General features: G+C 43.8%; 1 protein-coding gene and 1 long non-coding RNA gene across 2 annotated transcripts; both read right to left on the bottom strand.

The window, feature by feature from the left end:
- Positions 1-8,148: 8,148 nt before the first annotated feature.
- On the bottom strand, positions 8,149-11,360 carry LOC125941128 (uncharacterized). The gene is made up of 3 exons (XM_049658079.1): positions 11,161-11,360; positions 10,107-10,200; positions 8,149-9,107 (listed from the first exon to the last, which is right to left on the bottom strand). Exons 1-3 carry the CDS (start codon positions 11,281-11,283, stop codon positions 8,371-8,373), a joined length of 954 nt encoding a protein of 317 aa, XP_049514036.1. The 5' UTR covers positions 11,284-11,360; the 3' UTR covers positions 8,149-8,370.
- Positions 11,361-23,561: 12,201 nt separating this feature from the next.
- Positions 23,562-45,128, bottom strand: LOC125940718 (uncharacterized). The gene is made up of 2 exons (XR_007463918.1): positions 45,019-45,128; positions 23,562-39,174 (listed from the first exon to the last, which is right to left on the bottom strand). It is a non-coding gene; the product is annotated as an uncharacterized LOC125940718 (long non-coding RNA).
- Between the last annotated feature and the right edge of the window lie 26,961 nt (positions 45,129-72,089).

Here is a 72,089-nt window from a genome sequence, read left to right as displayed (position 1 = left end):
CATCTGAATGTGCGCCCATTTCTGACACGGCAAGACATGCTGAAGAGTGCCGCGATCTCGCACGGGTCTTTACATCCAATGACCAAGAGCGGCAGAAGAGCCCACGCGGTGACACCACTTCTGCACCCACCTTCCTTCCTGGAGCGCTTGTGTGGCTCTCGATTCCTTCCGCTACACCTGGTCTCTCATCTAAACTAGTGTCCAAGTATGAACGCCCCTACCGTATTGTCGAACGCACATCTCCCATCAACTACATGATCGAACCAGTTGAAACTTCTGCGGACATGCGCGGTCGTGGACGCGACACTGTCAACATCGAGCGTCTCAAGCCCTACTATGACCCTGTCATAGTGACCAGCTGTTAGGTCGCCCGACGGCTCCCTCTTCGCTCCCGGGGGTGATTGTAGTGAAGAATACGAACGCCATAGCGGGTCACGCTCTCCAGCACTGTCTAGTGGGCCGATCCCTCCTGCGCTTTCCTCGAGAAACGCCGCTCGTGCTCAGAGCTCGGACCTTCAAACAACGGACGGACCAAACGGCTGGTGTATAATAAACGCCTTTACAATATATATATATATATATATATATATATATATATATATATATATATACAAAACATCAGCAACAAGAAGAATTAAGGTAAGGGATATTCGACATTATCACGTGGAAAAAATTGAGGAAGCAGTAAAATACGGACGCAGCATGAAATCAGAAGAAAACTAGGCATAGAACAAGGCAAAATGTATGCACTGAAAGATAAGCAGGGTAATATCATCAGCAATTTCGATGACATAGTAAAAGCAGCAGAAGAATTCTATACTGACCTGTACAGTGCCCAGAGCAGCCAAGCTAATTTCATTCGAAGTAGTTATTAACAGGATACAGAGGCTCCTTCTATAACTAGCGATGAAATTATAAGGGCCTTGCAAGACATGACCAGGGGAAAAGTTGCTGGAGAAGGTGGAATAACAGTTGATTGAATAAAATATGGAGGAGATATGCTTGAAAAGCTTGCGGCCCTTTATACGCAATGCCTCACGACTTCAAGTGTACCAGTGTTAGCTTTCCTACCTTCGCTTTTATCGTGAACGCCAACATTGTACTAATCCATAAGGAGGACGTTATAGAATTGAAGAATTACAGACCCATAGCTCGCTTTCAGTATTGTATAAAATATTCACCAAGGTAACCTCCAATAGAATCAGGGCAACAATTGACTTCAGTCAACCAAGAGAACAGGCTCGCTTCAGGAAGGGATATTCTACGATGGATCATACTCACGTCATCAATCAGGTAATCGAGAAATCTGCGGAGTACAATCAACCTCTCTATATGGCTTTCATAGATTATGAAAAGGCATTCGAATCATTAGAGATACCAGCAGTCATAGAGGCATTGCGTAATCAAGGAGTACAGGAGGCATACGTGAATATATTGGCAAATATATACAAAGATTCCACAGCTATCTTGGTTCTGCACAAGAAAAGTAGAAAGTTACATATCAAGAAAGGGGCCAGGCAAGAAGACACAATCTCTCCAATGCTATTCACTGCTTGCTTAGAAGAAGTATTCAAGCTCTTAGACCGGGAAGGCTTAGGAGTGAGGATCAACGGCGAATATCTCAGCAACAATGGGGACGAATTACAACAAATGATTGAGGACCTTAACCGAGAAAGTTTAAGAGTGGGGTTGAAGGTTAATATGCAGAAGACAAAGATAATGTTCGATAGCCTGGCAAAGGAACAAGAATTCAGCATCACCAGTCATCCTCTAGAGTCCGCCGTTTATCTAGGTCAATTACTCACAGGGGACGCTGATCATGAGAAAGAAATTTACAGAAGAATAAAATTGCGCTGGAGTGCATACGGCAGACATTGACAAATCCTCAGTGGGAGCTTACCACTGTCGTTGAAAAGAAAAGTGTACAATCATTGCATTCTACCGGTGCTAACATATGGGGCAGAAACTTGGAGGTTATAACAAAGAAGCTCGAGAACAAGTTAAGGACCGCACACAGAGCAATGAAACGAAAAATGTTAGGCCTAACGTTAAGAGACAGGAACAGAGCGGTGTGGATCAGATAGCAAACGGGGATAGCAGATATTCTAATTGATATTAAAAGGGAAAAAATGGACTTAATTGGGCAGGACATGTAATCCATAGGATGGATAACCGGTGGACCATTAGAGTTACAGAATGGATACCAATAGAAGGGAAGCGCAGTCGAGGACGGCAGAAAACTAGGTGGGGTGATGAAGTTACGAAATTTGCAGGCGCAAGTTAGAATCAGCTAGCACAAGACCGGGGTAATTGGCGATCGCCGGGGGAGGCCTTCGTCCTGCAGTGTACCTAAATATAGGCAGATGATGATGACGATGAATTATTTGGACAGTCCAGGCTTATATTTTTGCCGTCACCGTGATGTTTCGTAAGGGCGATAACACCGTCGCCGCGCGCCGTGTGTATGTGCGAGTGAAAGCGTGCAAGGGGAGCCGACGATCCTGGCTGAATCTCGCATGCCCAAGGGAGGAAAGCGGGGAGGAAGCGCGCCGTCTTCCCTCTCACGCCAGCCACCGGAGGAAGGGGGGGGGGGGGGGGGGGGACGGCGTCGTACTCCAGCAGCAAGTGCATATTGCGCGGCCGCGCGCGCCGTATCCTGAAAGCGATCTGCGTTGGGGGTAGAGTCTAGGTAGTGTAGGTGTGCCGACGGCTCATACCTTTGTGCGTGCTGTGTTCTCGCCGCTCAGTTTGTGTAAGCGATAGTCAGCACGAAGGTCACTTAGTTCGCAGCTGCTGCCGCGCTTCCTCGCCCCTGCATTTTGACAGCGAGTTTTCGCAAGCAGATCGAGTGAGATGTGTTCATGTTTTCCTGTGCGCTCGTTACACTGTGCATGTTAAGGGTTAAGTAGTTAGTAAGCGAATGTTTGCAAGTTTATGCGGCCCATAAAACTCATATCCTTGAATAAAAAGGCGACGACGCCGACCACAAAAGAGAAAAACAATGTGCTAACGTTTCGGCAACCAGAACGGGTGCCTTGTTCACAAAAATATGAAGGGAAGAAAAGCAAACAATTTAAATAGGCTGAAGCACATGACCTAAACAGCTAGCGTATACGGGGGGCAGATTCCCGTCCGTGCGGTTGAGCGTGATTTTTGTTGTCTGTATCATTAGCGATTGAAGAATCAATCTGGAAGTCAGGTCCCGAAACGTGTCCTGCCCGTCTGTCTCATGATTTGAGGCTTGCGCATGTTCGGCAAGGGCACTCGAGGACACTTTCTCATTCTTCACATCGTTACAGTGTTGTTTCAGCCGTCGCTCGTAATTCCCTGATTCACCAATGTACACACAATCGCAGTTCGCGCATGAAACTTCGTCAACCACGCCAGGAAAGAATTCTTTGTGTAACCTGTATTTCACAATCACGAGAGCCTTTCAGCTTGCGCGTGGGTACATGGGCCACATGTACGGCGATCGTACTTGCGCACAACACGTGCTAAAGTCACACTCGCTCCAGGCACATACGGTATACTATATCGTATAGGCGCCGACTCCGGGGGGAGGGGGGTTCGAGCCCCCTACGGAGTTTTCCCGGGGGCCCGCCTGCCCCTTAAGTGTCATTACCGGAGTTCTGCTACCCACATAATCTGAAGATTCTTTTGCGTTGCCTCTACCTTTTCACATTTGTTGTGGCTAAAAGCTTACGGCATCATTGTTGGCACGGACGTGCACGGCTTTTAATTTATACTTTCGCTTTATTTCGGCAAATCCTGACAATAATAAGACAAGCGCATTAGAAGCACCAGTGGCGGCTACCTCCATCTGCATTTCCTCACTTCAACATATTTTTAATTTCCGCTGAGAACACCATGCACAGACAAAACATATTTAAATATATACCTAGGACAAAGTTTATTATATTTTTTTAAAGAGAAGGAGGTAGCCAACTAAATGGACAGCCTATGCCTAGAGAAGGAATATATTGATTTATGTTCACCTCACTTCAAATTAGTTTGCATGCTTTTTTGACCCTGAAAAAAACCTGCAGACTTCAGTGACCCCTTCGGCAGAGTCTTCTATCAACGGCGTGTGAAAAGCACGTCAGTGATATGTGTCTCAATATTGATTCTCTTTCCAGTAGGCAATGCTAATGACTGGCGACAAAAAAAGGAAAAAAAAAGCTCTTCTAATTATTTACACCATTTACGCATTAGGGATGGAAACATCGCCTCTTGCATGCAGAGACCATAAATACGCGGTGTTTCAGCAAACACTTTGAAAAAAATTTTTAAGGTTGCGTGTGGCAGATAGCACAATTCTAATTCATGAGTTGGTCTACTCGAAGAGGCGGACATTACTTGCACAAAAAATTGAAATGCATAATTGACTAATTAACAAAAATTCACCAATTAGGTTTTTAACATATTAACTTATGACCCATGTTGCAATTTACAAATTCTAGCCATGGAGTTTGCAAAGCGGATGTACTAGGAGCTAATTCTCAAGATGGCACCAGTTTCGAGATATTAATTCACAAACATCGCGGAGACATGCATTGGCGTTGCAGTTACTTATGTGCTTACCCGCCATGGTTGCTTAGTGGCTATGGTGTTGGACTGCTAAGCATGAGGTCGCGGGATCAAATCACGGCCACGGTGGCTGCATTTCGATGGGGGAAAATGCTAGAACACCCATATATACTTAGATTTAGGTGCAAATTTAAGAACCCCAGGTGGTCTAAATTATTCCAGAGTCCTCCACTACGGCGTGCCTCATAATCAGATCGTGGCTTTGGTACGTAAAACCTCATAATTTATATATCTATTTCTACTTTTGTGCTTCGATGCATAAAACGACATTTTGTCAAGAAAGTGACTGGCACGCCAATGCATTTCTCCGCAAGGTTTGAGAAATAATATCTCCACACTGGTGTCAGCCTGAGAATTATTTCCAAGTGGATCCGAACTCCACGGCTAGAATTTGTAAATTGCGACATATACTTGTAACTTGCGACATATATTTGTAATTGCGACTTATATGGGTTGTGGATTTAATATGGAATATAACGGCGACGACAACAGCGAAAATTTGCCTGGAGTGTCGATATAATTGCTTTCACCATTGCTAACAAAAAATTGTTAGCAAAGGGAAAGCTGGTCGGGACCCAGTCCCCCCCCCCCCTCCCCCCGGAAAAATGAAAACTTTCCGCCTATGCCAGATCGCATTGAGCATTTTGGCGGTGCAGCAGAAGGGCGCTACAACTTGCGTTACACGGATGTCACGATAGAATCCGAGCAACCACTTCACGACATGTGAATCGCTAATGATACAGACAACAAAAAGCACGCTCAACCGCACGGACGGGAATCTGCCCCCCGCATACGCTAGATGTTTAGGTCACGTGCTTCAGCCTATTTAAATTGTTAGCATCCGTCCCTTCACTTTTATTGTGAACAATTAAGGCACCCGTTCTGGGTGCCTATCATTACATTGTTTTCTATTTTGTGGTCGGCGTCGCTGCCTTTTTATTCAACAATTATTCCTGACCAGATGGGTGTCCGTCGAAGTCTTGATTTCAACTAATATCCGTACTTCATATAGCTGTCTAATTTGATATCGCAATCGATGGTTCACCTTTCGGGCGAAACTGCATTTTTTTTTAGAAAAAAGGTCCGCACGAATCCTAGGTTGCTTTAATTGCCCTTATCGGTCAGTTCTCAACGTCGTCCCAAACTTTTTCATTGACATCTCATCGATTAGGTAGTATATAAAATACAAAGTTAGCCAATGAACAAGCACAACTCACAGTGAACTCTGTTCGCATAGTGCCCTCTGTGAATTTTTATTTCTTGATGACATCCAGTTGGGATAGAGAAATACCATAGAATAAATGTTGTTACTTCCCATGTCATTGCATGTTAGCAAGTATTTCACATCGCTTTGCCCAGAAAACATGTTTAAAAAACAATAAAGATAGAAAAGTCGTAGTTTCGCCCGAAAGGCGAAGCATCAATTGCGATAGCAAATTAGTAGGCAGCTCTACGAAGTAGGGATATGAATTTTATCGGCCCTATAACCTTGCGAACGTTCGCTTACTAACTAAATTAACAAGCACGGTGTCACACGCGCACAGGTAGTCAGGAAATGGAGTGAGGAAATGTGGCAGCAGCAGCGAAGGAATTTACCGTCCTGTAGTTTTGTGAAGTAGGATGGAATCCTGCATTTCTTCGTCCTTGGAACAAATTGTCTGTCCACGTGCCACGTTGCTGAAAAGGCCAGTTGCCACTGTGGCCACCAGGATATGCAATTCAGGCCTGGAACCCGCATCTTCGTCTGCACCACGGAGTAAGAGAAGACAGGAGCGCCGACTATGCTCGTCTGGAAGGGACACATTCTGAAACGCCGGCTCCTGCTTCACGGCGTGTTTGCCAGACGGCGCTACGAATGATGAAAAACTCTGCAGCAGAGAGGCGGGCCCAACAATCCGAAGGTAGGGTGCCTTGATGCCCGCGCGCGCCGCTGAGGGTGAGGAGACGCGCGTCGTCTGCTACGGCGGCCGCCATTACGCCGCCCGCCGCAGCTGGGTAGCACCGTGGTAGCATGCGAAACGCGGTACCGCTTGCGGTGCACGGATACGTTCGGAAACAAGTACACGTTAGCGAGCTTGTTTTCTTGTTTTTTTTTGTTTTTTTTTAAAGCTTGGACAGCGCTTAGTGCTGTTGTTCCCTAAATGCTTATTTAGAGAACGATGTACTTCATGTAAGCTGACGGCCTGTGCATGTGTTATGCGCCAGAGGTTGACGTAGACTTCGTTGTATTAAAAACGATTCCTCTTGCTTAGGCCGGAAACAACACTTTCGATAGTGTAAACCCTTACTTTTTACTCATATACAGTACTCATATACATGTCAGCAGCAGCGGTATATGTATCTCAACACACAAATTTTAGCGTCGCGAAGCTACCTGAGCGCGATTATGGTGGCTTATTTCGCTAAGTTTACAAAGAATTTACTCATTTGTTATAAATGGCATCGTACATATTTTACACAGGCTAAAGTACCGAGGCGCAGTATGGTGCAAATAGCCTGGTAATATGAAATGACAGCTTCTTTATCATTATTATGCTTGCTCAAAAGATTGAAATACTGAATATATATATATATATATATATATATATATATATATATATATATATATACAGGGTGTTTCAGCGAACACTTTCAAAAATTCTTAAAGCTTGCCTGTGGCAGCTAGCCCAATTCTAGTTCATGAGCTGGACTACTCAAAGAGGCGGACATTGCTTGCACAAGAAATTCCAATGCGCAATCGAATAATTAACAGAAATTCACTAATTAAGTTTCTAACTAATTACCTGATCGCCCATATTGCAATTTACAAATTGTAGCCGTGGAGTTCGCAAGGCGGATCCACTTAGAATTAATTCTCGGGATGACACAAGTTTCGAGATATTAATTTCCGAACTTTGCGGAGAAATGCATTGGCGTTCCAGTTAAGTTCTTAACAAAACGTCGCTTTATGCATTGAAGCACAAAATAACTGGAACGCCAATGCATTTCTCCGCAAAGTTCGGCAATTAATATCTCGAAAGTGGTGTCATCCTGAGAATTAATTCTAAGTGGATCCGCCTTGCGAACTCCACGGCTACAATTTGTAAATTGCAATATGGGCCATCAGGTAATTAGTTAGAAACTTAATTAGTGAATTTATGTTAATTATTCGATTGCGCATTGGAATTTCTTGTGCAAGTAATGTCCGCCTCTTCGAGTAGACCACCTCATTAACTAGAATTGGGCTATCTGCCACAGGCAATAATAAGTAAATTTTGAAAGTGTTCGCTGAAACACCCTGTATATAGACACCTGCCGTTTCCATATTAATATCTCACGTTCGGTACTACCTCTCCAGCCTCACCATTTAAATAAAGCATGCGCTGTGCTGGCTTACCTGACATCTACATGTTAGCGCTCTACCTTTATGAAACGACACCCGGAAATTCCAGTGTATAGGTCATTTATTTCCGTGCATAAATGCACAGCTTACAGAAGCAATTTCTCCAATAAAACACTCCATGGCAAAATTTTTGAGGACTGCCACTGGTCGCTTCACAGTGATCGTAAATGAGTAAAAAAAAAGAACTGCGTAATGATTTAAGACCGGACGAGAAGGACAGTCATCGACGTTTCTCCCAGTGAATTCATATGCAATAACTTGCTTCCATCTTTGGTTAAGACCACCTAACATAAATACAAGAGCATGATTCGCAGGCTCTTCAGGCTTCGGGGGAAGAGTTACTCCTCCGAGAAGTGTCTTCAGCACGGACTAGCTTGAACCCCGGCACTATCTCCACTTCATCAAAAAAAAAAAAAAATGACGCACTCCTTTTCCACATCCTCCATAGTCTCGGATTTGCATTTCGTAACATCGATCTCATCGTGAAGAATGCCTGGGAGAAACTTCAAACTTTGAATCCTTCGCGCGAGTGTTCTGTTGGATGGGAGAGGATACCCAATTTTTCTTAGCGTTTCATATCCTGTTGTTCCACAAGCGAACTTAATCTGAAGGCCTTGCTTGGCGGTGTGTGCAGACCAAGAGTTCCCCAAGCTGCTGCTTTTTGAGAGAGCGCGAACTTGATCTTCGTTCAGAAATTTCAAATTTTGCGAAATATTCGTTGCGTCACTCTCGAATTTTTGAACTTTGTTCCTGAGACCTTGAATTGTGTTCCTGGCGGTGACATGGTGTTGCTGAAGCTCAGCATACTTTCTTGTAAGGTCAGCAAGCTTCTTCAGCTCTGCTGATTCTGTAGTAGCATTTGATGTTTCACCAGCCGCATCATTGACTGCTATTGAATCTGCATCACTAGAGTTTGCTGACAGTTCCACAACGGCGTCGCTGACTTCCATGGCGTCGTGTTCGTAACGCGACATTAGTTGCCGTGAAGACTCAAGAACTGCATGGTTCTGTGGGGCCTCTCGGGGTGTTTCAACTTTAGCTGGAGAATGACGCAGCCCCAGAGCAAATTTGCCGGTCTCTTCACTGGAGGGTGCGGACACAGTTCTTTCCTTTGGTGGCCTTCGTTCCTTGGGCATCGCTGCAAGCAGAAACGTATGTATTTATGAACATACTCAAATAATACCGAGTCACGTCAAGCCTGTTAGTTTTATAAACATAACATACACAGCAGGTACCGGCAGGGTCATTAAAGCTAGGAAGGTCATTGCCCTTCCCCCAACCCTTTCGACTGGTATAAGGAAAAAACTTCTCAATGGGAGGCACTCCTCGCTAGCTCAGACCCGGAAGTGCAACTAGCGCTTCTGGACCGCGTCCGGCTGGCGGCAGAAGCCAGTGGAGCCCTGGACTTGGGGCCCCACCCATCTAACTCCTAAACCCCTTCCCTTTTACCTCAATAAATGTTAGTCTTCTTCTTCTCAAATGCAAAGCCTTTTCAAATGCTTTGAACTGTGGACTTCATATATACCCTTTACTACGTGAATGATTTCGTAAACATTACGTAACGCTGAGATTCTAACCAGTGCACGGCCGCGTGCTCAGTAGCGGAAAGCTGCAGCCCCTGTGGCAGGTCAGAAGTGTCTAGAAACAGTGAAATACACTCGGACGTTTGCAATTAATGAATTAATTTTGACGCAGCATTACGTTTGCTACAGACAAGGACATACCCAAGTCCATATTTTATTAACAAGATCTATCCGGAGAGGGAAATTCAAACCAATTGTAATAAATGCAATGGCATCATTACTCTTGACCATATGCTTTGGCAGTGCCCCGCGGCTTTCGCAGACTGTGACAAGGAAGAAGAATGGTGGCGGCAAATGCTACGAAGTGAATCACTCTCTGACCAATTACGGGCAGTCCAGAAGGCCCGCGATGTGGCTGAAGGGCTCGGCCTGACAGTCCCAACGTGGGAGCTGCCCGCGTCAACCCAGGGTTGACCTTCAGGACTCAATAAAGTTCTCCATACCATACCATATAGCATCAGGTTACCTATTTGGTTTTAACCGCTGCAGGTACGTACAATGCCTGCAATCGATGCTGCTTTATGTAATGCAAGAAAAAAAGTTCAAAACTTAACGTCTGAATGCAAGCAAAGTTGGGACTGCATTGGGTTCCAACTTTTTCCAACCATCCGCACGGTTTTGCTCATAGTTGTTCGGTTCAAAGTGCGCCTGCAAAGAAAATCAGAATTGGATGTTAACAGACTGGTGAAATAAAAACGAATGCCTGCCGTTGTCATTGAACTTCCATTTATGCATGCAGAACGATTCGTGGCAAAACTAGCAGTGACGTGACAAAAAAAAAAATCAGCTCAGCTCACGTGCGCTTTCACGTAAGCCGCAGCAATGAGCGTGGTCATGGACCTAGTTAGGGTAACGCTTTCAATTTAGCAAAAAAAATTCGCGCGAATAAAAGAAATCAGTCGATTGCGCCGACGAAGGACCAGGTCTATCAGGCGTGATTTTAAAGCGGGCGTTACAGATTTCGTTCCATCTAAAGATTTGTAGCCAAGTCTCCAATTTCCTAATGGGGTCAAATTTAATTATCAGGTAAGAATGACACAACACTGCGCAATTGCGCTTGCTTTGTTTGTCATCTAAAAGCACCTGCTTCACAAGTATACAGACGGCGATACACACAAAGCGGGCACGGGTCCGGCCTCGTAACGTTACACATTTTTCGCAGGAACAGCATAAGTTTTGCATTCAATCGCTGCTATTTCGGTAGAGGCCCTTAAATGTCGACCGAGTCGTGGGAACATGTGCACAAATAAATAAGCGCTGCATCCAGGGTAAAACATTTCCACACAACGACACTGCTCTGAAACCCGCGCTAATACTTCTGAATGTACTTACTCGAGGCCCTTGAACCAGCACGAAATACCGACACGGGTGCCTTTGTATTCCACATAACACGCCGGCCTCCTATCTGACGCATTTGCTTACAGCGGTGTCGTTCCCCCGAATGTCCCGCACACTACGCTGCACGACGTTTTACTGCCCGACGTTTGCCTACGCACCCAATAAAGAAATAATAGTGCGCTAAGTAATGCTGGCTAATCAAATTACCATGCATTCTAAAAATATTAATGTTTACTTGCGCTGCAAATGGATGATGTGTTCGTCGGATGCCACTTGTCGCGTTTGAAATTGTACTGTCCAAAAAAGCCTTTTTTTTGGGTCTCTTGGAAAGCGGTACAGCTTCCAGCCGTTCCTGGAATGGTTGGTGCACTGCGGCACGCAACACCCGGGCATGGTGACGGAAGCGAGCGCGTAAAACTGGAGGGAAACGAGCACCGACCTAACAACAAAACGCACGCCACGTACAAGTGACCAGTCGGGGGCGTCAAAATGGCGGCCACGCTGCCGCCAGGGTCGAGGAGGCGGCACCTGCCCCTTCAAAAGCTGACACCACTCTAAGCGGGGGTGCGCGCATCGAGACACATCGGCAGTCATGACTTTTAATAATAATCAGGGCAGCGAGCATAGGATACAGGAGGTTACGCTGGAGGTGGTGGATAAGTACAAACAGCGGTTAAGAAAAGGTTAAGGAAACAGAGAGGGGTCTGTGGAAAACGGGGATGCAGACGAAATCAGCACTGGGAACATACCGAACTTTCAAGCAAGAAATTGCCAAAGAAAATATCTACGATAATTCTAGGGGAAGCTCTTTGTTGTTTGAAGCCAGGACGGGAGTATTGCGGACTAAGATGTACCGAGTAGAGCACTGCACGGGCCCGGGCCGGCCCGAAAGCCCGGGCCCGGCCCGGCCCGCGGGCCGGGCCGGGCCGTCCGAATCGTTTTGTCGGCGGGCTCGGGCCGGGCCCGGGCTTAAAGCCGCGAGCCCGGGCCGGGCTCGGGCTTGAGGCGACGGGCCCGGGCCGGGCTCGGGCTTCAAGCCACGGGCCCGGGCCAGACTCGGGCCCGCTCATAGAAGGGCCTAAGTAGGCCTTCGAGCACACGCGACCGTTATGCATTGCATGGTTCAATGCATTCTGTGCCAAGCTGAAGTGACACGTGCAAGATGACTGTCATCATCATCATCAGTCTATATTTATGTCCTCTGCAGGACGAAGGCCTCTACCTGCGATCTCCAATTAACCCTGTCTTGCGCTAGCTGATTCCAATTTGCGCCTGCGAATTTCTTAACTTCATCACCCCACCTAGTTTTCTGTCGTCCTGGACTGCGCTTCCCTTCTCTTGGTATCCATTCTGTAGCTCTAATGGTCCATCGGTTATCCATCCTACGCATTACATGGCCTGCCCAGCTCCATTTTTTTCCGCTCAATGTCAATTAGAATATCGGTTATCCCCGTTTGTTCTCAGATCCACACCGCTCTCTTGACTGTATATCTTATCAGATCACTATATCTTATCAAAGAAAATAGTAAAACAGATGAAGTTCTCATTTTTAATAGCGGAGCTGTTTCAGCCGGGCCTAATGTGTCCGCTGAATCCAAAAATGTGGGCCGATCCTGGCAGCAGTGCAGAAAGGGTCCAAGCGCAATGGCACATACACCTGTGAACTAGCGAAGCTGATCCTGGATAAGTCTAGCTAAGAATAGTGGGGACTAATTGCCTATCGATAGGCGATTGATAGCCAATCAATAGCTAGTCGATAATCGATCAATAATCAATACATTCCTGAAAATGTTGGGGATGACTTGGTAGTGCTTAGCCTAGCCCAAATACGTGGCCAATACCTTACGATAGCCAATCGGCAGCCAATCAATAGCTAATCGATAATAGATCAATAATAAATAAATTCCGATAACTTGGTAGTGCTTAGCCTATCCCAAATACGTGGCCAATATCTTGCAATAGACAATCAATAGCCAATCAATAGCTACTCGATAATCAATCAATAATAAATAAATTCCGGGAAATGCTGGGGATGACTTGGTAGTGCTTAGTCTAGCACAAAAGCGAGGACTAGCTAGGTGCCCATCATCTCCGCTGTCTCTTTAGCATTGCGCAGCCAGTGCAAGCTACGCTAATTTGGTTTCTCCTTTTCCGCAAAAACGAACATTGTTTCCGCGTAAGGAAAAATAAATTATTCAAAGAACCACTCCTCAAACCATTTCCATGTTACCGCTTTTGCGATCGCACTATTACCAGTGTCGATAATATGGCATTATTTTAGCGCTAAGGCCAGTTACTTTTTGCTTCAATGCATAAAACAGCGTTTTCCTCAAAACGTTAATTGGAACGCCCATGAATTTTGTCGGGCATATTGAAAATTAATATCTCGAAACTGGTTCAGTCCTGAGAATTCGTTCCAAGTGGATACGCCTTGCGAACTCAGCGGCTATAATTCGTAGATTGAAAGATGTGCAGTAAAATAATTAAAAAGGTAATTCGCGTAATTATGTTAAATATTGAAGTAGGCGTTCTTACCATCCATTAGGCCATCCATGTCAGAATTAGCTTGTACAACTACAAAAAACAATTAGCCTCCTCAGAGCGTCGTCACATTAATGCGAACACAAGAAATCCTGAGATATGGTCAATTCCATACTTCAGAACACTCTATAAGCATCAATCGTTAATACATGACCTACCATTTACTTTCAACAGATACAAAAATGGCGGTAATTTCAGTAAGAAGGAAATCAGCTGACACTTTGGTCACTTGTAATGTATCTGATGTGATTATTATTCTGCCTTTCTGTATGGTTCTGAGTATATAATGTAAATCCTGTTTCGTTTTCTTAGCAAATGTTGATCTTGTAAAATTCAGTCTCATGCTATGTTGTATAGCTGGTGCTGCGTTGTTTTGTATAGCTAGTATTGTTATTGCAGTGTTGTTTAAAATGCATTCTGTTAAAACTTTTCCAATTCTGTTAACTCGCCGTTACGCAAATATTCTTTGCCTTTCCATTCATAGCTATTTCGTCTATGAGGAATTCCAGCGACAGCTGGAAATATATGTGAATTATTTTGCATGTGTGGTCTTTCGGGTCATGTCAAGCTACATATGTAGTTTTTAGTCCAAAATGACCGTCCAGCATGTAAACTGGACGATAAATTGATTTGATTTGATTGATTTCGTCGGACACTTTGAAAATTATTATCTCGAAACTGGTTTAGTCCTGAGAATTCGTTCCAAGTGGATACGCCTTGCGAACTCGGCGGATATAATTAGTGGATTGAAAGATGTGTCATGAAATAATTAATTAAAACGTTAATTAGCATAATTATGTTAATTCTTCAATTAGGTGTTTTGATTTCTCGGGGAAGTAATGGCCGCCTCATCGAGTAGTTTAGATCAAGGATTGTAACTGTGCTATCTGTCACAGGCAATCTTTAAAAATTTGGTTCAGCTAAAATGAAACGCCCTGTATACTTGCATGCTAAATGACATCATAGAACCATATCGTACAAATCAAGGTAAGTACATGCGCACCACCAGAAAAATAGTAGCACAGGCAATGGGCCGGATTACTGATGTTCCCGTGGGAGAAACAAAGATTTCGGCCTTTTATTGCTTATATACTGCAGCTGATTAAACCTTGAGAAGGTGAGGCTGACAGATACGGTACAATCTGTAAGTAAAAAAAGGAATTTTTTCTTACAGGCCGGGCCTGGTCATGCACACGCGGGCCCTAGTTAAGCTTAGTAATGAACGCCCGGGCCCGGGCCGGGCCCGGGCTCAGTAACACGGGCGCGGGTCGGGCCCGGGCTTGGAACTACGGGCCCGGGCCGGGCCCGGGCTGGTCTCGGTCATGTACGCTCGGGCCCGGGCCGGGCTCGGGCTTTGTATTACGGGCCCGGGCTGGGCTCGGGCCTCGTAAAGCGGGCCCGGGCCGGGCTCGGGCCGAAAAATCAGGCCCGTGCAGTGCTCTAGTACCGAGTCAGGTACCAAGGTATAGACACGTTGTGCTGTGCGTGTGGAGAAGAAGAGGAAACGGCTGAACACCTCATACTTTTCTGTAAAGGGCTTAACCCTACAGTGCAAGGCAACGGGGCTGATTTTTTCAAAGCATTGGGGTTTAGGGACAGTGAAGGCAAAATAGACTTTAAGCGGGTAGAAATAACCAAACAGAGGTTATCTGATTGGTGGATAAAATCAAGGCAGGGGTGAAATTTCACCCACCACAAAGTACAAAATATGTAAATAGTCATGGATAGGTGGCGTATGCCACCGCCCGGTTTAAAGGGTCCATCCGTCCGTCCGTCCGTCCGTCCGTCCGTCCGTCCGTCCGTCCGTCCGTCCGTCCGTCCGCCCATCCATCCATCCATCCATCCATCCATCTAACCGAAGGAGCAAAGGCGCGGGCTCTCTCTCGCGGCGCCTGCTTGCCTATCCGTTTCGTCGTCTGCTCCGTGCACGCCCTGACGCCTGTAGCGCACATAGCTCTTGCGGTTCACGGAGTGACGTTAGCAGGAGAAACAAGTCATGTATCATTTTATTTAATTTATTTTATCCAGGCCAAAGGCAGGGCATTTGTCAGGTGGCCTACATGGAACTTTACAAGGCACAGAAACAGAAAATAAACAAATTACGGAAACTAAGACGCAAAGAAAAACTATAGCAAATGGTAAGGCGATATAACGGCAGTTCGGGTGGTCTCAAGCAATGACAGACAACGAAAAGAAGTTTTTATGGAAAAGCTGACGTTTATCTGAGCACGCATCAAGTGCTAGGATGCTTCGCTTGCTTCTTTGTTTCTCGTGGTGCTTTTCGTGTCGCCCGGTTCTCTTGCGAGCAGAATCGTCACATTCTCATTAAACATAATAATTGGGAATTCCTTCCAGTATTTCCTGCTCATTATTTCACAAGAGAAGCTCTGATTATGTGTCTGCATAACTGGGGGAATCATCTCGAAGGGAAGGCTGAGAATTTACAGGGTAACCAGCCGGTATTTACACTGGCTAACCTCCTTGTCTTTCTTTCCCTTCCTCTCTCTCTACACTACGGCATGTCTCTGGACAAGGAAAGGCACCTGCACTGTGTGTAGTTGTAGACAAATTTAAATTGAGCTCCTCTCGTCCTTCCGCATTGGCGTCTTCTGGTTCCTCCTGGCATTCAGCATCATTGAGCTACGCCAGGCTTCCCTAAACAAATTGAAGGAACGGCTCCGCTTCGAAGTCGAGGCACTTTCTTTACATCTAGTAGGACATTGCATTTGTCTTTGCTGAAGTAACTATCAAAAATAAGCTGCTTCTCGAAGTGTCGCGCACATTTTTTGCCCATTGCTTAAGCGCTCGCTTATTTCAGGAATTTTTTGATGCCACTGGTGCAGTAGTTGAAGATCAGATGGCGAAGCGAAGAGCGAAAACTTCTCGCGTCCTTTGCCATAACCAGATTTATAGCCGGGAACAAAACACTGTCCTGTTGCTCAGCCTCTTCACGCACAAGTATCAAGATATACCTTGTTCCGTCAGGCATGAATAAACATACTGCAGACATGGTAAACAAAGCGAGGAAGACGAAAATTTTGCACCTTCGCTTCCGCGCAGACGTAGAGGAGTGAAAAACAAGTACTTCTGTTGTGTCTTTTTGTACAGCATCATTTATCGTCTGTTTCCTCTAAAAACATCTAAAAAAATTTTGTATGCGTGCATAAAAGCGCTGCCGCGTGTTCATTTGCGCTTTTATTATTTGTGCGCATATATTTTTTGTGTTTGATTGCTGTCAAATTGAGACGGCCGAGGGTCCACGTTTGTAGCAGACGACACGCTCTGCGGGTGCCGCGCTGCCCGTACTGCGCCGCCGTCGCCGCCGGTCTCCACCAATCCGCGCATGCGCACATGGAAGTAAGCTGTTGAGTGTTTTCCACGCGCCTCGACAGATGGCGCTACGCAATGTATAATTTGCGTTGCGCGGTTTGTCCCGAGCGAATGCGTTGCGCGGTGGTGGAGTCGGCGCTCCTGTTTATCTTACTCCGTGGTCTGGACACATGTCGGACTCTGCGAGCAGCTCCTCTCGCGCTATCCTGGTACATACCGCATCGTGCGTCGTCACCGACGTGATTATCAGGTGCCCAGCTCTCTGGAACCAACATCGTCATCTGCTGGACTGGCAGCTGAAATTGTTCATGTTTTCCGTCCCAAACCGCACTGCGCCGCTGCTCGCTCTTAACCATAGTACCCACCGGGATGGTACAGCTGTAGCGGCCGCGAGCAGGCCAAAAGGCACGAGCAAGAGCGAGCGAACCTCCTAACCGATTTGTCTCCGCCGTCACCTCTCTCAACCCACGGCGAGGAGGAAAGGTGAGGGACCCTGAAGGGTGTTGGAGCAAAATACAGACAAAATCAGTTGACAGTTGGGTCGTCGAGTCGTCACGATTGCCTCCGGGGGCTGTGTGATGGGCCTTTGTGTCTCAAGGTTTTAACTTGAGTGGGCACGGGAGAGCAGCGACGATGTTGTTGCTCAAAATCCCCTTCTGCTTTCATATGCAGTTCATCGCCTTATTCTTTGGATGGCTATCCGCGCCTGCGCAAGCGGTTGGACCAGCTGATCCTGCATCGACGCCGTTGCCGTTATCATCACCGCCCTTGATACCTTTGGCGACGGCGAGCGATTATGTCTGGTACGAGCTTTGCCCTGGTGCCACCTTCCCATCATGGTCAAGCACGGCATCAGCACTGCCATCGACAGCATCTTGCCGCAGGCATTTAAAGGACTTGCATCCGCTTTCCGCCTTCAGTGGGCACGGGAGAGCAGCGACGATGTTGCTGCTCAAAATCCCCTTCTGCTTTCATATGCAGTTCATCGCCTTATTCTTTGGATGGCTATCCTCGCCTGCGCAAGCGGTTGGACCAGCTGCTCCTGCATCGACGCCGTTGCCGTTATCATCACCGCCCTTGATACCTTTGGCGACGGCGAGCGATTATGTCTGGTACGAGCTTTGCCCTGGTGCCACCTTCCCATCATGGTCAAGCACGGCATCAGCACTGCCATCGACAGCATCTTGCCGCAGGGATTTAAAGGACTTGCATCCGCTTTCCGCCTTCAGTGGGCATGGGAGAGCAGCGACGATGTTGCTGCTCAAAATCCCCTTCTGCTTTCATATGCAGTTCATCGCCTTATTCTTTGGATGGCTATCCGCGCCTGCGCAAGCGGTTGGACCAGCTGCTCCTGCATCGACGCCGTTGCCGTTATCATCACCGCCCTTGATACCTTTGGCGACGGCGAGCGATTATGTCTGGTACGAGCTTTGCCCTGGTGCCACCTTCCCATCATGGTCAAGCACGGTATCAGCACTGCTATCGACAGCATCTTGCCGCAGGGATTTAAAGGACTTGCACCCGCTTTCCGCCTTCAGTGGGCACGGGAGAGCAGCGACGATATTGTTGCTCAAAATACCCTTCTGCTTTCATATGCAGGTTGGTGCAGCCCCGTCTCTTTCTTGTAAACATTCAAGCAACAGATGTCTCTTGCACTTCCCGTGCCCAAGTGTTGTTTGCGATACCTTGTACGACTGTATATTTGTCGTTAAACTCCTGATGCTAAGCGGTGACGTAGAACAAAACCCCGGTCCGCCTCAGCCTGACCCTAGCAAATTGCACAAGGAACTGCTTGATGCCATTACTGCATTGTCAACAAAATTTGACAAGCGTCACGCGGAAGTAATGGAATCCTTGGCCGAGTTAAAGGAAAACCAAGAAGCACTTACGCAAAAAGTCGCAGATCTTACAGAAAGATTGGTAACTTTAGAATCTACTGTTGAATCTATTGAAAATACGTCAGCGCCAGCTGAAATTAACCGCCTTGTTCATGAAACTGTTAGAACTGAAGGTGCCGCACTCAACTCAAGGCTTGACGAGTTGGAAAATCGGTCTCGAAGGGATAATTTATTATTTTATGGCATATCTGACAGTGCTAAAGAGACGTGGGCACAGTCCGAAGACTGTATTAAAGATCTGCTGTCGCATCATCTAAGCTTGAATGTTACCGACAATATGATCAACAGAGCGCACAGGTTGGGTTCCTTTGAGCCACTAAAGACACGTCCAGTTATCATCAAGTTTTCGTCTTTTAAAACTAAAGAGTTAGTTCTTTCTCAGAAAGCTAAGCTGAAAACAGCTGGCATCTCTGTGGGCGAAGACTTCTGTAGATCAACACGCTTGTCACGCAAAGAACTAATTGAATACGGAAAATCTAGCGGCCAACCCTTTTCACTACGCTTTAACAAACTTATCAACAAAAAGCGCTACATCTACTGCGCATCCACTGATAACGTTTGTGAAGTTGACTCCCCTCGTGAGCCACACCTACCTGGTAATCGCAACGCGGCTTTAAGCAATACTGGTAATTCGTCAGCATTTTGATCACTGTTAATGAAGAGTTTCCTTCCTCAAGTGTTCCAGTCGTATCAGCTTTAGAAGTGGTGTGCGTGCGTATTACCATTGACAATAGGGACTGTATTTTTTGCGCATGCTACAGACCCCCAACTGCACCCCGTTCTTTCTGTGATGAACTTCACATCTTCCCGCCACGCAAATGATGTGTCTCTTCTTTTTAGCAATGCACGCAGTGTGTTCAACAAGCGAGCGGCACTCTCAGCTCATATTGATTCATGTTCTGCTGACATTGTTATTCTATCCGAAACTTGGCTTTCTGCAAAAGTTCAAAGCAGTGAAATCTTTGACTGTGAAAAGAAATATGCTATTTATCGATATGACCGCGATGTTCGTGTCGGTGGGGGTGTTTTGATCGCTGTTAATGAAGAGTTTCCTTCCTCAAGTGTTCCAGTCGTATCAGCTTTAGAAGTGGTGTGCGTGCGTATTACCATTGACAATAGGGACTGTATTTTTTGCGCATGCTACAGACCCCCAACTGCACCCCGCTCTTTCTGTGATGAGCTTCATGACGTCTTGAATAACATAGTTATGCGATACCCCACATTGCCTTTTTTTCTATTGGGAGATTTCAACTTTCCAAACATCACATGGATCAATGGTTCCGCCACTATCACAAAACATTCTTCGGGATGCGCACAGTTTCTTGGTGTTTGTTCCGATTTCAACCTCGCACAACTTGTTGATAAACCCACTCGTACTACTGCAGTTTCCGCTAATATCTTTGACCTCATTTTTACTACTACTCCTGACTTGGTTTCCAAACTTACTTATATCCCTGGTTTAAGTGACCACTTGCTTATTCATTTTACTTTGCGTGCCCATGTTTCTACTAAAAAGAGCTACAAGGTTGTTCACGATTACAAGCACGCAGATACTGCTTCTATCACGGCAGAAATGGAATCATTCACAGCTGCTTACATCCCCGGTTCCGACGAACGCTCAGTTGAGGATAACTGGCAACTTTTCAAAATTAAACTATTATCTTTAATTGACAGCTATGTACCTCAAAGAAGAATACCCTCAAACACTCGATCGCCATGGTTCAACAACTCTCTTAAACGCCTGCGCAACAAAAAGAAACGGCTATTCCATCGGGCCAAGCAAACAAATCTCCCCGCGCATTGGTCAATGTACCGTCAAGTGGAAACTGAGTACATCCAAATGACTAGCAATGCTAAAACTACCTTCTTGAATGTTACACTGCCCTCGTTAAAAAAAAACGAGTCCACGTAAGTTTTGGAGTGCTGTTAATGGCACTAAAACAAACATTGTACATTTAACTTACTCTGATGGCTCCAGTATTCCACCTAATCAATGTTGCAGCGTTTTGAATGAGGCGTTTGTCTCTTTCCTCAGTACTAATATCATCGCCATTCTACCGAGTGCACCAAGTTCGAACTTTCCTGTAATGGATCCCATAGTAATTGACTGGGTTGGTATTAACCGGCTAATCGATAATCTGCAGATTTTGTCTTCCAGTGGGCCGGATAGTATTAATTCAAAAATATTAAAATGCACTGAAGTGTTTTCATCTGTTATTCTTTCTAAAATCTTTGCTCAGTCATTGCAGTATTCTTCGATCCCGCGTGACTGGAAGAAAGGTAAGGTGGTTCCAGTCCCAAAGTCAGGCAATGCGCATGTTCCCGAGAACTACCGTCCGATTTCATTGACAAGCATCCTATGCAAACTTTTGGAACACGTCATTTACTCTCACCTTATTGAATTTTTAGAGACCAATTTATTCTTTCATTCCTGTCAACATGGCTTCAGAAAAATGTACTCGTGCGAAAACCAATTAGTTTGCTTTACTAATGATCTTTTTGCTGCATCTGACAATAACTTTGATGTTGACTGCATTTTCTAAGGCCTTTGATACCGTAACGCACGATCTACTAAACCTTAAACTCGACCAGCTTAACATCTATCCTTTAGTATTAGCTTGGATTAAAGACTTTCTTTCCAATCGAACCCAGTACGTAACTGCCAATAACGCTTCCTCTGCTTTTTTATCGGTTACATCAGGGGTCCCGCAGGGATCTGTCCTCAGGCCTCTGCTCTTTCTAATTTATATTAACGACCTCCCTGACTGCATCAAATCGTCTTCAATTAACCTATTTGCTGATGACTGCGTAATCATAATATTAGTGATCCCGCTGATTCCACTAAACTGCAAGAAGACCTTAACAATTTATCCATATGGTGCAATACATGGAACATGAAACTAAACGTAAATAAATGTAAATATATGCGCATATCACGCCACACTAACAATACTGATACACGCATGTATTTTTTCAATAGCGCTCCTCTCTGTCAAGTTAATTTTTATATGTATCTCGGCCTTTATATCACTCACGATCTATCATGGCACAAGCATGTTGAATATATAACTTCTAAAACTAATCGCACGCTAGGCTATCTGCGCAGGAACTTCTACGCCGTTCCTGCATCTTTAAAACTGACGCTCTACAAAACACTTGTTCGATCAAAATTAGAATATGCCTCGGCCATCTGGGATCTCCCTCAAGTATCACTAACCCTCTCCCTCGAAGCCACTCAGAACTGCGCGTCCCGCTTTATTCCATCTAATCACTCTCGTCATGCTAGCGTTAGACTCATGAAGCAAACCCTTAACCTACTGGATCTTTCAGTACGTCGTGCATACAGTCGCCTCTACCTTTTCCACAAGATTTACCACAACCCGGTATTAAGATAAACATTTAACTCCTCCTTCTTACGTTTCATCCTGCAGCGATCACATTCATAAAGTTTTCGTGCCATCTTCTCGTACGAATGCGTACTATTACTCTTTTTTACCTCGCCCCTGCAATGACTGGAACCACCTTCCCGCATCGGTCGCCACTATTACAGATGCATCGAGGTTCAAGACTGCTGTTTTCCATGCCATCTAACAATTATTTTATTCATTGTTCTGCATCCTTTTTCTCTGTATGTACCACTCCTTTTTGTAGCGCCTACGGGCCTTGAAAGTATGTAAAATAAATAAATAAATAAATAAACTGCCCCCCCCCCCCCCCCCGTGCTTGGTTTGGCCTAGTCTACTGTGCTATATGTCATCTTACCAGTGCTTTTAAAGTGTAGACAGTTGGGCTTGTTGATTATTCATGACTGTGTACAGCGCGAAGTAGACAGGACAGGAGTAGACACACACAGCACTGCCTCTCAACAATGTGTATCTTTGTTGAGAGTCGGCACTGTGTGTCTACTCCTATCCACCCTGTATAGTAATTTGCACTGTACCCACAGCCAGTGATTTTAAAAGCATTTTGGTAAATATAATGTCACCATTATAATATGAAAGCAATCTTGTCGGCCCGTAGTCCTAAATTGGTGATCTTAAGGCCGAGTTGAATAATTTGTTACAACGCCTCAGAATTTGAAATCGTCCATCAATGGGAACAGTACGCATTAGAAGGCAATTCCCGAGTCCCAACAGCTAGGAATGGTGTAACGTACAGCCTAGTGAGCAGAGGGAGCATCCTTTATTTGCTTGTGTGGAGATAATGTAACAGCAGAGCTGTTGTTGAAGTATAGGTAGTCTGCTTTTTTTATGTAACGGCAGAGCTCTCATCCAAGCATAGGTACTCTGCTTTTTTACGTAACGGCACAGCTCTCATCAAAGTATTAAGTACTCTGCTTTTTCATGTAACAACAGAGCTCTCATCAAAGTATAGGTACTCTGCTTTTTTTATGTAACGGCACAGCTCTCATCCAAGCTTAGGTACTCTGCTTTTCTATGTAACAGCAGAGCTCAGATCAAAGTATAATTACTCTGCTTTTTTTACGTAATGGCAGAGCTCTCATCCAAGCATAGGTACTCTGCCTATTTATGTAACGGCAGAGCTCGCATCAAAGTATAGGTACTCTGCTTTTTTGTGTCACGAAAGAGTTCTCATCAAAGTAGAGGCACTGCGCTTTTTTATGGAACGACAGAGCCGTCATCAAAGTATCGGTACTGCACTTTTTTATGTAACGGCAGAGCTCTCGTCAAAGTACAGGTATTCTGCTTTTGAAATGGTTGGGCTCCGGTCACACTGGAACATAAAAATCCAAAGCACAGAGAAGATAGCATTCCACCGCCGTTGCTGCTCTTCGGCGCCCTACTAGTGTTCCTTGTGCTGATACACGCATCAATATGTCACTCCCACAGATGTGCCACAGCCAAGTGGTGATGTCAAAATATACTTTCCTGATGCTTGAACTTCAGCTTGAATAAATCTTTATTCACCCACTCTTCGCTGTACACAAGCTTCATATTCACATGGTATGAGTGCCCTCTATATTACAATGTCAGCCATATGTCATAAACATGCCAACTTAGTCAACATCCAGCTTATGTTTTGAAGCCAAGATTGACAACTGTTTATGCCATGGGAAGCATAAAAATTTGAGTTCAATGTCTAGCACCACTCGTGGAGGTTTTCCATAAGAAGTATAGCAACTCGAGCGTGTTAATGTGCCAACACATCCGTGGTACACCCTAGGACAAGTAGCCACGGTTACCGTGGATGAAGATTCCCACAGTTGTACCGGGTGCTTTTCAGCAAACTGTCAATAGTACCAACATTCTGCAGGAACCTGAGAGAATACTTTGACCAACTAAGCCAGCGCGTGCATATGCATAGTTCACTATGGTGTTACAGGCAGCAAGTTCACTTGGGGCATTGACTCTCGGCGTGGGGAGAAATGCAGGCTAAGCTAGCGCACTGCACTGGCCCGTTTTTACGTTGGGCTGCCTGCCCGAGCCTGACCAAAAGCTTTATGGCGAGACCCGGGCCCGGCCCGGGCCCAGAAATAATCTGTTACCCGCCCAACCCGGCCCGCCACCCTTTAGGCCCGAGCCCGGCTCGAAACCGGCCCGAACCCGGCCCGATACCGAAAAAGACATGTTTTTCAGAGTCGAGACGTGCGAGGATAACTCGCTACACGTTACATGCACACCACCAGAAAGTTCACGCCCGGCCCGGACCTGTGTCAAAAAACCCGAGCCCGGCCCGGCCCTGAGTCAAAAAGCACATGTCGTGCCTGAGCCAAGCCCGAGCCCGTGAAAAAACTGCCCTACCCAGCCTGGCTTGGGCTTTTGGGTAAGTCCGAGCCCGTGCAGTGCTCTCGGCTAAGCACACTGGACACAATTACGTCAAGGCAGCCGGCTGTTGAAAGCTACAAATGAACTGCACCGGTGGCTACCCACAGATGCAAACAGAGAGTTTTAGATTAGGGCACGCAGCAGACTTGCATTGTGAAGGCATACACAAGCCACTTGGATCCCACCAAACCGAAGAAGACCACTTCGGTTTGGTGGGACTTGCAAACGACTTGCATCCCCTAAGCTAAAACTTTCTTAAGTTGAACCAAAAACAAATGAAGTGAGTTGACTCTCTACAGTGGAGCGAAATATCAATGAAAAATGACGTCATTCTCTTAATTCCGTCTGATGTGACTGACATACTATACAAAATTAGCTAGTTGTTAAACTAGCTCCCCAACATGAAAAACCCTGGTTTGTTCCATTCTCATTTATACAGTGTCTGTCCCCACGTTGTGTCCTGTGACTGCTGCCTTCACTTTATGAGTTGCATAAACGCAATGTCCGGCAGAAGCATTTTAAACACATTGCACTTATGTGATCAGCATGCAATATGCACTGCAGGTAGGCATAGTCATCAGCAAAAAGTATAAGGGTCAAGATGGCAAGTGACATGGCTGTCAAAACACCGAGTTCTGATTGTTCTACATCACAGGCAAACAAACGTATACACAAGATATTGTAGCTCCAGGGCACGATTGTGGAGAAAGAAAACAAATGTTTCGTTAACTGCTTTACCACCTAAACAATTGGTACATGCAACCAGAAACATGAAGGCCAGCCTGTCAGTCAGGGCGTCAATATTGATGCAGCTGAAACTGTTGGCTGTAATTCAGGCCTGTTTGACATTATTATACAGCATCATCCTGGTAAAAACTTATTGCCGCTAACATAGTACTAACCAGGGGCACCCAAGAGCAGCACCGACAAGTGCGACATCTTATGAAGCTATTTTCAGCAAAAGCGCGAAACGAAATGTACAATAGAGTACTGCTTGGCAACCGCCTAACCTATATCTGTTTACCTCTAACTACCTCTCACAAAAGGTGCTCGTGCAAAACAACATCCTTCCAGTTGAACCACAGCCGTCCTCATGTACATTACCGTATATTTATCCCAATACATTTTATTGTGACGGTGACATGTGGAGGGCCATGGTAAAATGCAAAAAGATGTACATTCCTCTAGCGAGCTATTCTACTCCGGGAAAGAGAATCGTCCAGGAAATGCATACTGCGGAAAAAATTTATGTTGCACAAACGTGTTTCACGTAACGCAATTTCACACTTGCGATCTAGCAGGTCCGGAAAATCTGCCTTTGGGCTTGTTGTGCACATGATGTTTCAGTATTTAGAAGTGCTGAACCACCCTGCGATTCTGTTTGTGAGGGTTGAAAGGGGTATCAATGATGATGCGGCTGGTTGCATACATCACAGTGGCCAGCTTGTTTTCACATTAATAGAACAGACATAATGATTTTTTATGAAAGCAACTTCTATGCTTGGTTTTACTCTGTTTTCACTGAGGCGGACAGGATAAACCTCATGTTGCGAAAGAGGCCAGAATGCAGCACCTCCTTTTGTGCTGTGAGACATACGAGCCTCAAGCAAAGCTGCGAGCCTCGCTGAATAAGTTGACGTTGCCAATAATAGATTCTGCTAGGTTCTTGCAAATACAATAATTACAGTCAGCATGACCACTGCATATGAAATAGGCATTAGGAGTGAACAAGAATCGAATGGCAGACACACCACAATGTGCATTCCGTTTCTTTTGTCCATGTCTGCTATGATAGTGCGCCAATAGGCCCAAAGCAATGTGCGTAGCTCTGTTGATGAAAGCAGCTGTTGTAGTTACATGGCCTGATGGCTAAAGGCTGGCTTGTTTTCACGTAAGCATCAAGGCCGTTAAGCAAACACATAATGGCCCTGACACATCACTGAGCAAGATTTTACGCCTTTTGTAAGTGTACTATTGTCACACAGAATGTGATCTATTGTTTCTGTGAGCACTTAATTGTTTGCATGCCAACAGTTGCACTATCTTCACCTTGCATGCCTACATTCGCGTGCAATTGCAATAGAACATGCGCTGAACATTTATAAAGCACATTCCCTGCAAGTTGCATGCTGCAGTGGCATAAGTTGTTGGAAGAAAGCACACCCCAGAGGGTGCAAAAATGTTTGACGACTGCACGATGTACTTTTTTTATTGCATTACTGGGCATTTTATAAGCTATATCGCAGGGGCACATTAACCTCAATCACCACATTAAAAATCGGTTTTCCTTTCTCTGAGAACCGCAAAATGGGCAGAAGAACAGTCAACTATACTAACTTTTCATATCTGCTTCCCTATCATCTGTTTTTGGTGGCAACTATTGTCAGGCAACTTGTCCTGACAAATTGTTACTGTAAACTTATACAATGAGGGCTGCCTTATGCCTGGGAGCAGCCATAATCTCTGCTTCACAAGTATACAGGAACTACCTGTGCCTGCCTGCATGTCCATGAAATGTGTTCTGACGTCACACTGTAAATAATGGAAAGGTCTGTACAAAACGCACTGACGGAAAGTTTGTTGTGATAGTGAACACTAAGGGCGCACGCATTCACACTGGCAACCGACAAAGGTCCACGACTGGCGACCGAGGAACTACTCACGGCGACCGACGTTCACACCAGTGATTGTGACCTGCCCCTCACCACATCGCAATGTCTCATGACTGCTATGATTGTTGGCACTCATGTCTGCTCGCACAACCCTGGCCATGTAAAATAACCATCTGCGTATTCTGACATCCTGCTCCTGTGCTGCCAATTGGTTCAACAGCTTTGTGACTCCAGTCGCGGAGCTGAAGAATCAGTCAGTGAGCAAAACTTTACATAATCGGTCAAATTTCCACCAATGCAACCATTTGCAGCCATTGCTTCACGAACAACTTGGTCACGTGACCTCTGTCGGTCACCGGTGTTAAATGCACCCCAAGGAACTGCCTCAGAACAGGTGAGAGTGAACGCCAGTCTACCGAGAACAGAGCCTGGCTCAGGGAGCGGGGTGTGCCACACGTATGTGTGCCCTCAGCTCTTCGGGCAGGCTGAACAGTCTGGGACAGAGCATGCAACGCTGCACCGATGGCCGCTGCGGTGCCACCAACGGCAGGGTGGTGGCGCCGTGTTGCGCGTGCAAGTGTGCCGTGAGCGCACCTCGCTGGGTGAAGCTGTGCGGGCACAGGGGACACCGATAGGGCCGCTCGCCCGTGTGTGTCCGCAAGTGGCTCTTGAGGTTGCACTTGTGAGCAAACGTGCGCGTGCACAAGCGGCACTGGAAAGGCCGCTCGCCCGTGTGGGTGCGCTGATGCACAATGAGGCTGCACTTGTACACCGTCGAGAAGGAGCACTGGCTGCACCGGAACTGACGGCGTGCTGCTGCTGCTCCCATCTCTGGAACGTCCAATGCCGACAGGGTAGGAGAGCCTGCGCATGCAGGACACACTATGGCTCCAGCGCGCCAAACAGTAAGCTGCAGCATTGTAGGTCGAGAAAGACACTTAATGGCTGCGCTTTTTTAAGTTACGCTGTGTAGAACAGCGCAGACGCACACTACTGAACACAATGCCATGCTTTTAGGCAAATATTTTTTAGCTTGTGAACAAACCTATGCTCAACTGTTGCACTTATATCCATGGCACAATTCAATCATTTGTGTAAGTATTACGGGCACGGTGTAAACACATGCCATTGCACAGTGTTGTGTGCTCTTGCTTGCCACAGGTATTTATTTATATTTGAAGTATACTCTTCTCTAAGCCCCATCATGCACATTTCCCACAATGCCACTAAAACATTATTTCTTTTACGGGATTAATTCCTGAAACAGTTTTGATGATGTGGCCAACTGCATAAAGGAGCAGTTATGAGAAGCTAGGTCAAATAGTACTACAGCTATACACACTTCCAAGCAAGATTATATGCTCTCTCTAATGAGGCAGCGTCAACTTCTTCCTTGCTGCTCAATAGCGTGACAATGTACTCAGGTCTGCAGTTCAACCCCTCTCACAGCAGTTTCAAGACATTGTGCGAATGGCAATGATGCCTGCACTGCCATAATGCCGGAAATCTGTCAGGCTCACATCTCAGGTTTTAGGTGAGGCCAGGCACATGACAGTACAAGGCCAGCTGCTTACAGAAGAGCTTACAACATGAAACATAGTTTGAAATGCCAGTACCTTTTCGCCTATGACATACTTTGCAATTTAAATGGTTATAGCCATCCTTATGATTAAAGTTCATTGTCTCTAGAAAGACCACATTAAGCATAATCACTTTCAAAATATTCTTGCAGTGGCAGTGCCCTAAAGCTGCGAGTTTTAAATTAAGCTTCAGTTGAAACTTCATTTTCAATTGGGTGTGATTTAGGGACTGATACGCCCACGCGCCAATTCACCACAGCACAGATATTGCCTAGTGACTCATATACCTTTCAACTTATTTTCGATTTCCTAACAGGCACATTTTTTTTCTAATCAGCTGTGGTAGATCAAAAAGTGCATAATGAATAGCACAATGCAATTAACAAATGAAGACGTCCCACTAATGACACGTAAACTACCAATTCTTTATAAAAAAATTATCAGTAAAAGTACAATAAAGTACGTATTCCATACTATGTACTGCATTTTTTAGTTCAAAACATTACAGTGCAACTTTTCAGCAACTTGATACATTTGCCATCATAAATCTTCTTTAACAGTTACCATTAAACTTATGTGGTGGTAAAAGATAGGGGGTGAAGTATCACACAATGGGGAAATTCGCCTTCCCCACCATATGAAATCAGACACAGTCATGGAAGTGTGCGAGGTATCAAAATGCTGTATTACATCACTAGGCATGTTATAAATAGAGCAGTGTTACAAGATGTTATTTGCAGTTCTTCCACAGTTTCTAACCATAAGAAATATTCATCACAACGCGCAGCAACATGTTAAATAATTTACCAGATCACCATAACCACTTGTTGTCTAACACAGTTGTCATATATAGCTAGTGCACCTAAATACATAGCAAAAAGAACACACAAAAAAATGAGTACATGAAAGCACATCTGAGGTGCTCTAAGGCACCTTTACTCGATGCAGTTCCCAAGGTTTGCATCACTCAGTGTGTAAGCACAAACTATTTATGAAGACTCCTAACACACATGTTTAACACACAACTAAGTGATACATGAACATGCAAGAACTACGAAAGGCAAGCTAATGTCTGTTTTCAAAGATGTTCACTATTCTCCAGTCTTAGGTTTAACAAGCAAAGCTTACAATTTCAGTGTAATTACAAAAGCCCATTACTTTACCGACACAGTCATGCCACGAAATTACGAGAAGTAGTGGCATAATATGACGTCAAGGAGAGATTGAGAGAGATTTTTAGACCTCAAAACAAAACCCAGGAAATCACTGATAAGACAGCACTTGCAGAATGCATACTGACTTTAACACAATAGTGGAAGTGTGCAGTACAGAACTTCAGTTATCAAGCCTTGTACGTCTTGTAAAATGAAAAGTGCCTGAATAAATTACTCGTTGCGATTTAAACAAAGTTAAATGCTGAAAGCACCAGAATCGTAGTCGGCTAAGCACAGTATATTAATCGTAGCACTGCGAATGGCAGCAACTCTGTGCTACATCTTAGCAGCAGCTGAATCTGCAGCTTGTGTGACAGCCATTGACAAAAACATCAAGTTGGGCACGCTGCAAGTGGCAGCATGTGCAAAAACTCTGCAGATGCCAATTACCACTTTTTGCTGAAGCACTTGCAGCAACCAAGTGCATAAACTTGGTGCCAACTTCATGGCATCACAGTAGGCATTGCAAATCCACAAACACTAGGAGTGAAGTATTGGTTCTCACACTGATATGGGTAATAAATAGGCCTAGATGAACATGAAGCTTGCAATGTGTTCTGTATTGTGAGTTTTATCTTTCGTAATTTTGGTTGTCACTGAGTTACATGAACATTTTGTTTATTCGCTTGTTCATTGATGTTATTCTTCTACGTCCTTGTAGTAGCAGTCTGCCCCACTTTTAAAAAAAGGTGCATCTTGATAAACGCAGCAAAGTGACAAAAAATATGCACTCTTCAATGTTCATCTCTCTATAGTGTTCCTACGGGTATCATATGAAATCATTTTGTCGTGCACACAATTAGACACATCACTAACATGGCAACTAAATTCAAAACACCATACACTGTGACATAGTTAGTGCGTATTCGATGTCCCAGTTCACAAAGGAGGTCAGAACAACCAAATCAGCTTTAAGGGCCCCGTAATAACATGCACTAACACTACAACACAAACACATTGTTAACACTCATTACTTATTTGGGATACTTATAGAGATAATATATAACATAATATAAATGCAAGGAACAAAATTAAATAGTGGCTAACGCCATCGTGTGCAATACCATAGAAATACCATGGTAAAACAACAACATATATACGTTAAAGTATTAGCATCAGCAATGATAAACACCAAATACTGCTAAGCAAACAAACACCAAAAACAGCTAAGCAAACAAACAGTAAGACATGGAGTAAACAGAAAGCCAATAAAAAAGTACACAAAAATATGTGTGACAGGATAACATGACACTCCAAATTAACATGATGGGGTGTGTAATCTGAAACATGGGAGCACATAATTTTGCGTATAAGGAATGATACAAGTGCATTAAAAATGCGTTTGTTGGGGGCAACCTTCACATTTGCTATTAAACAACTGACACAACACTAAAACCAGTGACAACAAAGAAAAAGATGCCAGCAGTAGGTTCAGTGCAGTGGTAAATGGGTAAAAAGTTAAAGGCCAATGACAGCGCAGTGATACAGCTCGTTAACAGTCGAGCATGTTTTTCATTCATAAATGGTATTCACAATCTGCCACAAAGTTTTCAAAACTCTGCAATGAAGAAGTTAAAATGTTTAGTCTGAAAAAAATAAATAATACAATGTATTTATGAGTGAGTATTTAAACATCCTTACAATGCAGGAATGTTTTGCATAGTTTCCAAACGTGTTCAGGTTAAAAAAAAGTCGAACATAGAGTGTCAGTTTTTTTTAGTAACGAGTGCTACATTGCCAAATATGAAGACGAAAATTAGAGCAAAGAGCTAATGAGGTTTGTCAAAGAGGCAGTGTAAAGGCAATGATGCAAGTTACCTCAAGGCCAAGGAGATAAATAGTGTTAAATAGAGAGAAGCAGTTTTCCAGCACTCTCCCCCCACCCCTCTTTTCTTCGAGTGCTGCATTACACCACAATGCAATGTTCCACAATGTAACTACTTTTGACGTAGTATTTATCCCCTTTTGATTATATCTAATGCACATAAAATTTAAAGAAGTATTACGCTACAATAACGTATATCTACCTCATGTCTTATTTCATGTATTCGAAATAATTAAAAATTATTGGCAGCATCAGATTTTGGGTTTGCTGGTTAAACATGTTCTCACATGATTCCGATCTGAACAGCTCAAAACGGGATGAGGGCAGAGGGTTAACTAAATTCTTTTTGTCTTTGACCTGTTTGGCGCTGTTCAAATCAGAGTAAGCATCGCGACTGTTCTTCACATTTGAACAAAAGCAACAGAAAATCAAGAGGAGGAAGGCATCGTACTGTTTTTTGTTGTCATTATATACATGCCTGTTTCAGCTTGCAATGAGAAGTGCAGCTGGCAGAGAAAAATACGGTCAGTTAACAGCAAAGCAGAAACACTCATTTTGAACGAGAAATCATTCTAGTCTATCACAGCCTGGAATGATGTGCAAATGCTGCCTGTCTGCAGTGTACTTCTTTCAGCTATGGATTCACAATTACAGCTGCTAAGAAAACAGCAGCCTGTGTTCCTGTCCACAGCAGTTTGGAATTATGACTAAGATTTGCAGCTTAGCAATCTGAAGGCAATATTGTCAAACAAAGAGATGGCAAGTGTAATGGTCCCCGAGATTGCCCGTTCGAGCGATGCATCCTGCTGCGACCGAGTTCGTCACAGAGCCTGAAAACTGCAGATTTTGTTGCCACTTGCTAATTTTATTTTATTGTTATGAATCACAAATCTCACAGTTTTGATTTGGTAATTCCAGATGCATAAGCCACGTTTGCTGAAAACCCATTCCCACTGAAGCTCTCTTATGACATCCCTGTTGATAACCTTAACGGAAATGCTGTTTGTGTGTCGGTCACTGTACTCTTTATCTTTCATGTGTCACATCACAAACTTAATTCTTTAATAGCGACCTCTTATTTTCCACTTTACGTGCTATCCTATATCTGAATTACCTAATCTAGTCACACCATCTACTGCACTGTATAAAACCACCTTCAAAGCATGCCATAAAGCTATGAATGCGAATACAGAGACCAATCAAAAGTACCAGGACTTTGCACTAGGCGGTGTGAGCAGCGCATAGCTAAAACAAAAATATTGGCGCTTCAGCACGACACCATAGAACATATAAGTCGAGCTCCATTAACAGAGAGTACTAACCTTTATTTTAAAAGTTTTAGAAACTCTATCACATGCTACTTGCCTGTAAACAGATGATACTCACAAAGTATGAAGGTCAGCAATGGTTACAAGATATCTTAACTTGATGTTAAATGTGGCCTCTAAATGCCTGATCTGGTGCCATAAGCATTAGTGTTAATGTTAGCGGGAGTAAAATTTTGATGCCGTGTTCCATCAAGGCTAGGTATGATGATGTTGATGATGATGACCCTAATCATTCGAAGGAAATTTACAGAAGAATCAAAATTGAAAAGAAAAGTGTACAATCATTGCAAGTGTACAATCCTATAGGGCAGAAACTTGGAGGTTAACAAAGAAGCTCGAGAACAAGTTAAGGACTGCACAAAGAGCGATGGAACGAAAGATGTTAGGCCTAAGGTTAAGAGACGGGAAGAGAGCAATGTGGATCATATAGCAAACGGGGATAGCCGATATTATGGCTGACATTAGGAGAAAAAAAATGGAGCTGGGCAGGCCATGTAATGCGTAGGATGGATAACCGGTGGACCATTAAAGTTACAGCATGGATGCCAAGGGAAGGGAAGCGCAGTCGAGGACAGCCGAAAACTAGGTGGGGTGATGAAGTTAGGAAATTTGCATGGAAATTGGAATTAGCTAGCGCAAGACAAGGCCTTCATCCTGCAGTGCACATAAAAATAGGCTGATGGTGATGGGTGCGCAGTGCTATAGAAAGGAAAGGCATGCAAGATACAATGATGACGATGTCGCTCGTGAAAAAATTAACAAGAGTGCTGCATGGATTTCTTCTGGCTGCGCTCACACGTAGTAGTTGCGGTGGTTGCAGGAAAGGAGGAAGCCACTGTATGATGACGTCATGAGACAATAGGCTCTTGGGTACCAAAGAGAAAAGTGGCTTATAAAACAAGTACTGCATTACAATAAACTATTCACAGGGCTTGACATTTCTCTCAACACACAAAAAAAGAAACATTCTGAATGTGTCACCTCGGTACTTCTTTAATTTGAGGCCTTTAAAGCTAAGCAAATTCTCACATTACATCTAACGAAAGAAAGCTCAGAAAAGTAAGTGCGAAATTCCACGGCACAAGTGCATACCATCTTCATGTGCCTGTTTTCAGGCCATGATAGTACTGCACAAGTGTGTCGGTTTGGGCGAGTTGGTACATTTTGGCTTCCTACAAGTAGAGCTTGAGAAACTAAGACAGAAAGAGCATCACTTTTTGTCCTCGTTGGTTTGGTAGTTCACTTCGGGTCATCGTGAATGATGGCCAACCCTTGCAGAACATTTCAATGCCTGGAATGAAATATCCAAAAATTTGAATTTTCAGGAGAAACGTTGTTTAGCATTAAAAAAGTTTAAGCTTGAGTCACCAGAAATGTTTTGTCCTGGAACATATCTTTGTTGTGCATTTGTGATGCATGATGTATATATAAAACATACCGTACACTGTTGTACATTTGTCTTTCTTAAAACGTTCCTTAGTTTGCTCAGTGAAATTGAGTAATGTGCATTTTGCATTTTCACACACTATTCTGTCTCAAATTTGCACGGAATCGATTTAGTGATCTGCAAAGGTCTGTCATGTATATGCTCATGCTTTAGTGGACCCCGGACTAGCCGATAAGGCTATGAGTACAGCCACTGGTGTGTATTACTTGCTGCGTTCTATATACTCATAAATCAAGTCAAATTCAATCTCGTCACTGCTGCACTTGAACAAGCTTGATACCCACCGTGGCAAAGGTGTCTCCGTAGCTATCATTTTAGTGCAAGCACCAGGTTGTGTAAATGCACACATTTATTAGTTGTCCTGTAACTGGGACCAGTTGGTTTTCAATTGGAACCAGTTGGTCCCAGTCAATGCCAATTGTAAGCAGGTGGATTCCAGTTGAATATTTTCGCCTGGGCTACAGTGCCATGCTCTCAGTTGGGAAACAGCAGTGCCTGTCTCATAAAGACACAAGCATACCTGCAATGATGAAGTTATTATGTCACCAGCCGAGTTGTCATTAGCAATCTATAGAGTCGTGAAAATAAAATTAAATTATAGGTTTTTGCGTGCCAAAACCACAATTTGTTATGAGGCATGCCGTAGTGGGGACTTTGGATTATTTCTTAACACCTGGGGTTCTTAACGTGCACCTAAATCTAACTATAGGAGTGTTATTGCATGACCCTGGCTATGCCTGGGTTAATTCGTGAAGGTGGAATATCTGTGAACTAGTTGTGCCATCTTCTCAGAAGTTGTTTTAAACAAATATTTTATGTTAGGTTGTTTTTCTACGACAGAGGGCACGACAAAGCTTACCAATACCCTGTCGGTGTCTGCTTACATCTCGTTTACTGACACGGTGGACTGGCGCAAGAAGCCTGAGCATTTTTTCAATGATTCAAGAACTTTGAAAGATGCAGAAATCCAAGAACTTATGAACTCTGATTCAGAGGACCTTGATGTTGATTATGAAGTGTCTGATGTTGATTATGAAGTGACAGCGATGCGTAGAGGCCATGTTGCCTGAGGAACACTAATTATCCTAATTAAAATAATTAGCAGAACCCCCATACCCTTTCTTTAAATTTTTAGATTTCAAAATTTGGGGAGTGTCCAGCAACATATCGCCAATAAATAGCATCGCAATTTAAATCCTGCTGATGTGTTTATTCTTTAACTTAGGAAAGATACCCAGCACCCAACGGGTTATTTGCATGAATAGCAATTCTCATTAAGTAGACAGCCAACAGAAACACGATGCATCACTTCACAGCTTCCTGGTTTATTTTTAGTGCATCTACCAAGTTCTGGAAAAATAGAGAAAGCTGGCCCATAAAAAATGCACAAATGAAGTGGCAGCAGTAAGACATTCAAGCGAGTGAAATTAAATTAACTGTGGAAGGACGGATACAATAATACGCTTCTGATGAACAGCTTTTCCATTAGCCTCGACTTTTTCTGGTCGAGAGGCCTGCATACTGTACAATGCCCAAAAGTGCAATCTAATAAATCAGCCACACAAATCCAAAGGCTAATAAGCCAGCCAGAAATACAGAGAAACTTGCATTGTTTCCTTAACTTTGAAAAATATCGGGCACTTACCACTGCTTTGTTCTTGCTAAAATTTCGCATAAACGTCATATTCTATGGTTCATATCTTTCAATACAGCTGACTTCAGTTAATTCTATTTTTCGTTTAATTCAATCCTCAACAAAGGTCACATGCACATCCACGCGTTTCTATGAGCCCAAATTTTTGTTGTTTCGATCCTAAAATTTACTTTCGTTGGATGATTTGAACTTGATGAGTCAGCAAGCATGCACCTGACCCCTACGGTGACCCCAATAGCCACCCCCATCAGTGGTAGCGTCTGTCTCGGAGGAGCTTATGGGACAGTGAATGTATGGAACCCACATCATTTCCTGTCAAAAATGCCTATTTCCGGCCTGCCCTAGGAAGATTTTAATGCAATAAATGCAGCTCACAAAGTCTCATTATGGTATTTACCAGATGCTAACACTCGCCTCTTTTTTCCAATAAAATTGGGCCAAAAATAGCCTGCTACGAAACCAAGACTGCCTTCACGGTGTTTGTATGCTTTACCGGCTAACACGAATGAATGCGGCGAAGTTGATTTCAGAAAACAGGGCGCCACCGTGCAGCACATACTATACCCTTGCCAATTTTTCTTGCTAAAACATCGGGTGTGTTAGGTTAGTTTTTTTACTTTAGACACATAGAGTATACAGAGAAACTTGCATTGTTTCCTTAACTTTGAAAAATATCGGGCACTTACCACTGCTTTGTTCTTGCTAAAATTTCGCATAAACGTCATATTCTGTGGTTCATATCTTTCAATACAGCTGACTTCAGTTAATTCTATTAACTGAAGTCAGATTTTGGGGCGTGTTAGAATCTGGCAAATACTGCCGAATGAATGAGCAGTGTGTTTTGATGGGTTTGTTTCTGCGTCTTGTTTAATTCGACCCGCCAGATCACTTAATCAATTTCGTCGGTCACGTCAGGGTTGAATTAAGGGAAGTCAACTGTACAACAACTGGCCATGTTACCTGCCGGGTTTGAAAAAAAAAAAAAAAAGCAAACGTGCCTTCATACGTGCCTCTTGTACTGAATGATGTTCAGAACATGGTGGCTATGATGCTGTGATGAGAACATGTCCAGCATCTGCAGCATGGCTTTTGAAATTGGTTTCCATTAATCACTAAGAGTTTCATTGTGGACATCCAACGGATGCTGACAAAGGAAACCTCAGATTTAATTTAGCTTTTTTTGGCGAACTAGGCAAGTCACAGTGCCAACATTTAAATCACTCTATAAAATTTTTTACCTTTTGGAGTGTATCATGCCCCTAAACAATAATCGCGATCCGTTTTCCTTGCATTTTCTTTCTTGAAAATTCCGCGCTCGCTACTTCCTGTCAAGAATGTCACAGTGATAATGCACATGCCATTCGTAATCTGGAAGTACCGGGCACGCAGTGTTATGCAAAGGAAGGGCATGCAAGATACATAATGATTATTGTTTGGGGCCAAGATACACCCCAAAAGGTGAAATCTTTTTTTTTAGAGTGTTGAATGATGGGGTATTGCTGCAAAGTTTGAGAAAGAACAAAGCCATTGTAAGCGACATATTAATAAGTTAAGGGAATAATGCTGGTTACTGTATTAAAGGGCAGTGAATGATATGACCAATACATCGACATGGAAAAAATTAAAATGATCAGAGATGGGAAACTGCACAACAACCTGATCCATGAAAAGGAAGGTTAGTGTAAGGATGTATGCTCAGCCTGTGTGCCCTGTCAAAAATGCATCAAGAGAGAGAAAGCACCTAAATGATGAGAATGCATACCCAGTTGTTCTGGTACTTCCTGATAAGTGATATTCGAAAGACTATGATCCCTCTACAAGAAGCCGTGTCAACAATCCATCCAGCACAGGCCGTACATGTATGTTGTTACACCGTTTCATTCACCGGGAACAAGTAGCTAAACCTTAGCCATTTTTAAACATATTGCCAGGTTTCACAGCTGTTATCACAAAAAAATGGTAAGTCTCTCAGGAAACAAGTTTTAACAGTTTTCAACTGCTTCTAAGTTGGGACAAAGCATCATCGAGGACCAAAGCAATGTTGAGTTTACCAGCTTGAAATCAACGCAAAAGAAACACTGTGATTCACTAAAATGTTGACAGCATTGGCTTCACTTGTGGATTGTGTGAACTTTGAGGCTGGATTTCACAACAAACTCTGATAACCTGAGGAAAAAATAAAATAGATAAATAAAAATGAAGCACTTGAGATTCTAGCATTTTCATAGCCTCAAAGATTATGCTTTGTATTAAATGTTCCAAAGGCTCTCAAGGAATGCTACAAGCCCACTATCACACAATGTCAAGTATGTGGTTAAGCCTCCCCAAAAATGTGGCTGCCAAGGGCCCTCACTGCACTTGACCACAAAGCAATGTGAAGCTAATGCTGACAAGAAGTATGCCTAAGCTAATTTCTTTCATCGAGCATATGCACTTTCGGGTTCATTAGTGTAGTGTCAAAGTAGCGGCCCTGAAAACAACTGTTCCGTAATATAATCTAATTTAAGCAGAGAAAAAGTGCTTAGCATAGGGGCTCACGAATGCATCGTTCACAGGCACTTCTTTAGGTAGTGGTCGGCGACGAGGCTGGCTGCGGCGACACGTGCGCAGTGGTGACAGGCACGGATGCCACGACCGACGCCACAATGGCCTCCGGCGTCGCCGCTCCCCATGGGGAACAGGAGCGCAGATGTCGCCAAAGCTCGTGTCGCGTGAGGAAGCCGCCCGAGCAGTAGCCGCACTTGAAGGCCAGCTGCATTTCGTGCTCCTGTTGCAGGTGCTCGGTGAGGAGCTCGCGTCGGCTGAATCCCAGCTGGCAGAACTGGCACCGGTAGGGACAGGCGCCCGTATGGAGCCGCTGGTGGGCCTTCATGTTGCACTTCTGGGCGAACGTCTTGAGGCAGAACTCGCACTCAAACGGCCGCTCGCCCGTGTGCGTGCGGTGGTGGCGCTGCAGCGTCTGCTTGTAAATGGTCGAGTAATTGCAAAAGCTGCAATGAAAGCGGCGCACATTCTGCTGAACTGCCGCTACGGCTCCTCGGCTTGATCGGCTGCCACCCCGAAACACACCTGTAAGCAAACGAGAGAGAGGTACGGGCGTTGGTGGCAAAGTTCAAAGGCGCCGCGAAGGACCCGAGCGACAGATCCACCATTATGGCAATCATCAAATTAACATTATCAGCAGTTACTTCTGTCCTGTTTCAGCCAACTCCATCCCCTATCTGTAACTTGCCTAATCTTATCACATCAGCTAATCTTTTGCCACCAGCATTTCCATTCCCTCAGCACCCATTAGTAGTAAAACGCAGGTTATCTGCTCTACGGGTCGCATGACCTGCCCTACTCCAGCTGTACCTCTTAATCTCAACCAGAATATCAGGAACACGAGTTCACTCTCTAATCCTTACTGTCTTCCTAAAGCACTTGAAATCCTAATACTGATGCGAGAACATTGATAGGGCAGTCAAAAAATGAGTTGAGCTAAAAAACAACTTTTTTTATATGTCTCAAATCTGTGAAAGTCACATTTGCTACTGCACCAGGTAAAATTAATATATTAAACAAAATAGTAAATATTCCAGGGATGACGTCGAGAAATTCAATTGTGGTCTAAGCAATGAAATTTATCGTAACATTTGGATGAGTTCAGTGCTTTCGTAATTGCTCTAGAAATTCATAACAGCATTCTTGTGTGCTATACTTCCCCTCTGCAGCTGACTATAGGATGTGCTGATAATGATAACGTTTCGCCTGACACTCTACGTTTGACTTTGTAGTAGTTGTGAATAAAGGCACTATGTTCAAAGTTTACTACATCATAATATGCAATGATATAGCTCGTGACTTAAGTATAAATGTGGCAGAAACAACATAGTACAGTTCATGTGACATCAAGAAGAAAAAGCTCACTGCAAAACAATACAAGCAACCACTATGACCTGGACATACATTATAAAATGCGAAAATTGTCACGCAGATATTAAAGAAGTCAAAAACCACAGACAAAATGGATGAGTGAATTTCAAAAATGTATGGCAACAAACTTGAATAAAAGAAAGTGCCAAGCAATTGGAGCAATACAAGGAGGTAGACCTGTACAGTACAAGCACAGATAGCAGAAAAACTCCAGCCATGAGGAACACACACGACAACCATCAACAGACAAAAGCACATGTACACGCAACAATGAGTATCACTACGGTTGGAGAAGAGAAGAGTGATAACTGGGGAAAAACATTGGCATTTAAAGTTTAACTCCCCAGTCAAATCCAGAAGATTCTACTCCAAACAAGAAAAGTCAATGATAATGAAAATATGAAGCAAAAACAAGACCCGCCAAGGACACTGTGCTCTTTGCACAAGAAAAGCTGAGAAACACAGTTGGCAGAAAAAGTGAACTACTTGCTTGTCTGGTGCTCACATTTACAAACACGCTCATTGTTGACAACTTCACTTCTCTGCAGGGCCACTTTATTTTTCATGGTAAAGAAAGGTCAAAGGACACACTGTGGTTCATTGCGAAATTTCTTACTCTATGTGAGAGACACTACCGACGGTGTTGGAAAATGACTAAGAGAAAGACAACATATGCTGCACTTTTACAAAGGGTGCCCCACAAGAACATGATGTAAATTATTGGATAAAAGCACACTTCAGATTGTGCAAAACCTTCAAAGGACTGTGCATGTACATTTTAGGATCTTGCTCTCTCCAATGATCAACTTAAAGGTAACATTAACCTCAACTAGGTCAACGAAGATCTATTATCCTTATGCCAGCATTTCCTGGTTCACATGGAGCTACAGAAGAGGACACAGTTCAACAAAGAACATTCTGATACGGTAAAAAGATATTTTATTGGACAACAATAACGCAACAAAATCCCTTAACGCAATTTAATACCCCAGTCACACCTGAAGGTTAGGCTCGAATGATGTCGGTTGAATGAATGCCATTTGACCTATTTCGATGCTACACACAAAAAATCAATGTCATTCGATAGCGGCAGCAACGAAGATTAGTTTAAAAAATCTGGCAAGTAAAGTGTAACAAATTGGGTGTAAAGTGTTTGAAAAGGTAGTTAAAAAACTTTAACAAAGTAAAACGTTTTAATAATTTGTATAAAACCTCAATTTCAGAATGTCTGCAAATTTATCTCCCAATAAATAAAATGGTAAAGTCATTCGGCCATTGGCTGTGCCTTTTTTTCGCATTTATGTCTCTACAATAACAAGCACCAATTAAGCACGGTTACATTTCGTCTACATTGTGTATCAACAAGCCACTATCTTCGCGCTTTACTCTTTTTTTACGCTTCGCTTGCTATGCAGTATAACTTCGAAACGAAATTAAACATAAGCATGCATGCTCATCTCATGCAGATGCTGCAAAAGCGACTTATAAAATGTGTTATAAATGTGCCATAGATTTAGAGAACTGATGCCAAAGAATGCACCCGTGTTAAAATAACCAATACCATAAAAAGAGCAGTACAAGTTGGTACTCTGAGAACACCGTAGCAGAGAAATGTCGTGTTAAATCAGCTGTTCTCTGACGCGCACTGAAATACAGTCAAACCTCGTTATAACGAAGTCGTATCTCTCACAAAAATAGCTTCGTTATATCCGATATTCGTTATAAGCATACATTCGGTATGCACTGATATCGGTGAAAAGACTTTTATATTTACTCTGTTATATCTGACAATTCGTTATATGTGTGTTCGTTATATTGAGCTTTGACTGTATATGCTTCCAGGCATTTTCCGTTTTGCCTTTATAAAAGTGGAGCCATCGCAGTTGAGAATGGCAACCGCTAGCTTTCCCAGCAGGAGATCATCATTTACCAGTCGAGCCGGTGCACCAAAACAGGATGCAGAAGGTGTTCGATCAAGGAATGCACTGTTCAACAGGAAAATAAAAGTGTGCCACATCTATGAATGCTTTCGACAATGCGGTTATCCTGGCGTTCGTCCTACAAACAATCTCTAGCACAACAGCACAGACCCCCTGTTTTTTATTATTTCACAAGCATGTGGTGCATATTCATGAAATAAATGAACATCAGTATTTACAGACGCCTCAGTGCATACAATATGGCTGACTCTAGCGAAGTGGTGGTGCCCAGATGCTAAGATAGAGAACTAACTTTTGTGATAGCCTGTAGTACAGCGTTTTACCTTCAACATAAAAGATAGCTTAAAGACAGCGGTTCACACGAAGGTGGAGGCTTGAAGTGATTAACAAGGAATGTCGCTGGAGCCAACATTTCAACAAAAGGACTTGTCTTCATCAAGAGAAGCAACTGCTTTCCTTAGCAGCGTTTTATTGCGTTAGAATTAAGAGTGTGAAAGTGGAAAAAATGGTGTGTTTGAAGCGCTTGGAAGTCGGTCACGTGAGAGAAGTGCGTGTGTGGTAGAATTGAGGGTCGTCTGCTCCGGACCACCGTCAGTTGCACTTCACTCCTCAAAGCGGCGGGACGCATTTTTTTTTTTTTTTTTTTTTTTGTAATGCGGTGAATGCAATTTACATCACGGATCCAAGACCTCAAAAAAACGTAACGCCAATGCATTTCTCTTGCATTTACCACTAAATTACCACTGAATATTTTATGTACCTACATGTAGCTCGCTCTCCCTCCCACCCTCAATGGAATAAGACTAAGCCAATGCATGTTGTGGGGTAACTGAAGTCAAAGTACTAAAGAAAAGTGGGGGGGGAGGAGAAAAGAAAATGAGAAGGGGCGGAGGAGAGGGGGTGTTTAGTTGTTATGGAGATGCACAGGTAAGAGAACTGCTGCTGGTTTAGAAGGTGGGCTGACAAGAACGGAAACAGTTCCAAGCAAGCAAACAAGCAGGAGCTGACAACACCGTGTGCCCATCTTGCAGGAACACAGAAAGTAAAAAGATATGCTGCTCAAAGATGTGAAAAGAAAAAAAGAAGAAAACGAACACTGGTAGAACAAACATTTACATAGGCAAAAATTGACAACTTTTGCTATGTACAGTCCTCAAATTACAAACACTCGTCGTGTTCTACTTTATCTCTGGGGTCCACATTCACTTTGAATGACATTAAATGGCCCTTTGTAGTAGTCAATGGAACACCATTTGATGGTAATTAGCAAGAAAAATAAGAGGAACATGGAGGATTGATTTTTTATCAATCGCAACCATGCCAAGCGGCAGAGAATGAAGCAACTCAAAGCACAGGGCAAGTTAATTGTTGCGTTTAATTTCAAAGGAGAAATAAATCGGGTAAAGGGACCATGTGGATTCGGTCTCTGCCAGTCGCAAATTACTTTTATTGCGATAGCAATTATATGGACACTTCAACTGGATTTCTACCGTCGGCGCCGCCGTCGCCGTGAGGTTCCGTATAGATTCCAAGGGCAATAAAATCGTCGCCGCGTGCCGCATGCACGAGCGAAAGCGCGCGCTATCACGGAGAGCGAACGCACGGCGGAAGGCAAACGCGACCGTCGCACGAAAGGCCGTGGGGGTATGGGAGGGAGGGAGGCGGGGCGACGCTGTGCTGCTTCACCAAATTCTTATCTTGCATCTGGGCGCAACAGGAACTGGCCACTCAATCTCCCACGCGAAAGCAAGAAAGCAGGAAGGCAGCGCGGGAGGGAGGGGGGAGGGGGGGGCAGCTTCTCCTCTGCCAAAAACTTCTCCTCTGCACAGCTCTTCTGCACTTTGCCCGGCGGTGGCGCTCGCCCGCACCATCTCTTATCTCAACACGGCTCTGACCTTTGTATGCGCTGTGCATTCGCTGCTCAGTTTCCGTTGAAGTGATAGACCGCGCGAACCTTCGCCCGCTGCGGCGGCTCCGCTTGCTGCCAGCGTTTTGACAGTCGTTGTCTGTGGTCATTCAGTGTGATCTATTCATGTTTGCTTGTGTGCGCTGACATCACGATTGTTAATTCAGTTAGTAAGCGAATGTGTCCAAGTTTATGCAGCCGATAAAACTACTATCCCTACTCCGAATAGCTCTCTACTAATTTGCTATCGCAATCGATGCTTCGCCTTTCGGGTGAAACTGCGACATTTTTTTCGTCCACTTTCATTTCCCATTACCCGATTTATTTCTCCTTTGAAATTAAATATAACAATTAACTTCGCCTGTGCTTTCTGTCGCTTCCTTCTCTGCCACTTGGCATGGTTGTGATTTGATGGTAATATTAACTGAACATATAATGACATTGAACCGTCCAGTGTGACAGGGGTATATAACTTGGTTTACAACCTGTGCTCCGCGAAAGGGAGAAGCAGGTGACACTAAGCACGTGCCACTGTCTCTTCAACTATGCTAAAAAATGTTTCCTTTCATGTTGTAAGTGATGCTGCCTGCAGACAAGTCCAAACAACACACAATTTTTATCATCATGCAGTTACGTAGGTTTCATTTAAGACACCGAAGTGGGAGTGGGAATATATGTGGTGGGCCATGGTGGTACACTAGGCCTATGCTATGCAAGCTACAGTCGCACAGCTGCCAAGAACTCCAACGAAACGTGCTGCAATGGCATCAATGTTGTACGGAGGCGTACTGTGCCACGGTGTCGGCAGGAAGAGTGGTTGAATACATTGACAGCTCGCATCTACACCCCTATCCCCTGCTTCGAGGGGAAAACAATGAACAAAAAATACTTCCCGAAGAATTGCCATTACACGAGCCTCTGCAACGAGAGTTACATAGGTGCTGCCGTAAGCCGTGTAACAATGCTGTCAGTGTGCGTCTGAGCACTCGCTCTAATCGGTAGCGAGGATAGAGGAGCTGCTTTTTGTGGCTGCTAGCAACAGTCCGTGGCATGTGTTCCGACATCGCCGCACAAAGGACAAAAATGTCTGTGTGAAACACACAAGTGCAGACTTTGCCACAATAGCACACACTAAGGTTTCTGTCACTATACCTCGAAACACACGAGAGGGAACGCATCCATTGCTCTACCAAGAACGCAGCTCCTCAGAGAAGCAGCATGGGCCACACGCATCTGTGCCCCGAAGTCATCAGGCAGGCCGAGCCGAGCAGCGACAACCACTACGGCTGCACGGGTGTCAACGGCAGGGTGGCAGGGCCATGATGCATGTGCAAGTGTGCGGTAAATGTGGCTCACTGTGTGAAGCTATGCCAGCACAGGAAACATCACTAGGGCCGCTTTTCTATTGTGCATCTGCAGATGGTTCTTGAGGTACAGTTTATGCGCTTGGGCGCAGGCGACACTGGGGAGGCCGCTCGCATGCGTAGGCGCACTGGTGTACAATCAGGCTGCACTTGTACACCATTGAGTAGGTGTCACACCGGAACTGATGGCTTGCTGCTGCTCTTGTCGCCAGAATGTCCAATGCTGACAAGGGCCTGCACATCCAGGACACACCATGGCTTCAGCGCACCTCCCCAGTACGTGCTGGGTACTGGCCATAACGGCTAGGAGATATATCTTGCTCTAGTGTCCCTGTACATCACCAATCTGGCTATTCAGTCCAACTGTGTCATGCAAGTGATTGGCACTACGTATACGAATTTGCATAAACCTAGTCTTTCTAGCTTTGTGCAACCATTGATAGTTTTTCATAGTGAACCTATTTTCTCGCACTGGTTAAGGGCCTCAATTTTTATTTAGTTTCCACTATTACCTACTATAGTTACTGGAAACAACACTTTCTAGAATAACGAAATTTACCCAGAATGAGTGCCATTCTAGAATCTAGAACTGGTTGCACATGTATTAAGAAATGTTGAGGTTTATTCACCCTTCCAGGACTGGTTGTTCATAGGAAATGCAACAAATATAATTTTTGTAATCTGTTAGCAGGCTTTAAAGTCAAATGCTATTTATTAGCAATATCCTGTTGAACATATTCGAAATTTTTAAAGATAGAAATAACAAAAAACTGAAATGTATGCTACCCAATGATTTTAATTAGAACAATTAGTATTCTTCAAACAATGTGGCCTCTTCATCACTGTAATCATACCTTGAAGACGCCTTGTATTTAACATCAAAGTCCCCTGAATTAGAATTCACAAGCTATTTACTTATTCATCTATAATACTACAATCTCATACAAGGTCTTAGCAGGGTGGTAAACACGTAACTACACAGAAAGGAAGCAAGAAATAGGTGAACTACGTACAATATAGAACACGTTATTACGAACAACACAAACACAACAGGCACCGTATTTCCCTTAACTCCAGGTACAAACATGTATGAGAATAATTCATAAGAAAACAGAGCAGTGAAAGTCAGTGGCGTACCAACTATTTCTCGAGTGGGGGGGGGGGGGGGAAACCGCAATCGATCTGACTCTCTCCCTCTCTATTATATATATATATATATATAGAATTACTATTGTACTAAGCGAAAATGCCTGGAAATGCTTCTGTCAGTTATTTTTATGTTAAACTAACATAGACCTCTTTATCAATCACACATGGATAACCATGGAGGCCCGAAAACTTATTTCAATTTGCATTTACTTCTTGACACACTATAAAATTTATGATATAGGGACAAAAGGCAGTGGGTAAATAATTAGCGCAGGTAAATAATTAGTGCAGGTAAATAATTATGGCGCTTTACGTGCCAAAACCACGATCTGATTATGAGAAACGCCGTAGTGGGGGACTCTGGAATAATTTGGACTACCTCGGGTTTTTTAACGCGCACCTAAATCTAAGTACGCGGGTGTTTTTGCATTTCGCCATTCTATTTCGCCCATGCTATGCCCCTAGTTTTCCCTAGATATAAACACTAGATATAAACAAGATGCTTTGTTTAGCTCACCGGGGACACCGGAGAAACAAACTACGCATCTAGTATGATGCACGAAAACACATGGAAAGAATGATGATTTAGCAATAATCTGCAACACTTGCATTTAAAACAGTAGAGTGAAAGTTTCGTCACGCATTGCACTTGAAGTTATCCCTGTTTTCACGGAATTTCAAGTCCATATCTTGTGCAGTTGTCTTCGGAGTCTGGGAAACATTTCGACGAGCGGCAGTATGGCACTCTGGAACACATCAGTAACTTTCTGCAAAGGCTGCAATGAACCTAAACAGAATAAAGATAAATCACTCGCCACCCAGAACATTGCTTCCTACTTCGAATAGATAAGCACCGTGTCCCGCATAGTTTACCGAGGATACCGAGGGAACACAACTAAATACTGTGTATACCGCAGAAAAATTGGGACAAAGCGAGTATTCATTAACTGTTTTTAGAGCACGTAAGCAACCTTTATGGGTACACACCAAAAAGTGGGTGCCATTTCTTCAAAATATGAAATACCTGCTGTTCTTGCTCCTGTACAGAAACAAGTAATAGTGTAGCTCTTATTTAAAAACAGCCTGAAAATGAAACCGATAAAATCAGAAGTCACACAGGCCTTTAGAAAAAATTCAGTTCAGTGTTCTATTGGTATTGAAATGGCTCTGCGCGTTCGACAAAGGTCATTTTCACGAAAATATATATAAGTCGTGATTACACAATGAAATTCGATAGTTATACTTTTAATTGGTTTGATTAGATTTTTGATGGTGATAAGATACTGAGACTGCAACGCTATGTAGACTATCTCTGGACGGAGATGCAATGGTTCCAGCATTTGATAACCCAGCGATTTAATGCCGTTGCACACCAATTGTTGGGTGCGGCTGACTGTAATACTTTATCCGGACCTCTCCCTTCGCCCGCAGCTTAAATATAACAAGCCTAATTTGTTTTCAAATACGGTTAGGCGCTCCCAAAAAAGTAGGCATGATGCTAGTAGCGCAAGTGTACATTTTTTAGGGCGGGAACTGTCCAGCGTCAGGCCTCTCCGCAATGCAAGCGTGTATGGAGAATCCTGCGCGTCGTCCGCTAGAGCGTCATGAGGAGGCATAGAGACAATCCTCCCTGCCCAAGCAAGGGATACTTAGTAAAGAAAAGCATTCCTTACGTGGCCACTGTATTAAGAAAACAAATTCAGCCTCAGCTGTAGTTTTGTTGAACTTTCCGGCATGCATCCGAAAGTGCCCACTTTAAAAAGTGTGTGTGGGGGGGGGCGGGCAAATGGCCTATTTTTCCCCCCACTTTTGACAGTGGGGGGGCAAGTGCCCCCCCGGTAGATACGCCTATGGTGAAAGTAGATCAAAGCACGGATTTAAGTTGTTGAATTTCTGCATTTTTCAGAAGCGTGCAGGCTTTTTGCGCTGGTCCTCAATGTGCTGGTCCCCCAGAGACACAAGCAACAGAAGCAGTTGATAACCTTTGTCATGCTATCTGTCGTACAAGAACAAAGCCTCGCATGAAACTTTACTCTGACTGACCTCAAAGCGGATGGAGCCACTAGTCTACAGATGTACCGCCAGGGGTATGCATTGGTGGTCAGATAAGTATAGGCAATACTTAAAGGGTCAGTGTGCAGAAGATTGCATGTTAATTAAAATGACTTCATAGTGAAGAGTAAATGGCCAACAGCCATGGATGGCACCAGCATTTTTCTGTTGAAGAGGGGGGGGGGGGGAGGGGGAGGGCATGATTTTCAGTAGTGTGCTCTTAAGGGGGGCTCATGCTGATGGGGGTGCAGGAAGAAATATTCGGGGGTCAGTCCTCCCCCCCCAATGCAATAATGCCATTCTGTGTGCTGACGCAAGCTTCATTCCTGGACAAACAGGATTGAGGATAGAGTGCGCATGATAAAAATGGCCACACACACATGTGAACCCTGTCTATCAACAAATCATTCTATGCTTAAAAAGCAAAGGCAAGATAGCATACCAAACTGCAGTCCTCTTACCCAACAATAGACTTGCCAGCAGGGTCTATTGCAAAAAACTGAATGGCTGCCCTTTTGGAGCTTTCAGAGTTTAGAACAATGCAGACCAGTTCAGTGCATTTAGACTAAGATGACAAGAACAAATATTTTGTGAGCAAAACCCATGCTCAAACATTACGCTTACATCAACGGCATAATTCAATCACTCCCAAGCATTTTGGGCACGGTGTAAACACAAGCCACAGCACAGTACTGTATGCTTCTGCTAGACAAGAGTATGCAACTGCAACTATACCACTAAAAGTTGGTTTACTTTATGGAATTCCTAAAATTTTATTGATGCTCGTGAATGAACAAGTTAACTGCATAAAGCAGCAGTCCTTACAAACTAATCCAAGCTGCTCTAAACACTGTACAGTTAAAAAAAATGTATGCAAAATAGTGTGCCAGCTCTAATGAGGCAGTGCCAACACTCGGTTGCGGTTCAATAGCATGACCAATGTTGTAAAGACGACTGCAGTGCAAGCACTCCCACAGGCGTTTCAAGAAATTGTGTAACACACAATTATGCCTGCACAGCCGTAGCACAGAAGACTACAACAGAGGCTCAGATCTCGAATTTTAGATGAAGCAAGTCACAAGTCGGCCGCTGACAGAAGAGCTTAAGAAGCCATGAAACAGTTTGTCTAAAATTCTAGCACCTGCGCTGCTATGCCACCACTCTCACTTTGAAGGTTTACAAAGACCACGCAAGAGTGATCACTTCGAACAGATCCTTGAAGACCGAATTTCCTGGACAGTACCCAAGACTGCGAGTTGACACTTAATATATAAGTGGGTGCAATTTAGAGGCTAAACTGATATGTGTATTCACTACATCATGCATACTACTAGTGTGTTATGACCCAATTTATTTTACAAATCGTAACAGCTTTCTTTTCATTTAATCGGCTGCAGTATGCAAAGAGACATACAGGAACAGGCATTCATGAGGAGCAGTATACATTTACCAAACGACCATGTTCCACAAAAAGCTCGTAAATTAACACTTTCAATATATAGTCAAACGTCGTTGTAACTGAGCTGCATCTGACACGAAAACACTTTCATCACACTGAATATTGATTATAAAGATTTATTTGTTATGCCCTGATATCAGCGAGAAACATGTTCGATTTGCTTCATATGTGATAATTTCTTATATCTAGACTTTTCTTCCACTATGAACCACCTTGCTTCACAAAACTCTATTCTCTTGTTGGAACCACGCTATCACTACAATTGTTCAGTAATTTAATAAATTACTCAAAACAGATCTAGCCCCTGAAATTACGTAAATTATATTTCATAAAGGTTAGCGTTCACTATTTGATTTAAATTTAGTCAATCAAAATAACAAAAATGTCATCACACTAGAAGCTATAACTCACAGTAGGTATGATCAATAGGCTGTTGCTTCTATTTTCTAATGCAAATAAGGAAAAACCAAACAGACAAAGACACAGCACTGTCAGCTTTGCAGATTTAAATCCAGGAAAGTTGTAGTCATAGAAAATAATGTGTTTTCTTACTTATACCTTCTGAGACATCCTTCAATATGAGAAGTAATGTCCTTGTTAGCATGGAGGAATTATGGTTATGTTTTTGTTTGTGAGTTTCCCTCTATTTAACCGTGACAGATCAGCGACCTTCGTCAAATCATTTCAGCCTTTAGCCTCTGGCAGGCTCTGAACAGACCATCTGTAGAAATAAAACCAGAACATGTTGGAACATAATCATCATAATAAATATTCAACGAAAAAAGTCAAAATGAAATACTAACACATTTTGCAGCCCATTTGGGGGATGGATAACTCAAAACTGCTGCTCGATTACCTCTGCTGAAGAGAGCAGAAAGGTAATCAAACTTATAAGAGCAAATGCTCATTATATAGCTACAAATAATGATTTATCACACAAGTAATGTCTGTCTCTTCTTGCAATCTACCTGAAGAGGTGCAAGTGGACTGCCTGCCAAAGGCAACAGAAAATAAATCATTTGTGAACAACACATAAGTGTGCGTGACGCGGAGACACAACAAAACGTCTTCCATAGTTGTGGCACATTGACAGTTGATGTCAAAAGCAACGCAGGTGCGTCTCTTCACCCCAGCAAGTGCATTCTTCTGCATGCACCAGGCTGCCTCGTGACTGTCAGCTGTTGTGTGAAACTCTCACCCAAGAGCGTAAGGAAGATTTCGTGAGTTTGTGATATAACCCTGGCATATGCCTCCTGTCTGTTAAAGGCAAGCAATCAGGTATTGCCATATTTGTCTTATCTGGCCCATAAAAACTTTCACTGAAGTAGCACTTTTATCATTGCTTTCGTGCAATACACGCAACATTCTGTACTGGAACATTCACCGAATTTTGTCAATTTCATAGCGAGACGGGACCATCATAAACATGCCATGTGCGCATCCTGTGAACGCTGTAGTGCGTACTCAAAACTGACTCGAGCAAAGCTGGCCACTTTGGCATGTATGATGACGCATGTATAAGTATTTGCTAAACACAAGTAGAGTGATTCAATTTCATAATCACTGGACACACTCATCGCTGTCATTGCATTTGGAGTGTTTCTCTGATTCCTGAGCAAATGTTCACTATAAAAACAGTTGTATTCTTCTCAAACACAATGGTAAGACAACACGCAGGAATTTGTGTGTCCCGTCATTGCCCCTGTTGTTTTTCTGTGCTAAAACTTCTGGCTATATTGCTGCCTTACAAACCATGTGCACAATGCATGAAAATATCTCGAATAGAGTTGTCATAACAGGTATTTGAGAGATCTCATTAGCAGTGGATTAAAATTCAAGAACAAAATGCTACTCACTATCACTGGTTCATGCAAGCCCAAAACACTCAGTATTGGGCTGAGATTATTTGAATTGAGCTATGTTTTGGAGAAGACGAACATTATTAAAAGAGTAATGATGGCTGGTGACAATAATCACATAGCGGGAAAATACACCTTCCCCACCATATGAAATAAGACACAGTCATGGGAGTATGCAAGATATCAGAATGCTGTATTACATTGCTTTTATCATGTTACCAATAAAGCAGTGTTACAAAACGTTAGTAGCAGTACTTCTACTGGCACTAAGCATAAGAAACATTCATCACAATATGCACCAACGCGTGAATTAGTTTACCAATAACCGTAATCCCTGTTCTCTAGTGCAGTTATCATATAAAGCTATGCACCTAAATACAACGCACAGACAAGAAAATGAGCTCATAAAAGCTCATCTCAGGTGCTCAAAGGCACCTTTACTCGATGCAGTTGTTAAGGTTGTGCGTCACTCAATGTGTAAACATAAACAATATACCCAAGGAGACTGACAACGCACATGTTCAATACACAACTAAGTGTTACATAAACTTGCAAGAACTATGAAAGGCAAGCTAATGTCTGTCTATGAAAACATTGACTATTTTCCAATATTAAGTTTAACAAGCAAAGCCTGCAGCTCCAGTCTAATTACAAAAACTTGTGAGCTGTGCAACACATTTATGTCATGAAACTAAGAAGTATTGACAAATATGATACCAAGAACAGAGGTTGAGAAAATTGTAATTATCTTATGAGGCCTCTAAAATGCAACTTGATGAAGATCACTGATAAGATAGTGCTTGCAGAATGCAGAATGGTGGAAGCAAATATTACAAAACTTCACTCATTAAACCTTGCATGTCTTGGAACATTACCAGTGCATCAATAAGTTACTAATTGTTATATAAACTATTTTAAATGCTCAAAGTACATGAATGTGAGTTAGTGCATTCCTTTTTGGTACAACAGCTGCAGATAACTAGTTAAGACATACGATAGGCTAATATAAATGAAGGTACTCTAAACTTGCGCTAATCACAGTACAGTAGACTTCTGTTAATTCAAGTCCGATTAATTTGATTTTTCAGTCAATTCGAACTCAGCCGAAGGTGCCAGCCGGCGTCCATGCATTTCTACAAGCCCAAACTTTCGTTATTTCAATGCTAAATTTGGCCTTTGCAGGATAATTTGATTTGGCCAGTCAGCACGCATGTGCCTCACCCCTATGGTGACCTTGAAAGCAACTCCTTTAGTGGGAGATCCTTCTCCACAGAGCTTAGGGGAAAGTGAATGCACTGAACACACATCATCTCTCGTCGAAACGCCTATTTTCGGCCCACTCTAGGAAGATTTTTAAGCAATACCCACAGCTCACAATGTCTGATTACAGTATTTACCCAATTCAAAGTGTGCCTTCTTTAACCAAAAATTGGGCCGGGAATTGCCTGCACGACGCAATTAGACACAAAACCAAAGCCGCCTTTGCAATGCTCACATTCTTTGCCGCATAACCAGGACATATAACGGCGAAGCTGACTTTAGGAAACTGGTCACCATTGTGCAACAATGTTTCTTTCTAAAAAAAATTAGTGCACGTTGGCATTTCTAAATTGTTCAGGAGCTTTATTCTCATTTGTATGTTAGTTTACTAATTTGGATGCATAGAAAGTAGGTGTGCACATTATTCAGGGGTGCGTTAGAATTGGGCACATACTGCCAAATTAATCAGTGGTTTGTTCTGGCGTTTTTATGAATCTTGTTTCATACAAACCGCCAGATAACTCAATAAATTTCTTAGGTCCCGTCAGAGTTGAATTAACAGAAGTCAACTGTACGAGAGGCAATAATTCTTTGCTTCATCTTATCAGCAGCTCAATCTGCAGCTTGTGCGACAGTCATTGAACAAACATCAACTTGGGCAAACTGCAAGTGGCAGCATGTACAACAACTTTGCAGGTCCAGATTACCGCTTTTTTGTTGAAGTAGTTGCAGCAACCAAGTGCACAAATTTGGCTACAACTTCGTGGCATCATTGTACAAGTTGCAAACCCACAAAAAACGGAAGTCACATATTGGTTTCACATTGATCCATGTAAAATAGCAGTAGATCGACATGATGCCTGCAACATGTTCTGTGTTGAGTTTTTATTTGTCATAACTTAAGTCGTTACTTGAATTATACGAATATTTTGTTCATTCCCTTGCTCACTGATGTTGTTGTTCCACGTCCTCGGTGCAGAAGTCTAGTCGCATTAAAAAAAAAGTACGCCTTGATGAACGCAGCAAAGCGGCAGACCGCATACACTCTCACAACATTAATTTCTCTATCCTGTTTTTACGGGTATCATATGAAATCATTTTATAGTGCACACAATCAGACACATCCTCACCAATGCAACTAAATTGAAATCATACACGTGACACAGTTAGTGCATATTCGATGTCTCAGTTCACACAGGAGGTCAGAACAACCAAAGCTGCTTGACGGGCCCCATAATAACATGCACTAACATTACAACACAAGCACATTCTTGAAATGCACTACCTATTTCGGATACTCATACAGATAATATATAACATAATATAAATGCAAGGAACATAATTAAAACGGTGGCTAAGGCCATCGTGCGCAATACAATAGAAAAACAAGGGGAAAACAACAATGTATATATGTTAAAGTATTAGCATCAGTAATGACAAACACCAAATACTGCCACCTAACAGCTAAGCAAAGAAACAGTAAGACACTGAAGTAAACAAAATACCAATAAAAAAAGCATTACGGAAACCTGTGACAAGATGGCATAACACTCATAAGAAGCATTGTGCAGTGCACAACCTGAAACACGGTAGAACTTCGTTTACACGTAAGGGAGGATGAAAGTGCATTAAAATGTGCTTACACTTTCTCAAGTGTGCACCTTTACACCTGATACAAAAAACTGGTGCCACATAAAAAGCAGTGACAAGAAGACGCCAGCTGTAGGCCCAGTACACTGGTATGTCTGCAAAGTTAAAAACACTGACAGTACAAGGATAGAGCTCCTAAATATTAGAGCATGTCTTTTGTTCCGAAATGGTATTTTCAATCTGCCACAAAGTTCTTAATAGCACCTGCAGGTTACATTTACGCTTAAACACAGGCTATACAAGCTGTGGCACCAATCACAAAGCAGGGAAGTTACAGCTTGTTTAATCTCATTAGACACACAGTACTGCGTACTTGTGAGTACTAAAGCATCCTTACAATGAAGCAATGCTATTTGCACAGACAGTTTTTCTAAACCTTTAGGTTAACATAAGCGTACAGCGTTTGCCAGATTATTTTAAGTATGTAGGAAGCACTATGTCACCAAATAATGAAGATGTACAGTCGCGTTGGAATTCTATGAGCTGCAACATGGTGCACGTTTTCAAAAGGGCTCCAAGACTGCACAGCAGCGCGAACAAACAAAAGATTGGTGCAATAAAAACATTTTAGGTGACGGTAATGCGTTCAGCATTGAATCAATATAGCGACACAACGCATTGCCACTGTCAAAACGAGTTATGTATGAGGCGTGTGCTGCAGCAGGACTCATCCTTCGCGCTTCCCCCAAGATCACTCGGCGCCACCTAGTGGCACAGCCGTGAAGCCTAAGTGTGGTCTCCGAAATGCATGGCGCGCCGGCATTTGCGAAACACATCATGCAGAAACTGGACTCCTCTCTCGCGCTTTTTTCTTGACACACTGCGCCATCTAGCAACGCTGCTGAGAAGTCCGCGCGGGGCCTCTGAGACAAGAAGCGTGGCACGCTGGTGCGTGCTAATGCCGAGTATTGTTCCCTCACCTGCTGCAACACCTATTGGTACATGCTCAGTGACCAATGCTGCCAAGAGGTTCATAGAAGAGCGGCACATACCCAGTGCATTCATGGCGCAGCATGCTAAAGTGTTGGCGTTAAAATCATGCATTGAAAAGCGGCACATACTAGGTCCGTTCGATTCGCCAGCACCACTGTGAACCAGTTCACAACGGTTCACGAGAAGTTCAGAAATTGTGCAGCTCGATTCCTGCGGTGCAGGCACAGCGCGACACTGGAAATTAATGGCAAGGTGCAAACACGGTGCAGGCGTTATGTTATATCCGACTAATGTGCACGGAGTGCGTGAGTTTGAGAGGTCCTCAACTGCAGGTATGATCGCCTTCTGTGGTGTAAATACACACCACATTTGCGTAGATACATCAGACGTGCATAAGCGGGGTATTAATGGCGCCCATGCCCTTCTGCTGCATCGTCTGCTGCGCTGCTGCTTCGCACGTGTATGCCTGCACCAAGGCGTCACCGACAGTGGAGTGGGTGCAGCAAAATCATGAACCAGCCCTGCACCTTTCCTGCACCTTTTGAAACGAACGGCATGGTTCAGCGGACGCCATTGCTGCACCGCTGAAACGAATGGCAGGGTGCAGCACCTCGTGAACTGATTCAGGCGGTGCAGGCGAATCGAACGTACCTACTCTGTGCATGTATGGCTTTCATAGATTATGAAATGGCATTTGATTCAGTAGAGATACCAGCAGTCATAGAGGCAGTGTGTAATCAAGGAGTACAGGAGGCATACGTGAATATCTTGGCGAATATCTACAAGGATTGCACAGCAACAATGGTTCTCCACACGAAAAGTAGAAAGTTACCTATCAAGAAAATGGTCAGGCAAGGAGACACAATCTCTCTAACGCTATTCACTGCATGCTTAAAGGCCCAACCGCATGCACGCGATATTCAAGCGACATCGACAAGCGACGCGACAGGCACACCCTGTCGCGCTGTCGTGTCGCGGAGTGGAGCAACCGCATGAACGCGACATCGCGAAAAAGAGTAGCGACGGATTTACATTGTTGTGCGAATAAATGTTATCTTGCGCGCTTAAAGAAATCTCAATTTTATCAAAAGGTCAATGTTTTATCTAGACCTAGCTAAAATATGCTATCATCCCCAGAGAAAATCCGTCCCATGCATCGCCAGTGGAACTCCGTCCCATGCCGCCAGCGTAAGGTGCCGTGGCGCCATCTGTTGAGTAAAACTTAAAACACTTTCTCGGCTCTCGGTGGCGTCTCAGGCCTAACAGCGTCAAAACAAAACAGCCGATCTCAATAATAACGACAAGAGAGCGCCGACACTTAGTCTTCAGCTAGCGATGAGGTGAAGCGATGACTGATTGTACTATTTATTTTTCGCTGTCACAGCAGAGAGCAAGTTGCAAGAGCGAATTCAGATCGAAGCGGGCAGACTGATTGCTGCCATGTTGTTGTGCAATCGCTGTCCCCAGCGGATGTCGTCGCGCTGACTTCCGGGCGACAAGCGATATTTTCTGGCTGGCCAGAAACCGGCGACACGACCAGCGACAGCGACGGATAGCCCTCCGCGACGGCAAAACCTGTCGCTCGTCGCCATCGCTTGTCGCTGTCGCTCGAAAATCGCGTACATGCGGTTGGGCCTTAAGAAGTATTCAAGCGCTTAGACTGGGAAGGCTTAGGAGTGAGGATCAACGGCGAATATCTCGAAAACCTTCGGTTTGCAGATGACGTTGTCCTATTCAGCAACAATGGGGACGAATTACAGCAATTGATTTAGGACCTTAACCGAGAATGTGTAAGAGTGGGGTTGAAGATTCATATTCACGAGACAAAGATAATGTTAAATAGCCTGGCAAGAGAACAAGAATTCAGGATCGCCAGTCAGCCTCTAGAGTCTGTAAAGGAGTACGTTTATCTAGATAAATTACTCACAGGGGACCCTGATCACGAGAAAGAAATTTACAGAAGAATAAAATTGGGTTGGAGTGCATACGGCAGGCATTGTCAAATCCTGACTGAGAGCTTACCACTGTCGAAAAGAAAAGTACAATCATTGCATTCTACTGGTGCTAACATATGCGGCAGAAACTTGGAGGTTAACGAAGAAGCTCGAGAACAAGTTAAGGACCGCACAAAGAGCGATGGAACGAAAAATGTTAGGCCTAACGTTAAGAGACGGGAAGAGAGTGGTGTGGATCAGAGAAGAAACGGGGATAGCCGATATTCTAGTTGACATTAAGCGGAAAAAATGGAGCTGCAGGCAGGCCATGTAATGCGTAGGATGGATACCAAGAGAAGGGAAGCGCAGTCGAGGATGGCAGAAAACTAGGTGGGGCGATGAAGTTAGGAAATTTGCAGGCGCAAGTTGGAAGCAGCTAGTGCAAGCAGCTAGTGCAAGACAGGCGAGGTCGCACGGAGAGGTCTTCGTCCTGCAGTAAACATAAAGATAGGCTGATGATGATAATGATGATGACCCTGTGCATTTGTGGCGCATCCCGCTAAAGCGTCGAGTTACTGCCCTTGAGGAACCCGTATGACGTGGGTTTGATTAGAGCACTGCACGGGCCTGATTTTTCGGCCCGGGCCCGCTTTACGAGGCCCGAGCCCAGCCCGGGCCCGTAATACAAAGCCCGAGCCCGGCCCGGGCCCGGGCGTACATGACCGAGACCAGCCCGGGCCCGTGGTTCCAAGCCCGGGCCCGACCCGGGCCCGTGTAACTGAGCCCGGGCCCGGCCCGGGCCCGGGCGTTCATTACTAAGCTTAGCTAGGGCCCGCGTGTGCATGACCAGGCCCGGCCTGTAATAAAAAAAATCTTTTTTTTTTACTTACAGATTGTGCCGTATCTGTCAGCCTCACTTTCAAGAGGTTTAATCAGCTGCAGTATATAAGCAATAAAGGGCCGAAATATTTGTTTCTCCCACGGGAACATCAGTAATCCGGCCCATTGCCTGTGCTACTATTTTTCTGGTGGTGCGCATGCACTTACCTTGATTTGTACGATATAGTTCTATGATGTCATTTAGCATGCAAATATACAGGGCATTTCATTTTAGCTGAACCAAAATTTTAAAGATTGCCTGTGGCAGATAGTGCAATTATAATCCTTGATCTAAACTACTCGATGAGGTGGCCATTATTTCCACGAGAAATCAAAATGCCTAATTGAATAATTAACATAATTATGCTAATTAATGTTTTAATTAATTATTTTATGGCACATCTTTCAATCTACGAATTATAGCCGCCGAGTTCGCAAGGCATATCCACCTGGAACGAATTCTCAGGACTAAACCAGTTTCGAGATAATAATTTTCAAAGTGTCCGACGAAATCAATCGAATCAAATCAATTTATTGTCCAGTTTACATGCTGGACGGTCATTTTGGACTAAAAGCTACATATGTAGCTGGGCACGCCATGTAATGCGTAGGATGGATAACCGGTGGACCATTAGGGTTACAGAATGGATACCTAGAGAAGGAAAGCGCAGTCGAGGTCGGCAGAAAACCAGATGGGATGATGAAGTTAGGAAATTTGCAGGCCCAAGTTGAAAACAGCTAGCGGAAGACAGGGGTAAGTGGAGATCACAGGGAGAGGCCTTCGTCCTGCAGTGGACATGAATAGGCTGATGATGATGATGATGTAGCTTGACGTGACCCAAAAGACCAGGCAAGGCAATAGTACAGCAAACAGTGTGCACACATGCACAATAATTCACATATATTTCTAGCTATCGCTGGAATTCCTCATAGACGAAATAGCTATGAACGGAAAGACAAAGAATATTTGCGTCACGGCGAGTTAACAGAATTGGAAAAACTTTTAACAGAATGCATTTTAAACAACACTACAATAACAATACTAGCTATACAAAACAACGCAACACCACCTATACAACATAGCACGAGACTGAATTTTACAAGATCAACATTTGCTAAGAAAACGAAACAGGATTTATATTATATACTCAGAACCATACACAAAGGCAGAATAATAATCACATCAGATACACTACAAGCGACCAAAATGTCAGCTGAGTTCTTTCTTACTGAAATTACCGCCATTTTTGTATCTGTTCAAAGTGAATGGTAGGTAATGTATTAACGACTGAAGCTTATAGAGTGTTCTGAAGTATGGAATGGACTATATCTCAGGATTTCTTGTGTTCGCATTAATGCGACGACACTCTAAGGATGCTAATTGTTTTATGTAGTTCCAAGCTAATTCTGACATTGATGGCCTAATTGAATATTTAACATAATTACGCAAATTAACTTTTTAATTAATTATTTTACGGCACATCTTTCAATCTACGAATTATAGCAACTGAGTTCGCAAGGCGTATCCACTTCGAACGAATTCTCAGGACTGAACCAGTTTCGATATACTAACTTTCAAAGTGTCCGACGAAATGCATGGGCGTTCCAGTTAACCTTTTGAGGAAAACGCTGTTTTATGCATTGAAGCACAAAAGTAACTGGCCTTAGCGCTAAAATAATGCCATAGTATTAAAACTGGTAATAGTGCGATCGCAAAAGCGGTAACATGGAAATGGTTTCAGGAGTGGTTCTTTGTATAATTTATTTTTCCTTACGCGGAAACAATGTTTGTTTTTGCGGAAAAAAAAAAAATAGCGTAGCTTGCACTGGCGGCGCAATGCTAAAGAGACAGCAGAGAAGATGGGCACCAGCTAGTCCTGGCTTCTGGGCTAGGCTAAGCACTACCAAGTCATCCCCAGCATTTCCCGGAATTGATTTATTATTGATTGATTATCGTTTAGCTATTGATTGGCTATCGATTGTCTATTGCAAGATATTGGCCACGTATTTGGGATAGGTTAAGCACTACCAACTTATCCGAATTTATTGATTATTGATCAATTATCGATTAGCTATTAATTGGCTGTCGACTGGCTATCGTAAGGTATTGGCCACGTACTTGGGCTAGGCTAAAGTCATCCCCAGCATTTTCGGGAATTTATTTATTATTGATCGATTATCGATTAGCTATTGATTGGCTATAAATTTCCTATCGATATGCAATTAGTCCCCACCATTCTTAGCTAGACTTAACCAGGCTCAGCTTCGCTAGTTCACAGGTGTATGTGCCACTGCGCTTGGACCCTTTCTGCACTGCTGCCAGGATCAGCCGACATTTTTGGATTCAGCGGACACATTAGACCCGGCTGAAACACCTCCGCTGTTAAAAATGAGAACTCCATTTTCTTTGATAAGATATAGTCACCTGATAAGATATACAGTCAAGAGAGCGGTGTGGATCTGAGAACAAACGCGGATAACCGATATTCTAGTTGACATTAAGCGGAAAAAATGGAGCTGGGCAGGCCATGTAATGTGTAGGATGGATAACCAATGGACCATTAGAGCTACAGAATGGATACCAAGAGAAGGGAAGCGCAGTCCAGGACGGCAGAAAACTAGGTAGGGTGATGAAGTTAGGAAATTCGCAGGCGCAAATTGGAATCAGCTAGCGCAAGACAGGGTTAATTGGAGATCGCAGGGAGAGGCCTTCGTCCTGCAGTGGACATAAATATAGGCTGATGATGATGATGATGACAGTCATCTTGCACGTGTCATTTCAGCTTGGTACAGAATGCATTGAAACATGCAATGCATAACGGTCGCGTGTGTTCGAAGGCCTAATTAGGCCCTTCAATGAGCGGGCCCGAGTCTGGCCCGGGCCCGTGGCTTCAAGTCCGAGTTCGGCCCGGGCCCGCGGCCTCAAGCCCGAGCCCGGCCCGGGCTTTAACGCGGCTTTAAGCCCGGGCCCGGCCCGAGCCCGCCGACAAACGCTTTGGACGGCTCGGCCCGACCCGCAGGCCGCGCCGGGCCCGAGCTTTCGGGCCGGCCCGGGCCCGTGCAGTGCTCTAGGTTTGATTTCATCCAGCATCAGAGAATTTTAAAAGAATCGTTTTCATCATTCTAGAGTAGCACATTCCTCGTGGCACATACCTCGTTGCCCAAGTTGGCATCAACGACGTTCATTGAAAATCATCGCAGACCCAGTGGAACATAACCACTGCTTCAAGTTGGCATTAAAGAGATTCATAGAACAGCGGTACCTACAGAGTCCCGCATCTACAGTTATCCATGTCGGTGTGAAAGAGGTTCGTTGAAGAGTGGCACACATGTACACATACTCGGTGACCAAGTTGGCGGGAAGACTGTTAGATACAGCCCCCGGAAAGTACGTGAAGTACCCCAAGAATTGCAACACCATAGAGGCTTGGGCTAGTCGGTACATACTCGACAGGGGAACAGCGACAGACAAGAAGGGAGACACACACCTGCTGTTACCCTGGCGAGTACCCTAAGAATGCCGACTCATTAATACCAGTAATTGTAAAGGGGTTTAGTTATGCAAATATTCGTATGTCAGCGGCATTTCGAGCATGGGCACTGTGTTGCAGCTCATATTGCACACTACTGTACATTAGAAGAAAGAATGAATGATGCTCACGTAAGGGAACGCAGGAAGATAATAATATGAACAATGAGACAAACGGAAGAAAAATGTAAGGTGTCTCGGTGATCGAACAAAGCTAACAGAGCTAAGGTCAATCAAATGGAGGTGGACAGTCTTCCAGCATAACTTCACCCCTCTCCCCCCCCCCCCTTTATTTAAATGCTCCATTGCACACATCCACACAATGGCTAAGGGCACAGTGCCATGGGACCTCTTTCCAATTAGTATCTGTATCTAGTGCAAATGAAATTGAAATAAAAAAAATATTTGGCTGCAATGAAGAACAGAAAGAGGATAACCTAGAAAATACTTTATACCTGTTCCTCAGAAAATGTGACAATATTGAGTCTTAATACAAATCCTAGTAGTACATATAGTATGTATACAGTGTAGACCGCTTATAACGCAAGTCGCCGAAGTCGCGAATATCTGCACTATTAGCGGTACCACACTATAACCAAAGCAACAATATTCAAGGTCCACACATATGCAAAACGTGCACTGAGCCACCACGCATATGCGTCAGTCGAGGAATGCGGCTAGAATGTTTGCATTCAATTCAAAGTCAAATCTCGTTATTTCGAAATAATTCACGCGGCGGCGCCTCCGACTGGCATTGCTCCGGCACTGCCATAAAGTAAAAGCTTAGGGGAGACCCCTCAATGTCGCGCGCGAACAAAACAAAAACAAAAAAAGAAAAAACGCGGTGGAAATTTCACCCTCTCTCAAATGGCAAAGTCGCCGATTCGGCGTTGCGCCGGAAGATGCGTGTACGTGCCGACGTCTCAGCCACACTACCATAGCCATGCGTAGAAAATGGCAGTGAACCCTTCTTTCTCCTTTATGCTTCCTCTACTTTCTAGTCACGTGTCGACCTTGCACGCTGCGGCTACGACGCAGAGGGAAGCAGCGGCGCTGTCCCAGGCCGGCCAACGAAACTGCCTATGCCGGCAAACGCCCGCTTCCCGATGTACATGACTGTACGGCAGAAAACGAAACTTCGGGGAGCTGGCGCGGGGCCGGCAGGAGCGGCGGCCTGCACGGCGGCGGGCGCGCACAGTGACAGTCGAAAGTCAGGGAGCTACGAGGGAGGGCGAGGGGAGCCACCGAAGCGGCGGAGTTGCCAAGGCGAAATCCACTTCCCTACCGCCCTCCTCCCTCCCATTCCACGGTCTCCGCGTGCGCCCTTCGCCGTGCCGTGCCAGCGCCGCCCGCTCCCTGAAGTATCGTTTGCTGCTGTTATCGTGAAACGAGCGTTGGCCGGCGTCGGCAGTTTCGTGGCCCTCGCTCGCTATGCGCGCCGGATATTTCACGACTCGCACTCAAGATTCTGGTTTAAGCCTCACTGGCTGTTCGTTCGCACCACGTGCCCTTCTCCTCCACTTCGTCTCTCTTTCTTCCTCGAGCACTCCTTGGGGCGCCCGTTTGAGGGGAGCGTTCGCCGTCTCCGCTGACTTCCGTACTCCCAGGCGGCCGCACTGTAACCGGTATTTCGTTTCCCGCAACTGCACTATAAGCAATACGTGTATACATGGAGTGCTATGGGAAAATTAACGGGAGTCTGAAAAGACCGCACTATATCCGGTCCTGCACTACAAGTAGTTACGTTATAAGTGGTCTATACTGTGGTACTGTGTGTTTGAACATCTATTATGATAAACAGATGCTAGAACATATTGAGAATTTCAAACAAATGCAGCATATACCGGGCGTTTCAGCAACACACTTTAGGAGAGCTGCGACTTAGGCTGGATTGTATGGCATTTCTGTAAATGCAGCTATGAGAGCGTAAAAACAAAAGACACCTTAATGGAACAGTGAACGGCCATTTGGCTGCTCACTGTTCCACATGCTCGTGCAGTGTGCCGTTCCAGAAGCACAAAGCTGTAGCCGATTGCGGTCAATAACAGGCACTGGAGACTAGGAAAGCGTTCCTGACACAACTGCCTGCAGAACTGTGTGATAATGAGGTCGCCTATCTGGCAGACTGGTGCCATGCATTGTTTCCACAATAGTACCTCTTATTTTGTAACCCCTCTATTGTACCTCCATGTGTATATGTGCCATTTATTTTGTTTTATTATTTCTGCAGAGTTTATATATTTCGATATCTGCAATAAATCTAGTACATGGTTGCAATCCAAAGCTGCGTGTGTGGCCCCATAATGTGGCCCTGCGTTTATGTGCTGTTATACGTAGTCACATTTTTGAAAATTTCTCTGACAGCTTTTACCAATTACTGAACATTGGCAAATCAAGGCAAGCAATTTTGCTCACCAAAATTCACAGCAGTGATGGACATAGGAAACTGTGATGATTGCTAAGAAACATAATTGTTTACTAAATTTCATCAACCGGCCTCTTATCTGGCAATGTTAGCACACATGTTACAATTGAGGAATCAAGAGCTGTCACCACTGAATGAACACCCACTTAGTCAAAATTGTGATACTAGCCCAGTAAAGATGATGTGGGTCCCCAATCAGATTAACCTTCCAAGAAAACTTGGCCAATCAAAGAGAGACATGCAGACAAGCCTGATTAGGAGGAAGTCTTTTAATATGTGTAAAATGTTTTCTAACGTGCTAAAGAAATTTTCTAAAGTTTTCACCAAGTCCCGCAACAATATCTATCAGCCCTATGTGTGCTTCCTTTGTTTAGCCCTACGCGGCCACTATTACACTATGAGAAAATCTGTGGGATGCCAAGACAAACACAGTGTTTCTGATAGGAAGGGTACTGGGCGCGCAGTGTGTAACAAAGTAAATCCATGCATAATGTAAATAGACCAAAAGCGTGTAGTATGGAAGCCAATGAATGCACCGTGCACAGGCACTTTTTTGAGGCAGTCATCAACGATTCTATGTCAATGCAGGCAAAATGGTGGCTGGTACAGATGCTGTGATTGAAACAACAGGAGGAGCTGCATCCGGTGTTGCCGAACAGAAGCACTGATGTCGCGTGAGGAAGCCGTCCGAGAGCAGCGTTCAAAAGCTGGCTGCATGCTCCTGTTGCAGGTGCTCGTGGAGCTGTTCACCATACCTGAAAATTCGGTTGCAGAACCGGCACCGGTAGGGACAGGCACCGTGCCGCCGCAGGTGCAACTTCATGTTGCACTTCTGTGCGAACGTCCTGGGGCATAACTCGCACTGATACGGCCGCTCGCCCGTGTGAACACGCTGGTGACGATTCAGCGCTTGCTTGTAAACGGTTGAGTAGCTGCAGATATTGCACTGATAGCGCAGCACGTTCAGTGGAAGTGGTGCAGCCAAGGCTCCTCGGCTCGAGGATTGGTTGCCACCGTACAGCGTACCTGTAAGTAAGGGAGAGAGGTACGGGCAAAATGTGAAAGTGTCCTGCAAGACACCACTAAGAGATACCTGCCCTCACGATCATCATTATAATTAATCATCAGCCTATTTTCAAGTTCCCTATAAGAAGAAAGCCTCTGCCAGTGGTCTCCAGATACTTGCGACCTGCGTCAGCTGGCTCCAGACCCTACCTGCAACTTTCCTTATCTCATCAGCCAACCTTCTGCGACATTCCCTTTCTTCAGCATGCATCCTGTTACTTTAGTGACACACAGGTTATCTGCTCGACAAATTAGGTGACCTGTCCGATTCCAACCCTTCACTTTTAACCTCAACTATAATATCAGCTATCAGTTCACTGTAATCCTTACTGCCGTCTTCCTAAAACACTTGAAATCCTATCAAGAATTGACTGGCGGGCTAGTTGGTTCATGATCACAGAAAACCAGCACTAGAAGACGGGACGGGATAGGGGATAGGAAGGAGCACACAGACGCTGCACTGAAATCCTAATATCACTGAAATGCTAATATCAACAATTCTATACCTCAAGTGAAAAACATTGAAGGGCGGTCAAAGCTGAATGCACTCATCTATCGAAAATCGTGTGATAAGCAAAAGTTTTTAAAATTATTGCGATGAAATGCACAAGCAAAATGAAACTCTTTCAGATAGTAACATAATTTTCAAACGCAACTTTTTTCTTTAATATCCGGAATCTCTGCAATATTAACCAACAGGTGACACAATATATTAGAGAATATAGCACATTTTTTTAGAGCCTGTTCTAAGCAATCAAAAGGAGACTGTTCTAAGCAATCAAATTTAAGCACGTAACCTGAGGATAAATTCAGTGCTACCATTCATGTCATAGAATCAATAGAAAAAGCACACTACAAAACAACACATGCAACTGCTATGACCTTGGCTTACATTTTAAAATGAGAAAATTGTGGTGCAGATATCAAACAAGCCTAAAATATATGTACAATCAGTGGGCCTTATTCAAAGATGCATGGCAATGAACTTGCCAAAAAGAAAGTTTCAAGCAATCAGAGAATCGCAAGGAGGTAGATGGATACAGGACAACCACAGATAGCAGAAAAGCTCTCCAGCCATCGAGGAACACAAATGACAACCGTCAACATATGAAAGCACATGTACACACAACATTGGGCATCACTACGGTTGCAAAAGGAAAGAGCAATGACTGGGAGAAACACTGGCATTTAAAGTTGAACTCCTCAGTCAAATCGAAAGAATTTCAGTGCAAGTAACAAAAAGTCAACGATCATGAAAATATGAAGCAAACACGAGATCTGCCAAAGGCACTGCACATTTAACCCCATAACTCTTATGAGAAATTTCGAAAAATTAATGAGAAGTGCAAATTTTTTTTAAAATCTGTTTTCTTTTGCCTTCTTTTTCAGAACTTTTAATACCACGAATGCCTGTTCTCATTGAAAAATATAAAAAAGACATTCTGTATTATTTAATTATGTGTGAAAATTACAAGATAGTGAAACCTATGTCATGACGAGTTGGCTTGTCATTGTCAATTAAGTTGAACACAATGAGAAAAGCTGTGAAAAACAGCTGGCAGAAAAAGTTAACAACTTCCTTGTCTGGTGCTTACATTACTGAACACAGAGCATGAACACATTATATACACCTATTTATTTTTGGCTAGTTCAATGCTTTGCAGGGCAATTGTAAGCTTCACCGGTGGTAACAGTACAATGACTCAATATGGTTCATTAGCACCATTTATTTTTATGCGAGACACTACGGACTGTGTGGCAAGACGATTGAAAGTAAGAATGTGTGCTCCACTTTTACAAACCATGCCGCCCCACAAGAACATGATGTAAATTGTTGAACAAAAGCATATTTTAGAGGGCGAAAAATTAGTAAAAGACTGCGGTATTCCCACTTCTTTTTCTGCAACAAGTGTCTCAGCCTCTATGTAGACCAACTTAAAGGGCATGTTAACTTCGACATGCACATTAAAAACCAGTTGTCCTTACGCTGACAACCAGGAATGGCCCACTTTAGACACCACCCTGCTCTTGCATTGGAATACATCTTCCCGCACCTAAGGACTGCATTAACCCTCTAAAATCACTCCCACTTCATCCTCAGGGCTTTGCTCAGAGACACGTATGCCAGGCACAGGTGGCTTGAAGAAGGTAGTTACAAGAATCTTTTCACCATGCTACATGCACAACATTATGGTGCTTGCGACAGCCTGCACCTCTAAACAGAACAAGTGGTGCCTCTGGTGGTGTGGAGCAGTACTAGCCACCTCAAAGCGTGTTTGTGCATCGTGTTCGTGAGTGTCGTTCCTTTGCCGGGACGACAGTGGTCTGAAATGGTGGCACCACATATGGTTGTGTGTACGCCTGGCAAAAGAATTATATAAACATTTCCTGGCCACTGCCAAAGAAAATAAAAATTCTCTTGAAAGTTTTGGGACAAGCACAACGGGATTTTTGAACTAGAGCAGCATGACGTGCATAATAAAGAACAGCGCATACAGTGTTCAAGCAGTGTGTTTTTCCAAAGGTAAACACTAATGAGAATGTCTTTGCTATTTTTTAATGCAGTTTACCGAATTTAATGCAGTCTACCAAATAGAAAAAAAAAGAAGCGTCTAGCCGTATGCTCAACCTATGCGTCTGGTAAAATGAAGTGAGTACAAGAGTATGGATAAGGGTGTCACTCATACAATCTATACGGCACAGCAGCATGGTTTAAATTCTCTGTAGATATTCTGGTACATGAAACTGGACGCAGAGCTTGGCTTGGTACATTATATAGAAATATAGTAGCTGCCTCCCATTTATGGGAGCAAGCCATACAGATATTGAAGTGCATTGCTCTGCACATAGCACTCCAGTTTACCAGAATGATTTACTGCACATGCACGCACTTTTCCAAACAGTAATATGCACCTTACACTTGTTTCAAGTTAGCTTACACGTTGCACTTGCATTTTGCATTGAACAATCCGACAAGACATAACACTTGCAAACCTTATAAGAACGTTACACCAAAAAGAACTAATTGAGAATCAAGAATCACATACGAGGAACAAAAACCGACGCAGTTACAATGGTAATCAACACGCTATATTGAAAAAGCTTTTAAAGCTAATGTGATTCTGCCCTGCCAGCGAGGGCAAAACTAAAGCATCATCAGAAACCCTGTAAACACTTTTACTGACTTGCTCCAACGACTGAACACTGAGACATACTTCCACGTTCTCTCTAAAGGAGCTCGGAGCCACACATCCTTTCTGTCCGAGATGCACTGCCATAGGTAACATAAAAATTATGACTGTCATGCTATCTTCAATTGTAAAAACCGAGCATTGGTTATAACTGGGATAAATTATAAGTGGGCTCAACTGTACCTTAGCAGCACAAACATACACCATACAGTTTCCTGTGGCTGCTTGTGCTACAATGTCGTAGTGTAAAGAATGAAAACGTCTGTATGAAACACACGAGTGCAGAGTTTGTTGAACAGCTCACACTAAGGCTTGTGCAACAACCTCGAAGCACACAGGAGGAAACTGAGGACGATTCCTCATGAAGCGGTTCGTGACACACGCACGTGCGCCCAGAGCTTTAGGCACGCTGATCAGGCTGGGACAGAGGGCGCTGCACCGACAGCCGCCGCGGCCACACAGGCACTGATGGCAGGGTGGAGGCAGAGGCGTGCTGCGGCTCTTGTTGCTAGAAAGTCTGATGCCAACAGCAGATGGAGTGCCTGCGCAGGCATGACGCATCAGTGCACCACCCCCCAAACAAGCTATCTGGCACGAGTGTCTGTACACAGCCTCGGTTTGGCTCATGGGGTTTATATCTGGGCCGAGTTGGTACGGATGCACTGATACAAACTGCATGACAAGATGGGACACAGAGGGAGGAAGGGAACAGCTGAGCGCAGACTTTTTCAATTTTTAAATAATTTCAGTAGCAAGTCTATGCTCCTCTGTTACCTTTCTCACCTTGTGTCCCGTCTGTATAAGTGAGCCTAGCTGTCCAACTACTATAAAATGATGGCATGGAGGAAAAAAAGATGACTTTGGGGGAATGTGACGTGGCAATTTTCAAGACTAGTTATAAAAAAAATAAGAAATATAAAGCATGGCAAATAGGCCCTCACCGAGTAGTGTGGAGCGTATGGGAGAGAGCAAGTGGCTGATAGTGACAAGCTACCATGAACCCAGCCTTGGAATGGTCTGGCAGCCACGTAGGGCCTATTTCTCAAGAAATGCGCAAACAGCCTCGAAAGGAAAGGAGAAGCGACATAAGAGAAGGTTACCTCGCTCCATCCTAGCTTCTGTTTTTCCTTCATCTGTGAATGATGCATACTACATGAATCCATGTGTTTCGGGCTTTGAGTAACCATTTGGATATTTTTTTTCATCGGGAATTAATTTTCTGGTAGTGGTTAGTCTCGTTTCTCGACTCAATCCTACCGTGTGCCGAGGGTCGGTTGGTCAATTCCTTTGCGAAGGAACAGCACTTAAGAATGGAGGCGACAAACACTGCATCTCCCTAGTCCCGTTTTTAAGCGCTGTTCTTTTGCATCAGTTCTACCATTTACAACGTACGAATACAGAAAATAAAAATTGTTAGTTAATCGACACAATTAATTATCCATAATTAGTGCTACGTTAAAATTATTTAAATGTAGTGGCACACATATTTAGAAACCAGATATATAGAAGGGACACTAAAGAGAAAAATTACTTGAGCTGCATTGGTAAATTACTCCTTCACAATACCAAAAAATCCACTCTTACTGCAAGATACTTGATGGGCCCGAAAAGATGCTCAAACACAAGATTGGCAGCAAGACCGCCTTGAAGTTGGCTTGCCATGACACCACGGATTCTGATGACATCTGCTTACAACTAGTTAATGTTTTAACGGTAAAGATGGACTGCGTTGTGTTCTAAATGAGCCTATGACTGCACTTGGGTAAGTTTTAAGAACTCTTACTAAGCCAAAATGGCCCCAATACAAGAAAGTACTCTGAAATCCGTGACATCATACTGACATAACAGCCCTGTGGCTTCAGCGCCAAATTCAAAAAGGGAACTTTGATCTTCGCCTTTGCTTTTAATAAGCAACCTAATACCATAAATTAACGATTATAGAGGTTAGAAAGAACTTTGTCAGTCTCAACTGATTTACTGTTTTCAGCGTCTCTTTAAAGTGCTCAAGATATTATGGTAAAATTACTTCATTCTGCAAATTAAACAGCTAACAGCTGCAAAGCTATATTGCGAGGCTAGTGCATAACAAAGAGAGCATTAAAGGAAAACATAATGTGATTTATTAATGAAGTGATACCAAATGGTACAAAATTCCATGCACTGCCCATAACTCCAGGTGGTAGTTGAATTATCTGCAGCACCGTACTTGTCTTAATATTCTTAATAGTATTCTTAATATCTTAATAGTATTCCTAATACCACACCCAATGGAACTCATCAGCAAGCTTTCCATACAACTTGGTGCAACCAGTCTGTGGGTGAATGGGAAGCAGTGTAACACTACTGTATCAATAATCTGCATAACTAAATCTTTCCAGTGCGTATTCTCTCTGACACAGGCCCCCATCCCAGTAACAACTACACTCACAGTGAAAGAGATGATTGTTTATGTGGGCTTTATGGCGCAAAAATAACTCAGGCTATGTGCACCACATACTAGGTGGCAGGCTATAAAAAAGGTATTACAATTATAATATTAGCTACACTTTCATGCATCACAATGTACTGCAAAAACAAAAAGAAAACCCATTTGCACTTCTCAGCAAGAAAGCTTCGCACTTGAAGAAATCTTTGTCCTGGTGCAAAAATTGGCCAAAAATTGAATGCGGCACTGTTGCCTTTCTGAGGTCCCACAGTCAACTCTCACCATATCATCTACAGGCCTTGTAGTTAACTCAACTGGTATAACTTCCTGGTTTTGGTTTATTTTTAGATCGAGACAAGATTTCCGCAACAACAGTTTTTCTTTTTTTTTCCTTCAGAGAGGTTCTGTTTGTAGCATAAGAACTGAAAGCTGGGCTAGATGATACTTATCCATATTCATACTTCGGGTTGAGCACAAAACCTTTCCTTTGTCCATGGGATTGTTTTGTATAGCTCTGTGCTGTTCTCAGATAAATGCCAACATTCTATATCATATTATCAATAGGCTATGCTGCCATCACATTCTGGAACAATCATCTTTAGCAATATGTTTGTTTTACGCAAGGTCTGGCATGCCACTTGCCGACATCTCCAGTTTCTGCTGTCACACTTTTTCAAACCAGTGTAGTGTATTCAAGCCAACATGTCCAGCTATAATTTGCTCCTTCTCTAACCTGGCATTAGGTGTGTCGAAATGGCCCAAGCTAGAACACTGCTCTTGTTGAAAGGGTCTACAGATAAGCCTGTCTGTTCCCAAAAAATGTCGCCACTGAAGACCCTCGCACTCAGCCAACAAGTGGTGTGAAGCTAATATATTCACAGGAGCTGTGCTTAACAAATTCGTTTGGCTTACTGGTACAATATCAAAACTGCGGCTTCAAAAAACAACTGTTCCAGAAGATGACATAGTGGGGCTCATCAATCCATCGTTCAAAGGGACTTCTGTCTTCAGGTGGTGGTCGACGATGAAACTGGCTGCCCTGATGTTGG

This window comes from Dermacentor silvarum, chromosome 10 (genome assembly GCF_013339745.2).
Source record: "Dermacentor silvarum isolate Dsil-2018 chromosome 10, BIME_Dsil_1.4, whole genome shotgun sequence".
NCBI lineage: Eukaryota > Metazoa > Arthropoda > Arachnida > Ixodida > Ixodidae > Dermacentor > Dermacentor silvarum.
This window is presented reverse-complemented; position numbering and strand designations above follow the sequence as displayed.

Coding starts and splice junctions, on each gene's coding strand:
- LOC125941128 (XM_049658079.1), bottom strand. CDS start 11,283: ATGCCCGGGTGTTGCGTGCCGCAGTGCACCAACCATTCCAGGAACGGC. Junction 10,201..11,160: donor AATTTCAAACGCGACAAGTG/GCATCCGACGAA, acceptor TTTTCTTTGCAG/GCGCACTTTGAACCGAACAA. Junction 9,108..10,106: donor AACTTTGCTTGCATTCAGAC/GTTAAGTTTTGA, acceptor TTCTGCTTGCAG/CGATGCCCAAGGAACGAAGG.